Raw genomic sequence first — 71513 nt, forward strand, 5'->3', positions numbered from 1 at the left:
CCCACTCACCGAGTCCCACCAGTGCAGGTGGCGAGGACTCGGTAGAGCTATGCAACCCACTGACGAAGTCCCACCAATGCAGGTGGTGAGGCCTCGGTGCAGCTGTGCACCCCAATGACGAGTCCCAACAATGCAGGTGGTGAAGCCTCGATACAGCTGTGCACCCCACTCACCGAGTCCCACCAATGCAGGTGGTGAAGCCTCGATACAGCTGTGCACCCCACTGACCGAGTCCCACCAATGCAGGTGGCTCAGCCTGGGTACAGCTGTGCACCCCACTGACCGAGTCCCACCAATGCAGGTGGCGAAGCCTCGATACAGTTGTGCACCCCACTCAACATGTCCCACCAGTGCAGGTGGCGAGGAGTCAGTAGAGCTATGCAACCCACTGACGAAGTCCCACCAATGCAGGTGGCGAGGCCTCGGTGCAGCTATGCACCCCACTTACCGAGTCCCACCAATGCAGGCGGCTCGCCTTGGTTCAGCTGTGCACCCCACTCACCGAGTCCCACTAATGCAGGGGGTGCGGCTTCGGTACAGCTGTTCGCTTTACCAATCTGACTATGCTGCAAACCCTGGGAATCTGATTCTCGTCACCAATTTATGTTCTAGTTAATTTCCCGAGAGTAAACATCTGGTTTGGCAAGCCAGCACACACACACACACACACACACACACACACACACACACACAAATACTCTTCAGTAGCAAGCATTTTATCATGAGATACTTACAAACAGGCCAACAAAATGGTAATCTCGAGAAGGACCACTCCAATGCTTCTCCCGATTCTCTGCATGATGAGAGAGAGTCGGCAGGCACAATCTTTGTGGGCGTCCCCGAGGAGGCAAAGTGGTCCTCTGCTGTGTAGCAGCCTCTCTCTCCTTCGGAAAAAAATCAAGTATTTATGATTATTTGCGGTAGGCAGGAGTCCTGGCACATCGGGCCAACAAATGCAGGGAGTCTAGCCCAACTCCGCCCCAGTCGCATAACTGGGCTATCATACTGCACGCGTGTGCAGACTTATTTCGGGCGCCACACTTGACTCTGGGGGTCGCTACTTCACTACTCTTCAACTTCTGACCTTCATGTTGACTGCTTCTCATGGTTATTCTGTGGCTGGAAGCCACACAATCCGTATGTAACCAACTGCTGTTCTTTCTCACAGATTTCCAAGACCTTGTTAGTTAGGTATTTGTATGTCGCTTAACACAGCGGTATTGTTCTAGGCTCTAAAACGTTACAACACAGACCATTCCCGTCAAGTCTCACGTAGTACGGATACAAGCACCTACAAATTGACAGCAGGATGCCACTTCCATTTCTAGGGCCAACGTTGAGAGATCAGCCCAGGCAGCAGCTGCACTGCAAAGGCTTTCTGACACTGACAGAGCAACTCAGCACTGCAACACCCCTCCACATAATGCCAGACCTCTGCTGTGCCAGCTGTGGCACCGTCTCTGCCCCACACAGCTGCTCTCTTTGGGCAGAGCAGGCTGCTGCTTCCCACCTCCATGCCCTCAGGAACCTCCAGCTAGGAAGGTGGTGAGGGGAGGGCATGTGGATTTTCTTTAGGAATACAGAAGCTGCAGATACAACATAGAGTCCTGAAGGCCCCCTGAGCCCAAAGTACCTTCGGTTCCTTTCCTTTCCTTACTTGGACATGGAGCCCTTGTGAAGGGAAAAAGGATTCAGAGGCTTTGAAATGAGGCCCAAACAAAGAGACAGCCCCAGGCTGGAGGACGGCTGAAATGCCAGCTCTCCTGGCTGCAAAGCCTTTGCAGCAGGAGTCTGGGCTCCACAGCTGGGTTCACACAGCACTGATGGGCTGGTGCCATGGACAACGTGACCTCGGGCACATCTTCAGCCCTCATAGAGCCAGGAGCCTAAGAACTGTGACAGTCCCCAGGTCACCCATGGAAGCCAAGTGCATTCATCGAACCCCTCGCATCGATACGTAGTCTCATCACATTCACTTGCAGGTACTTTCACAGAGGCTCATGATGGTGGCAAAGATGCTGACAGGTACAGGGACACACCCTGGCATCCTGCCTCCATCCTCAGTGGCTCGAGGACCGCATTGGGAGCCTCTACTATTGGAGCAACCTAGAAAGAGAGAAAGAATCGGCGCGTTACTGTCAGTCCTGCTATCCTTCCATAGTCGCAACAGCCAGGGGCAAATGTCTCTCCTCTGTGAGAGCACAGCCAGCAGGGCCACTGACATGTTCTATCCACCTTTATGTCACTGGTGAGACTGTGTCTGTATACTGGGTCCGTCTGGGCTCTCCAATTCTGCAAAGGCACAAGCACACAGCAGGGAGTCCAGCACAGGCATACCAAGGCTTCAAGAACAGAGGGGACATAATGCACGCCAAACAGCTGGGAGGCGAGCAGTGGGATATATGTGCTCACCACCACTGCCTGGACTCCAGCTACTCCGAGCAATGCAGCTAGAGCTAAGTGGGGCTCCTCACCACCACCCAAAGCACAGGCAAAATCCAGTCCCTTGCCAGGGTCAGCAGGGTCAGCACCTAACCACACCACACTTAGCACACCGATGGCTACACGTGGCTGCTTCCTTATCTCCCTGCTGCAGCACAGAAAGGTCACACTGCAGCACGATGGTGGGGTAACTTGCAGAGACTGCACCTGGAAGGAAGAGAGACCTGGGCTGCACATCCCTTGCAGGGCACTTTTGCCTTGCTGCTCCCATTGAAATGCACTCCTCCAAACAGATCTCCTACAGGAAGGACTCAGCCCCTTAACAGTCAGCTCCCAAGAACTCACCTGCCTTTCTCCAAAGACCACAACACCACAAGGCCTTCACTCCTTCAAAGGGATTCCAGCAGGCTAAGGCCCAGTCAGAAAAGCGCATCTCCCACAACGTCCGCTCCTCTCAGCGAACACTGCTGCAGACCAAAGCTCTTATGAGCAAGAGGAAATGAGAGGAAAGGAGGGAAAACGCAGGCTTGGTTCGCATCCCGGAGCATGGAGAAACATTCCCTGGCCTTCAGGAAAAATCCATGCTGCAGATCCTGGGAATCGCTTGGCAACCCCAAGGCCTGAACCTCAGTGCATCAAAGGCAGCAGGCTGCCAGCAACTCTGGCCCATGACACCAGGGCAGCCTAGGCCCAGCCAGCATATTCACACCCTCACCTTGCAGCACTCCCCAGCTCCCCACTCTGGCAGCATTCCTCATGCATAGCACCACCCTCTCCAGCTATCTCCTCCCATGATGAGCACCAAAACACTGGGACCACCACCTGGACCCACCACACGGCACCCCTGCACTGTGACACCATGCCCACACCACTGCTCACCTCACAGAGGGTTGCAGCAAACACGCACCTCTGCATCAGCAACACACAGGGCACCCCAAGTGCTCCACAACACAGAAAGCCCAGCTCTCCAACTCTTCAGTTCCCTTCTAGTCCTCCAAGGCTTTGCAACAATCACTGCCTCTCAGCATCTGCTCACAGTCCTATACCTGGTCACTTCCCATCTCCAGGAAGCAGAGGAGTGCTCTCACAAGGACTGATCAGGCCACCTCTTGCCAATCCTTTGTGCCTCAACTTCCCTGAACAAGAAATCTCTTTCAAAATGTTGCCCTGTTTCAGGGTGACATTCCTTTTGTCTCCTCCAACAGACTTTGCAACTATTCTCCACTGGCTGCATACTCGGACAGAAAAGCACCAATGTCTAATGTATTACAGTTCCAAATGTGTCATAAAAGCAGGTGGACACCTGAAAGACATTTAGACCTTGCAGGAACATCTCATAAGCTCCTTGCTGTTTCCACAGGGGGAATTTCTAAAGCACACACAGACAATGGGGAGAAGAGATTACTAACACCACTGCTTACACCAGCATCAGATTGATTTAGCAGCCTCAAAACTCTGTCTGGACTCCCCAGCTGACCGGGAGCAGCCTGCAAGCTTCTACTCAGCAACAAGTGGAAAGTCAAACTCCATGTCCATATTCACCAGAGAACAACATCCACATTTTTCATGTAGTAGTACTGACACAGGATGATGGAGCGGAACCGAATTTGTGTCAGACAATGTGGAACATCTACTTCTGCTTGACTGAATAGTTACATTTACATATTGCTGTAGAGCTCTGCAGCGGTCAGTCCCTCCTCTGGGCACACGCAACAAACCCAGAAGTCACCTCACCACCACCATCCAGTGTCTTCTCCTGATCTATCACCTGCTCAGAGAAATGACCTCACAAGTGCAAACTCCCAATACATGCCTGCACCTGCTATGGGCTTCAGAGACATACATTTCCTCAAAATAACTTCCCCAGCCATGAACCGCTGCTGCCCGAGCAGGTACTTGGACAAAAGAGACCTCACACTCAACGCCCATGCCTAACATGCACTCTGAGAAGAAGAGATTACTAGCACCATTGCGATGACAGAGTAGACTAGAATTTGGTCAGATGATGGGGGACATCTACTTCTGCTTGATTATTTGTTTCCTTTCTCTGCTGCTATAGAGCTCTGCAGGGGTCAATCCCTACTATGGGCACACGCAACAAACCCAGGAGTCACCTCACCACCACCATCCAGGCCATGAGGCTTCTCCTGACCTGTCAGCTGCTCACAACTGCAAACCCCCAACACATGCCTGCTGATGGCCTATGGGCTTCAGAGACACCAGTTGCCTCAACATAACTTCCCCAGCCATGAGCCACACACACACACACACGACTTTGCTAGCCAGAAAGTCCTACAATGCCACAGCTGTGCAGCTCTGATGCTCTGGACAAGTCCACAAGAGAGTCAAATACCACCGCCCATGATGCAAAGGTGCCAGCAAAGGCAGGAGAGCTGATGCCAAAGCAGCCAGCCATGGAAGACCCCAAGCTGTGGCTGTACAGGGAAGGGAACCCTGAAAGGGCGCCAGTAAGATGTAAAACAAGAGCGGTCCCAGAAGAGGAGAGCCGACAAGGCCTCGATGACGACCGCGGAAACGATCGGCTGCAAACGACCGGGACGCAAAGTCGGAAGAGCGGCTGGCGAGGCCGCGACGACGGCCTACGAGATGATCGGCCACGACGCGAAGCCGGAGCGACAGACCGCCCCTTTTAGCTGGCCGCGCAGAATGAGACACGATCCCTTGGCAGGATGCTGATGAGTCACACCAGGCAAAAGACAACGGATGCCGATCGCTCTACTGCTGCACAGTGTGGGCCGTGCTCCCTGAGCGCAAAGAACAAGATCGACATCAAGACCTGAGAAAAGAGTATCACAGCTACACACAACACACAGACACAAGCTGCAGCTGCCCTGCCTAGCGCACCCTCGCTTTCTCCCGTACACCCTCTGCTGCACTCGCCTCACACAGGAATCACCAGAAGAACCCTCCGCACTACACTGAATGTCAGTGTGCACATATACACCCCACATGCACTCTTTGCCCCTCAACTTAGCTTTTGGAGTGCTGCGAGTCGCCATCTGTCCTCAGGAGTCAGCCTCGATAACGGCCGCATCCTCTCCGACCTTCCTTCGGTCGCCACGTTTGCCTTCGTCGCTCGCCGAACCGGAGCGCCAGCGGTCACCCCCGTGCCGGTCAGCTCTGCTCTCTTCTGCGACGGCACCCTCCCCGAAACCATTACAACTGATCTGCTCACCTGCACCGCACCGATTCCACGCTCCATTGTGGCTGTGAGAACACCCACGGCACCTGGAAAAACCGAGACAACAAAAGTACTCTTCTGCTAGGTGGCATCAATTTAGCCCTAGAACCAACACACCATTATACTCACCCATTCTACCTCACCTCAAACACTCAAACGTTCCTGGAAAAAGCCCACACGGTATCTCAAAAAGAAGAGAAAAAAAGAAATTACTGACCAGCAGCCTGGCATTACCCGACCGGACAGGGGAACTCCAGCCTGACAAGTGCCCCTTCTCATCTGCTCAGCCTTCTTGTTGCCGCTCACGTTCTCCTCTCCGCAACGTCCTGCAAAACCTGCAAAACCAGAGAAAAGACTAGACCTGGAGGTGATGCCAAAAACCACACCCCATCCACAACCATACCTCACGATAATGCTTACCTGCTCCACTCGCCCATCTTGACCACCAGGCTACAGGTTGCCATGCCGAGGCATGCCACACACCTGTAAAATCAGAACAGCGGCAGGCAACAGGAACAGCGCTGACAAGTCAACAGCTCTATACTACGCTCCGCTTCCTCTCTCAGAATGACGCTCGCCTCGTCACGCTCCTCCCAGGTGAGAAGGACCCGCACTGCACATTGTTCCACACCTACAAGCACAAAGCAAAAATTAACAAGGGAACCGTTGACCACACCGCTCTCCTTCCAAAAACAAAAACAACTCTAGATCATCTTCTTATAGCACAAACCTTTCTTCCTCCATCTCTCTTCAGCCCACTGGGAAAGCCACTGCATATCTGCCAAAAATCAAAGCAGAGCACAAGGAGGCTGATCAATCGCCGCTCCGGTCCATCACCGGCACACTCTGCACACTACTGTTGCTAACACCCACAGGCAAGGCAGCTCCAGCACGAAACAGACAGATAAGAAATGTTAGACAAACATTCAGAAAAGCCCTACACAAAAAGAACTACTTCCACACATAAGATGCTGTGGGTTAGAAAGCTCTACAATATCACAACCGCGCAGCTCTGATGCGCTGCACAAGACCGGAAAAGAACCAAGTGCCACCACTTCTGATGGCGAGAGCTCCGGCAAAGCCAGAAAGATCAACGCGAGACAGGCCAGCGAGAAAGATCTGATGTGGCGACGACGCAGGGAACAAAACCCTGAAAGGAAGCCACAGAGATGCAAAACAAGAGCGGCCGATGATGCCTTGACGACGGCAAAGATGGTTGGCTGCAAATGGCTACGACGCAAAGCCGGAGTGACAGACCGCTTCTTTTAGCTGGCCACACGGAATAAGAGGCGATCTGTCACCATGATGCCGATGAGTGATGCCACGCAAAAGACAATGGATGCCTACCACGCTACTGCTGCACAATGTGGATCATGCTCCTTGAGCGCAAAGGACAAAAGTGACATCAAGACCTGAGCAAAAGGTAGCAGAGCTAAAACACACAACACAGACTACACAGGAACATGGACACAGGCTGGAGCTGCCCTGCCTAGCTCACTCTCGCTTCCTCCCATCCACCCTCCGCTGCACCTGCCTCACACACAGCACTCACCAGAAGAGCCCTCCACACTGCACTGAATGTCAGCAGGCAAACACACACAGCCAAGACACCCTAAATGGCTCTTCGCCCCTCAACTTAGCTTTTGGAGTTCTCAGGGTCACTATCTGTACTGAAGACACATCTGCAATGGCAGCCGCACGCTCTCCGATCTCCCTTCGGTCACCACATTCACCTTCATCACCTGCCAATTGGAACACGAGCAGTCACCCCCGTGCCAGCTGGCTCCGGCCTCGTCCGCAAGAGCTTCCTCTGCCAAAGCACTGTGTGTGCACCACTTACCTGTGCCACGCCGATTCCAAGCTCCCACAACTTCTCTGCGGTGATGTCCACGGTACCTGGAAAACCAATGCAACAAACTTACTGTGCTGCCAGGCAGTGCTGACCAGCTCTGGAACAACTGAAACACCGGTACCATCACCTGTTCTGCCTCACTGGAAACCCTCAGCCGTTTCTCAGGAAGGGCGGCATGGTACCTGAAGAAACAAAGCGGGCAGCCCCTAAAGCCAGAGTAAGGGTCAGAAGCAGAGCCACAAAACAGTACGCGGCAGTGCATTCGGGGGCACAAATACAAGAAAGGAGCTGGAAGGCAACACTACAAACTGCTTGCTGCTCGTCCAGGAAAGTCCAGCAGTTTCTTCCTGCTCGGCCCTAATGCTTGGGCAGGAAAAGAGGGGAGCTGATTAGCTGTATGTAGGTTGATTTTTGAGCTCTTGAAGCACATATGCTTACTTATGCTGGGGTTGTGTTTCCAATGACATGACTACATTTCTCATCATACCGCAGTGGTAGGGAGGGAGGGTGCTTCCTTCTCACTTCATATAAAGTCTACATTCTTCTACAAGTCTACATACTACAAAAATCTCAAACAGTATCTCCCTGACAGGGCTGACAATATTTCTGAGGAGCAGCAAAACATCCATCAAGTCCAGCAAGTAAGCCGTCAGACTAGCTGATGAGAGCAACAGCTCACATGCATCTGAATTACTGGAGATGCTAGACAACACACCACCACCTAGGCTGTGAAAGAAGGAGAAAATGCTTTTTGAGAACCTCTGCTGTCTCCTTTTGTTCGCAGTCTGAAAGAGGAGCAAACAATTTCTAAGGTCTCATCATCTGGGAAGACCCTTCCACAATAAACACAGAAATGCCAGAACCCAATAATGACACTTAACAGAAGATATACCTGGACACCTGGAAGTCCTTTTCCACCGCTGAACATGCCATAACGAAACACCGACCGGAGAGAAAAAAGGCAGGGTACGAGCAGTTTTCTGTCGTACTTGCGTCTCTGCATTCAGCCGTCCCGTTGCTCTTATGTTAAGGCATGACCCTTGCTACTCTAAATAGAGCAATAAATTTTTGCAGGCAGTCTTATTTCCTCAAATGCTGCTCTTTACAGCATTTGTTATCTTAAGGCAATTCCAGAGCATTACTCTTGTGAGAGCACAAAGCCAGAATGATCTCCCTGAGCTGAGAGCCTGCCTTTATGTAACTCTAGTCCTGCCCACTGCCCTACCCACAAGCACTTGGAAGGGGAGGAGCAAAGCAGTGGAAGCCATAAATACATAGGGCTGGGGAGGAGGAGGTCTTTCTCTTCTGCTCAGACTGCAAACTGAGAAAAGGATCAACAGACCTTTTTGATGAAAAGCGTTATCTACTCTGCTACTGAGACTTCATCTACTATTTCCATGATACCAGGAGGTATGTTGTTAAACTTCTTTTTACTCTAACTAGCACGAGCCTTTGCATTCAAAACTAGAAACCAGTTCTGCTTATGCTTTGGAAGAAAATGACAACATTCCACGTAACCTTTAAAGGGAACATTATACCACAGTCGATTGGTTCAGACCTGCATACAGTTCAGCTCTTCGGGCAGGACACCATTTCCTGTAGGGCAAACTGAGATACCAAAATAAACTCTTGGAACAAACCTGCTTCTGTAGGGTGACTACTTCCCAAGAGGGGTGTTTCCTGTGTAGTACCTAGAGTAATTAAGAAAATGCAGTTGCTAGGTGGAATAGGTAGGTCCCCAGGGGAATACTAGCTCTGTATCTCAAAGTGGAGGACTCACAGAAGACAAGAAAGGTACTAAGAGGGCTGCAGAACCAACACAGCACTTTGGGGCACAACAAAGGCTTCAAAAGGGGTGTCTGAAGGGACTGGGGGAGCCCTACAAGGGTGAAAAGGCCAAAACATAGCTTGGGCACAAAAAGAAAGCTGAAATAATAGTCCAGACTAAAATAAAGGGGTTCCTAAGGGCTCTGCAGGGCCAACAGAGGTGCATGTGACACAGTAAAGCTCTGAAGAGGAGTCCAGAGCACATTAGACATCTCTTATAGATACTAGAGAACAACTAAAAAAACACCAAAAAAGACCAACCAAGGCCACCTAAAGGATTCAGAGGAAAAAAGGGGGCTTAGGCAGCTGAATGAAAAAAAAAAAAAAAAAAAAGATTAGGGCATAAGAAAAAGCTCAGAAACAGTTTGGAGAACACTGCAGAAATCCTAAAGAAGCTAGAGTGCCAAAAGACAGCTCTAGGGATGAAGGAAGGCCAAAAGACTCCACAAAGCACTAGAGAGGTCCTAACCTCTCTGCATGGCTAAAAAATGACTCTGGTGCACAGGAAAGATAGCTGGAGGGCTCCTGAGGAGACTAGACAGTTCCTAAGGTGGCTGGAGGGCCAGAGAGAATCTCTGGAGCACAATAAGCACCCCAGCACATGTTCACAGCAGACCAGACAGCTTGTAAAGAGACTGACTAGCCAAAAATTAACAACTAGCTAGCGAGAGTTCTTTAGAGGTGCTCCAAGGGGACAGGAAACGTTTTTGTGGGATCTGTAGGGCTAAAGGCCTCAGGAGGCCATTTTGGGCAACTAGACAGCTGTTCTAGTTAGATTCCTGGGGGCCAAACATCCGGTTTGGCCAGCCAGCACAAACTCACACACACACACACAAACACTCTTCAGCAGCAAGCAGTTTATTAGTAGATGCTTACGAACAGACCGACTCGATGGTTATTTGAGAAGGACCACCTCAATGCTTGTCCCGATCGTCTGCATGGTGAGAGGGAGAGTCGGGAGGCACAATCTTTTTGGGCGTCCCCGAGGAGGCAACGTGGTCCTCTGTTGTGTAGCAGCCTCACCCTCCTTCGGAAAACTCCGGCATTTATGATTACTTGCGGTAGAGGGGAGTACCGGCACCTGGGGCCAGCAAGTGCAAGGAGTCTAGCCCAGCTCCGTCCCGGTTGCATAACCGGGCTATGATACTGCACATGCGTGCAGACTTATTTTGGGGGCCACATTTGACTTTGGGGGTCGCTATTTCACTACTCTTCAGCTTCTGACCTTCATGTTGACTGCTTCTCATGGTGATTCTGTGGCTGGAAGCCACAGAATCTATATGTGACGAACCGCTGTTCTTTCTCAGAGATTTCCATGACCTTGTTAGTTACTTGTTTGTATCCCACTTAACACAGCGGTATTGTTCTAGGCACTAAAAAGTTACAGTGCTAGACTATTCTCACCAAATAGCAGGTGGTATGGATACAAAAGTTGCAACACGGACCATTCCCATCAAGTATCACGTAGTTCGGATACAACACCGCTTAAGCAGTTTCGAGGGCCAGAACACAGCTGTGGAGCGTGAAAAAGACCTTTCAAAGGGTTTCCAGGGCAGCAGCATGGTGCTAAGGGGGAGGGTGTCTAGGTAGACAGCACAGGTCTGTGGGTGGAAAACAAAAGGCCAAAAGAGGAGGCCAAACCAAAGCAGCGGGCTCCTAAAGGGGCTGGACTGCAAAGAGGGCTCCAGGGCAGTACGAGCACTCCAGAGGGATTCTGAAGGGACTACAAGATCCTAAGGAAGGGGAGGAGGGCCAGACAACAGCTCTGGCAAACGACAAAGGGAAACAACTAGTCTAAAGTGTACAACAAAATTTCAAAAGGAGCCTATGGAGGCAAACAAATGACTGGGGAATAAAGAAGAAACCTGCAGGGGGTGTCAGAAAATTTAATGCATTATAAGGGGATTCCAGAGGGCCAGAGGACACGTAAAGACAAGGAAAGTGGAGTCATCCAGAGCAAGTTACAGCTGCTAAACAGTCTACATGGCAAAAAGAATGACTCCGGGGAACAAGGAAAACAGCTACAGGACTTCCTAGGAGACTAGAGAGTTCCTAGGTGTCCAGGTGGGGTTGGGGGGGGAATTCTGAGGCACACAAAAGGCTGAAAGGGTAGTGCAGAGTGCACTAGAGCAGTGCTAAGGGGTCTGGAGTGTCGGGGCCTTGGCTATCTTGCAGGATTAAAAAGAGCTGAAGTAAGCAACAAGCCATTCAAAGGTCACCACGGAGGAATTCCTTGAGGGCAAGAGGATTAAGAAGATAAGATAAGCAGACACCTGTGATCACTCACAGGATGTGCATCCAGAAAGGGAGTCAACACAGCAGCCAATTAGAAACTGAGCAGATGCGCATGGACAATGCTAGACAACCAGTAGAAATGCTTTGCGAGGTGCGTGGATGCATGAGCTTGCTGGAAAAGATATATAAGCTAGATAGACAAAGGAATAAAGTAGGATTGAACTTGCATCACATTGATGTGTGTGTGTTCCTTCCCGGGCTTGCCAAGAATGGGCTGCGGCACTGGAGGGACAGCAGAGGTCTGAGTGTAGAAAATAAATGGCCAAAAGAGGTTGCTAAAGGGCAGCAGCAGGCTGCTGAAGGGACTGGAGCACCAACCAGGGGGCCCCAAGGCCAGAAAATGACCTCCAGCAAGATTCTGAGCAGAATAGAAGACTAGAAGACAGCTGTGGGGCACAAGGAAGGCTGCAAGGGTAGTGCAGAGTGCACGAGAGGGGTGCTAAGGGGTCTAGAGGGACAACAGAGGTCTTGTTGGATCAATGCTGTGAGAAAAACCTTGCAAATAGTTAACAAGACTCAAGGACGAGGGAGAGAGAAAAACAGTACTGCAAAGGATAACCAGCTCCGGCTAAGTAACCTTGATGAAACCACTGAGCTTTGAAGATTGCGAGGTGTAGGTAAGACAAAAACAGCAGAATAACCCAGAAGTGACCTTAGGTTCATTAAGGCTTATTAACATATTAAATTTCACACCCCTAAATGAATAATGAGATGGAAATGACATGATAATGATGTTATTGCCTCTTCTTCGCTTCCTATGCTAATTAACAAGAATGTGAAAGCGCAAGCGCAGAGCGATTACCTGATGTAATGAAACTGTAACCAATAGAAAGATTTGTATAAAGTACTCCCTGAAAAGTGTGTATAAATCAAGGATGAGAGGGGGAGAAGGTGTGCTAGCTTTGTGGATTTACCACCTAGCACCCATCTCTGCGCAGAAATGAAATAAATATCTTGACTCTATGTGTCTATTGGTTGCTTGCACACTGGGTAACAGAACCCACATTTTGGGACAACAGTTTGGCGACCCAGATGGGATTTGCCAGAAGGCCTTGCGCGGATCATCTTGCCGTTCCCGACAGCGGACTGGATCGGATCGAGCTCCGGCGCGCACCGACCTGTTGATCGGGGAGTCATCCGACCTCCCTCCGAAGTTGGGACGACAAGAGACTCAAAGGTGCAACGCCAACCAGAGATATTTGTGCCAGGGTGAAAGGGGGGTGAATCTTTGGATTGGTGAGTATAAAATGTACTTATTTCCGTGGAAGATTATGTTGGATTATGTCGCATGTAGACGCGCGGCAAAGGTTGCCTTAATTTGACCAGAGGGGTCAGAGCCGAGTGTGCATAAAGGAATAAAGTTGCACGTAGACGCTTGGCAAGGGTTGCCTTAAATTGAACAGAGGGGTCAGAACCGAGTGTACACAAAGGTATGGGAAAAAAGGTATTTTTAGGTAATAAGGTTGGTAGTTCTAGGTAATTGACATGGGATCAAGCCAATCCAGGATTCCTCCCTGTAGCCCTTTGGGTTGTATTTTGAAACACTGGAATATTTTTGGAGGAGATCGGATGACAAAAAAAAAGAATGAAAAGATGTTGTAATCAATGGTGGCCAGTGTATAAGTTGAAATGTGATGAGCAATGGCCAAAAAATGGGACCTTGAACTATAACATTATGTTACAGTTACTGCTGTTTTGTTGCCAGAAGGGGAAGTGGGATGAAATACCCTATGTGTAGGCTTTTGTGTCACTATATAAGGAACCAGAAATTCAAAGGAAATGTGGATTTATAAGTAAAGAGGAATCTGTAATGGTTGCAGTAGGAAAGAAGGAAAAGAGCGGGTATTGTGCTAACAGAAAAATTCTGAATGGAGAGGAGCAGGAGGATGTACAATCACTGACAGTGCCCCCCTCTTGTGGAAACGATTCCACCTCAGTTGAAACATCGCCCCCCCCACTAGAAAGATAAGAGTCCAGCCCTGTTTCTGGCCGAATTAGGAGACGGAAACAACCTGTTATACAGGCTCCTTTGAGACAAACAGTGGGACCAGAAGGGCTGCCAGTATTTGTACATGTTCCTTTTACAACCTCAGATTTACTAAACTGGAAGCAGTCTATTGGATCATATAGGGAAAATCCTGAGAAGCTGCATCAACTTTTGGAGACTATTATGATAACTCATAATCCTAACTGGGGAGATGTGCAGGCACTGTTGAATACTTTCCTGACAGGAGAAGAAAAGAGGCTGGTAATTGATAAGGCAAAAGAGGAGGGTGAGAGAAGGGACAGAAAGGGGGATCCTGAGGTCTATTTACCCACCAGAAAGGATCCAGAGTGGGATCCAAATAGGACCGGGGGTAGGGAGTTATTGAGGCAGTATCAACAGCTGATTTTATATGGAGTTTGGTATGGGGTTCCGAAACCAAAGAATATATCAAAATTGTATGAAGTAAAGCAGGGGCCTGAAGAAAATCCCTCGGCCTTTTATGAAAGATTATGCGAAACAGCCAGAAAATGGACAGACCTGGATCCAAATGAGGAAACGAATCAAAGACTGTTTAATACACTATTCATTGGCCAGTCAGTTCAGGATATTAGAAAGAAGCTACAGAAGGTAGATGGAACTGGGGGAATGTCTATTTCACAGCTGATAGAAATAGTGTATAAGGTATATAAAAACCGAGATGAAAAGAGAACAAGAGAAACACAAAATCGAATGAAACTACAGGCTGCTATCCTGGCAGCTGTCCAGAGGAATGAATTCCAAGGCAGGGGCAGGGGAAGCAGAAGAGGTGAAAGGGGAGGGAGCCCAGGAGGAGGCCTCCCTAGACCCGCTTTGGGTCCAAATCAATGTGCAATTTGTAGACAGGAAGGGCACTGGAAAGATGAATGTCCAAATCGAAGAAGCATAACAAAGCTACAGAGCCCAGCAAACACCGACCTAATTATGTTAGAGGAGTCAGATATGGAATGAAGGGGACCGGGGGAGAAAATTAGAATTTCCTCAGCTGATGCCCTGGTTCCAGTAAAGCTGGGGAATGAAACTATAGATTTTTTATTAGATAGTGGAGCCACTCATTCAGTGACAACTAGTTGTAAAGGACCCTTAAGTAAGACTACTACCACTATTGTTGGGGCTACGGGAAGGAAAGCTTTGAGGCCATTTTTGCAACCAATGGAGTGTACGACTGGAGGTACTAAATTAACTCATGAATTTCTCTATATGCCAGAGTGTCCCCTCCCTTTATTAGGACGGGATTTACTATGCAAACTGAATGCGCAAGTGACCTTTTGTGAGAGTTCCGTGCAGCTCCACATCCCTCCAGAATCGGCATGGAGAGCACAAATCTGCCTTTTGATGGGATCAGCTCCAGATGATAACAGTGCAAGTATCCCTTCAAGTGTATTGGATGCGGTGATTCCCTCGGTTTGGGCCTCAACAAAGCCAGGTAAAGCAAAAAACGCGACTCCGGTCAAAATAGAGCTACAACCAGGAGCGAAGCCAGTTAGGGTGCATCAGTACCCTATCAAGCTAGAAGCACGTAGAGGATTGGAACCCCTAATTAATGCTTTCTTGCAATATGGCTTGCTTAGAGAGTGTCAGTCTGAATTCAATACACCAATCCTGCCGGTAAGGAAACCACGCTCCCAAGAATATCGACTGGTCCAGGGCCTAAGGGCAGTGAACCAAATAACAAAAGATATCCATCCAACCGTGCCAAACCCATATACTCTTTTAGCCTCGGTGCCTGAGACTAACAATTGTTTTACAGTGCTAGATTTAAAAGACGCTTTTTTCTGTGTTCCTATAGAAGAACAAAGCCAGACAATTTTTGCCTTTGAATGGGAAAGTCCCACTACGAGGAGGAAGGAGCAGTTATGCTGGACAGTTCTTCCTCAAGGATTCAAGAACAGTCCTACCCTGTTTGGTGAGATCTTGGCCAAAGAACTAGCCCAATGGCAGGAAGGTAACAAAAATGTCACTCTTTTACAGTATGTGGATGACATTTTGATTGGAGCAGATTCAGAGCAAATATGTTTAGAGACAACAGTGAATCTGTTAAATTTTTTGGGACTTGCCAGGTATCGTGTTTCAAAGAAAAAGGCTCAGATTGTGAAGAAGGAAGTCCAATATCTTGGTTTTAAAATATCAAAAAGACAACGTGCATTAGGAGCGGAAAGAAAAGAGGCTATATGCCAAATTGCAGTACCCCGCACAAAAAGACAGCTGAAGGGATTCTTGGGAATGGCAGGATTTTGCCGTATATGGATCCCTAATTTTGGGCTGATAACTAAACCTTTATATGCAGCCCTAAAGGGTCCGGGAGAATGGTTAGAGTGGACCCCAGAATGCTGTGCTAGTTTCGATGAAATAAAAAAGAAATTGATGGAAGCTCCAGCATTGGGACTCCCAGATATGGCTAAACCCTTTCAATTGTATGTGCATGAGCGACAGCAGGTGGCCTCAGGAGTAATGACCCAAATGCTTGGGAACTGGAAAAGACCGGTGGCATATTTTTCTAAACAATTAGACGAAGTAAAGGATGGCCGGCCTGCCTCCGGGCTATAGCAGCCACTGTCTTATTAATACATGAGGCCTGCAAATTGACTCTGGGACAGTCCTTAATAGTTTTTGTACCACATGCAGTATCAGCAATTTTAAATCAAAAGGGGCATCATTGGATCTTCCCAAGTAGACTGGTAAAATATCATGCTGTGTTATTGGAACAAGGAGATATTACCTTAAAGGTGGTTTCGACCTTAAACCCTGCTACTCTGCTACCTGGTGAAGAGCAAAAAGAGTTACAACATGACTGTTTGGCCACTATAGAGCAAGTATATTCTAGCCGGCCTGATTTAAAGGATGAACCTTTGCAGAATCCAGATGTGGAACTATATACAGATGGTAGCAGCTTTGTACAGAATGGAGAGAGAAAGGCTGGATATGCAGTAGTGACTCAATGGAAAGAAGTAGAAACTAAACCATTACCACAAAACACCTCAGCACAAAAGGCTGAAATCATTGCCCTTATATGAGCCCTTGAAATTGGAAAGGGCCAAAGAGTAAATACATATACTGACTCAAAGTATGCTTTTGGGGTAGTTCACGCTCATGGAGCGATTTGGAAAGAACGAGGGCTCTTAAATTCTCAAGGAAGTAATATAAAGTATGGACAAGAGATATTAAGATTGTTACAAACAATAATGGAACCCAAAGAAGTAGCTATAATGCATTGCAAAGCCCACCAGACGAGAAATAGTGAAGTGGCACAAGGAAACAGGAGAGCAGATATGGCAGCCAAAAAGGCAGCACTAGCAGGACAGGTGATTGGGGCTTTATTACCCAGTAGAAAAATACAAATGAGACCTCCTGAATATTCAGACAAAGAAAATCAACTGGCAGAAAGGCTAAAATGTACAAAAAATGTTGAAGGGTGGTGGGTCACCCCAAATGGACAAGTTTTAATTACAGCCAAAATGATGGAAGTGCTCCTCAAAAGACTGCATGAAGAAACTCACATGGGAGCAGATGCTATGATAAGCAGCATAAAAAGATATGCTGTGGGATCAAAGATGCTATCAAATGCTGAACTTATTGTAAGGAGATGCCCCACCTGTTGTGCAAATAACCCCAAATTTCAGAAAAAAACACCTATGGGAGAACTAAGAAGAGGATTAACCCCAGGGGAACACTGGCAGATAGATTTCTCTGAATTGCCTAAATGTGGTCGTTTTAAGTATTTACTTGTTTTGGTAAATACATTTTCTGGTTGGCCAGAAGCCTTCCCATGCTCCACCAATCGTGCAAAAGAAGTAATTAAAATTTTACTAAAAGAGAAAATTCCTCGATTTGGGATTCCGGAAGGTATATCCTCAGATAATGGACCTCATTTTATTTCAGAGGTGGTTCAAGGAACATCCAAATTTTTACAGATGAAATGAGAATTACACACTCCATGGAGACCCCAGTCTAGCGGTAAGGTAGAAAGAATGAACCAAACACTCAAAAGACATATTTCAAAACTGTGTCAGGAAACCAATCTTAAATGGGTAGATGTATTACCAATGGCCTTGATGAGAATAAGAATAACCCCAAGAATAAAAGAGGGAGTAAGCCCTTTTGAAATACTTTATGGGAAACCTTACCCAATTAATGAAATAGGGGGACGAAGTGATCAAATGCATGTAAGAGGGGAAGAAATGTTGAGAGAGTATTTATTGTCTTTGTCTCAGGTACTAACATCTTTACATAGGTACCTTAATCAACATACCCCCTTCCATTGGATTGCACTGTGCATGACTTCAAGCCTGGGGATCTAGTTTATATTTGGTCATGGAAAGAAGAACCACTAAGAGAAAAGTGGAAAGGACGTTACCTGGTGCTTCTGACAACTCATACTGCAGTAAAGGTGGAGGGAATAAGTTCCTGGACCCACTATTCCCAAATAAAGAAGGCACCTTTGAATGACTCGTGAACTGCCACACCCACAAGATCTCTCTCAAGATAAGAATACAGAAGTTACAAAAGTGATGAATTGCACTCGGAAAATGGAACTCTTTTATATGTAAATAGAGTGCTCCTAGTGTTATTAGGTGTATTAGGTGCATTCCAATAGTATTGTTATAGATAGAGCTGATTTATAAGAATATTGATTTTGATTTCTGATTTGTTCAATTTAATTTGTTTGCTATAGAGTTAAGATGGAAAATGAGGACACTGTTAATTTTCTTATGCATGCTCATTGGTACAACTAACCTGATTTTGTAGTTTATACGGGCCTTCAGAAAAAGTGACTCAGATTACTGCTTGCTTCTCTATTCCCCAAATCTCCCGGATTACCCATGCCATGGGAAATACGTAGAATTAACTTAACACCCATGTAAAAATAATTTAAGTTATTTAAATGAGACTTGCTAGATAAGTGATATTAACAAGTCTCAAAGGGCAGAATTGTTAGAAAAGTTCTGTGAGAAAAAAAACTTGCAAATAGTTAACAAGACTCAAGGACAAGGGTAGAGAAAAACAGTACTGCAAAGGATAACCAGCTCCAGCTAAATAACCTTGATGAAACCACAGAGCTTTGAAGATTGCAAGGGGTAGGTAAGACAAAAACAGCAGAATAACCCAGAAGTGACCTTAGGTTCATTAAGGCTTATTAACATATTAAATTTCACACCCCTAAATGAATAATGAGATGGAAATGACATGATAATGATGTTACCGCGTCTTCTTCGCTTCCTATGCTAATTAACAAGAATGTGAAAGCGCAAGCGCAGAGCGATTACCTGATGTAATGAAACTGTAACCAGCAGAAAGATTTGTATGAAGTACTCCCTGAAAAGTGTGTATAAAACAAGGATGAGAGGGGGAGAAGGTGTGCTAGCTTTGTGGATTTACCACCTAGCACCCATCTCTGTGCAGAAATAAAATAAACAAATATCTCGACCCTGTGTGTCTACTGATTGCTTGCACACCGGGTAACAGAATCCACATTTTGGCACAACACCGCTGTGTTAAGCAGAATACAAATAAGTAACTAACAAGGTCCTGGAAATCTGTGAGAAAGAACGGCAGTTGGTTACATAGAGATTCGGTGGCTTCCAGCCACAGAATAACCATGAGAAATAGTCAGTAAGAAGGTCTGAAGTTGAAGAATAATGAAATAGCGAACCCCAGATTCAATGTGGCCCCCAAAATAAGTCTGCACACGTGCGCAGTTTCATAGCCCGGTTATGCAACCAGGGCGGAGTTGGGCTAAACTCTCTGTGGTGCAGAGCAACCCTGCAAGGGGGACAACCGGCCCTGCAGGCAGCAGGGTACCTGCGCTTCCTGACAGCACAGCTGCACGACAAAGCTCTCAGGCCACAGCCACGACTCACATGACACACACAGCAGAGCCAGCAGAGGCTACAAGCATTGCACTTTTATTACATGCAGAGAGAGCACCCCCCCTCTTGGAGCACTATGGCTTTAGCTGAAATCGCCTTCCCCCCTCTCCTGGCAGAGGCAAGAGAAGCTGCCCTGGCAACTTGTGGGGCTGCGCAGAGGCTGTGTGGGGAGCGCAGATAAACCGCGTGGCAGCGATGCCCACACCGGGAGGCAGCAGGTCCCAGCCCCGCACTCGCCCAACCAAGTCAAGCAGGACGAGGAGCTGCAGCACATGGTGCATGGTGCCGAGGCGCCCATTCCTCACCACCATCACCTGTGGGGTGGAGTAGCTGTATAGCGCCCACAGGCAATGCCAGGCACCCATTGCTGCCGGGATCGGCATGGCACGGCATGGCTTGGGGAACCACTGGAGCAGGAAGCACTGACCCCACCTGCCCACCCCCAATGACACCCCACAGCCGCCGCACAGCCCTGACCTGGCACAGACACAACCCCTGCTGTGCCGTGGGGACCAAGGCGAGGGACTGGCACGGACTCGAGTGGAGGAGCCTGGAGATGGCACTCGCAGCACAGCACCACGGGTGGGGCAGCAGGGAGAGGAAAGAGGCTGCAGGCAAGGGATGGGGGCTGCAGGCAGGGCATGGAAGTTGCAGGCAGGGGATGGGGGCTGCAGATGAGGGACAGGAGTTGGAGGCGAGGGAAGGGACTGGCAGGCAAGGCACAGGGCTGCCAGCAGGGCACAGACAGAGGAAGCGTTGGGGAGCAGAGGTAGGACGGCTGGTTGTCAGGTTGGAGGGGTGGAGAAAGGGGCGATGCAGGCTACAGGGCCAAGAAAGTAGTGGGTGAGCTGTGTGTCGAGCTCCTGTTCAGCAAATGTTGCAGGGGAACTGGAGTGACGCAATGAAACTGGCAGAAGACTGGGTAAAAGGCAGTTCTTCCTTGTCTGGTGGCCCTGAACTGGAGAGAGTTGCTCCACAGGAGGTGGTGGAGGTACCAGCAGGGTTCAGACAGAGTAGACACACGCATGGCAGAGAGATGCCATCAGGAACTCGTCAGAGCCATACCCTAGCAGGCCGACTGCAAGATGTGGGGTGCCAGCCTGGGACTGGGTGCAGGTGTGCAGGTTTGAGGGCTCTCCGCAGAGAGCAGCTTCTCCTCCTACCCTTGCCACTGATGAAGCCTTTGGGCTGGACAGCAGTCTGAGCATGCCAAAGTGTGATGCTGCTGGAGGGGGGATTGTGGGGAAGGTGGTGGTGACAGAGGTGTTGTCCTGCCTGCAGCCTCTGCTTAGCCCACTGTCACCTCCCCTGGCAGCCTTGGCTTGGCTTGGCTTCCAAGAGTGGGACAGAGCGTGCTGCTGGAGCCAGTGGATGTGCGGCAGTATGGCAGGCACTGGGGCTGCAAGGTGGGAAACCCCCTGCGGAGGGCCTGGGCTCTGGGAAGAGCCTCGTGTCACAAGCGTGCCTGTGGGGAAAGAGCCTTGGGAGCACACTCTGCCAGGCAAGGTAGGGGGTGCTGGCGTTGCCTGCAGGGCTCTGGGTGGAGTGTGTTGCTCACAGTCATTGCAGGCAATTGTGTGCCTGAACGTGCTGTGGGGCCAGTCCTGGCCTTGCTGTGCTGGCGATGAGTGGCAGGGATGGCGAGACACAGCCCTGGGCCACAGCGAGAGGAACAGACGTGGTCTACTGGAGAGAAACACCTGTGGATCCCAAGGCACCCATTTCTCAACTCCAGTGGCTTGACTCGATGCTCACGAGACAGCAACTGAGCATGCTTTGCGGTAGCACTGTGGTACAGAGCAACCCTGCAAGCCCTGCAAGGGGGACAACCGGCCCTGCAGGCAGCAGGGTACCTGCGCTTCCTGACAGCACAGCTGCACGACAAAGCTCTCAGGCCACAGCCACGACTCACATGACACACACAGCAGAGCCAGCAGAGGCTACAAGCATTGCACTTTTATTACATGCAGAGAGAGCTGACAAGTGGCAGCTGCTTCCTGATGCAGCATCAAGCCCGGAGCCTTTGCAAACGCCCATTGTTTTGCACAAGGCAGAACAGCCCAAGCATATGGAATGCATGGAAGTGCCTGAGCCTGCCCCAGGGCAGAGAGCGAGAGAGCTGCAGGGCACAGCTGGTGTCTTGGTGCTGCAAGAGCAGGCAATCAGTGGCCTGAAAGGGCTCCGAGGAGCCCTGGGAGCGGGCCGTGCTCAGTGCTGCAGAGGAAGGCAAAAAACCCCCAGGCACTGCTGCCAATCTGTGCTGGGGGAAAATTCCTTCCTGACCCCAAAGCTGGCGATCGGCTGTTCCCTGCACATGTGAGCAAGGCCTGCCTCCCGGCCAGCCCTGGGACGCTTCTCACGCCCACCGGGGCACACCAGTGCTGCCCAACCCCTTTCTGCTCTCATCTTGCATTCTGAATGGATCTCAGATGTATGTTTTAAGTAGTCTCCAGTCCAGTCTCTGGCCTCAGCTCCTTTTGCACCTTATGTTGCACTTGGCCACCTCAGGTTCCGCAGAGTCCTCAAAGATCTCCTACAGATCCTTCCAGGTAGCCATCCAATTTGGTTTGCCTCCACTGGGTGGCAGCTCCAAGCCCAGATATTCTGCAGGAACTTACCTGAGGAAGTTGCCTCAGTAGTTTTACCTTGGGATGAAGTTAGTACCCTTCCATGGAGGCACTTGGGACTCCTCTCAGATACCTACCCAAGTGCTTGTTTCTGCTCAGAGGTAGATAATATACTAGATAGCCACCTGGGACTGCTGCATGGTAGGTGCCTCAATTGGCTGTATCTGCTGGGACATATCTCCCATGCCAAGTGGCAGTCTGGATATCTGCCCAGGTAGCTTCTCCAGTTGTTTTTTCCTCCTCTAGCAGTTAGCTCCAGTCCCAGGTAGCTGCCAGAGTCTCCTCCCAGGAGGGTATCTGACTGAGGTGGCTTGATTCCCACAGCAGGAATATCCTGTCCCAGAGAGCAGCCCAAATTTCTGCCCAGGCAACTGCCTGAGTGGCATAGGCTGCAGTTGCAGGAGGCTGCCATCCATGGTAGCTCTTATCTACCCACCTGGGTGGTCCTATCTGGGACTCCTCCAAAGTAGCTGCCAGAGGTGGTTTTCCCCTTTGGGGAGTTAGCTCCCATACCAGAGAGCCTCCCAAGCCTCCTGCTTGGTAGCCACTTGAGTTAGTTTCCCTCCTCAGAGAAGAAGTTCCCATCTCAGGTGTTGGTGGGTGTGTGTGGGGCTCCTGTAATGTAGCTGCCCGAGATGCTTTTGCCTCTGCAGGGAGGTAGCTCCCATCTCAGGTACCCATCAGAAACTCCTCTGAGGCAACTGCCTGAACTGGATTGCCGTTGCTGGGAGGAAGCTACTGTTCAAGGCTGCCACCCAGGCAGCTGGTCGATTGGGGTTTCCTCCGCTGGGATGCAGCAGCCGTCCCAGGTAGTGGCCTGGCACTCCTCACAGGCAGAGACTCAAGTTAGTTTGCCTCCACAGGGAGGTAGCTCCTACCACAGAGAGCTGCTCAGCACTCCTCCCAGGTAGCCGTCTCAGTTGGTTTTCCTCTGTTGTATAAAAGATCTCATCCCAGGTTGCTGATGAGGACTCCCCTGCAGGGATTAACCTTCTTTGCCAGGTTGTCACCCAGGACTCTCTCAGGGAGAACGCCAATTTGGTTTGCTTTCATGGGGAGGAAGCTTCTGTGCCAGGTGCAAGTCCTGGCCTGCCTGTAATTCCTCCCACCTACCTGACAGAACAGTTTTGCCTCCACTAGAGGTAGCTTACATCTCAGGAAGCTGCAGGGATTTCTCCAAAGTTATCTGTTCAGTGGGCTTACCTCTGCATGAAGTATGCTCCCTTAACAAGTAGTTGCCCAGAATTCCTCCCAGGTAGCAGCATGAGTTGGTATTTCCCTACAGAAATGTAGCTCCCACTCCAGGAAACCACCTGGGACTCCTCCCATGGAGCTGGTAGAATTGCTTTGCCCCTATTAGCAGGAAGATCCCAATGCAGATAGCTGCCCAGGACTCCTCCCAGGCAGGCACCTGACATGGTTGAGATTTGCAGGAGGCAGCTCCCAACCCAGGCAGCAACCTAGAACTCCTCCCAGGTAGCAGCCTGAGCAGGTTTGCCCCTGCAGGAACGTGCCTCCCATTCTGAGAAGCCCCCTGGGACTCCTCCCAGGTGTCTTCCCAAGGTGGGACACCTTTGCAGAGGACTAGCTCCCATATCAGGCAGCTGCCCGGGACTCCTCCCAGGGAGCTGCCCAAGTTGGTTTGCCTCTGCTTGCAGGAAGATCCCAATGCAGATAGCTGCCCAGGACTCCTCCCAGGCAGGCACCTGACATGGTTGAGATTTGCAGGAGGCAGCTCCCAACCCAGGCAGCAACCTAGAACTCCTCCCAGGTAGCAGCCTGAGCAGGTTTGCCCCTGCAGGAACGTGCCTCCCATTCTGAGAAGCCCCCCGGGACTCCTCCCAGGGAACTGCTCAAGGCGGGATACATTTGCAGAGGACTAGCTCCCATATCAGGCAGCTGCCCGGGACTCCTCCCAGGGAGCTGCCCAAGTTGGTTTGCCTCTGCTTGCAGGAAGATCCCAATGCAGATAGCTGCCCAGGACTCCTCCCAGGCAGGCACCTGACATGGTTGAGATTTGCAGGAGGCAGCTCCCAACCCAGGCAGCAACCTAGAACTCCTCCCAGGTAGCAGCCTGAGCAGGTTTGCCCCTGCAGGAACGTGCCTCCCATTCTGAGAAGCCCCCCAGGACTCCTCCCAGGGAACTGCTCAAGGCGGGATACATTTGCAGAGGACTAGCTCCCATCCCAGGAAGGCATCTGGGACTCCTCCCAGGTAGCTTCCAGAATTGGTTTGCCTCTGCTCGCAAGAAGCTTGCGTCCCAGGGAACCACCAAGGACTCCTCCCTGATAGTTGCCCAAGGTGGGACACATTTGCAGAGGACTAGTTCCCATCCCAAGTAGCAGCCTGGAACTCCTCCCAGGTAGCTGCCAGAATTGGTTTGCCTCTGCTTGCGGGAAGAGCCCGACACAGATAACTGCCCTGGACTCCTCCCAGGCAGGCACCTAAGTTGGTTGGCATTTGCAGGAAGGCAGCTGCCATCCCAGGTAGCAGCAGCCTGGGACTCTTCCTAGACAGCGTCCTGAGTTGGTTTGGCTCTGCTGTGTAAAAGATTCCATCATAGATTGCTGAGGAGAACTCTAAGGTAGTGCCCCTCCTTGGTTCACCTCCACTGGAGAAAGCTCTTTCCTTCGGTATCTACCCAGGATTTCCCCTGCGTAGCCACCAGATTGCTTCTGCTGGAAGTAGTTCCATTCTCCAAGAGCTGGCTAAGACTCTTCTTCCCAGGCAGGCACCCAAGTTTGTTTGCCTCTGCTCACAGGAAGCTCTTAACACAAATAACTGCCCAGGACTCCTCCCGCATAGCTGGCCACTCCAGATGGTTTGCCTCCTCTGAGAGGAAACTCCCATCTTAGGTATGCACATAGGAATCCTCTGAGGTAGGTTTGCAAGTTGAACAGCCTCCATTAGGAGGAAGCTACAATCCCAGGTAGCGACTCACAACTCCTCCATGTAGCTCCCTGAGTACTCTTGTACTCCCAGGTAGACACCCAAGATGGTCCCTTGTGCTGGGAGGAGGCATTCATAAGGGTGAGGGGGGAGGGAAGCAGCCTGTGGAGGTGGCAGGACCTCAAAGGCCTGGAGAGAGGCTGGAAGTGACTGTGGGGAAGGGAGGAATGGGCCGGACGTGGCGATTTGTGCTGGGGAGGCAGCAGCCGGCACAGGAGGCAGCGTTAGGCAGTGTTAGGGAGCGAAGCAGCAGATGCAGGCACTTTCCAAGCCTGCGAGGCACGGCAGGGAGTGCTCTGAGCACCAAAGTAGGGCAGAGAAGGTGCAAAGCAAGAGCTGGGAGTAAGGTCAGAGGAAGGCCACCAAGAGGTCTCCATACCAAAGGGAGGTGCAGCTGCTGAGCGCGTCCATCGTTTGGCGGCCTGAGGTGCAGGCAGCCGTGCCCCCGCACGTCCTGCGACAACGTCACGCTGGGTGGCCGTCGAGAGCCCTGCTGCCCTCGTGGCGGTGGGTGCGCCTGCGCCCAAGGACAGCCTGCAGAGAGCCTCAGCCCTGGGCGGCAGCCAGCTGCGAGCCGCCTGCTGAGCCTGGCAGAGCGGCAGGGGCGCGGGTGCCTTATAGCCCTGCTCGTGCCACGGGCACTGTGACTGCGTTGCTGGGTCACAGTGCTGCGATATGGGGGCTCCGGAACCCCGCTGCAGCCTCCCCGCCAGCCGTCTGCCAGCCGGGCATCGGGGTGGCACAAGGCCCTACGGTTGCCAGCCCTGCTGCATCCCCAGAGCATCCCTTGGTGTCCAACAGGACCTCGAAGATGGGCCAGCCTTTTGGTGCCTGTTCCATCCTAGCAGAGGACTCTCCTCCCCAGGGCCACGACCCATCCTTGGGGCCCACACCCAACGCTCGCTTCCTCCACTAGACACCAAGCCAGCATCTCACAGCTCTTCTTGGTGCTGTCAGCACTGGGCACGCAGTGCCCTGTCTTCTGCCCTGGGAGGATGAACACACAGCGCTGAACTTCCTGGCAAATGGGATCCTGCCCACTGTGCCATGCTGCACAGATCACTTGTCCCTGCACATGCCCAGCTCCCCGTGGCCCAACATGTCCATGTCGCCAGAGGTGCAGTCATGGTCGGAGCTGCACACAGCACTGCACTGTTAGCCCCTGCAGGGTCATGGGGGACATGATGAGAACAGGACATGCACCTGGTAGTCCTACACAGTGGCTGCAGAGGGGACGGGGCACCCCATGGGCTTCCCCATCTCTGCATAGGTGCCAGCCCTTGCAAGCTGCCTGGAGTAAGCAACTGTTAAGCATGCCTGCGGTGGCCCTACTCTAGCATGGCTTTCCTTGGTGTGTCCTCCGGAGTAGACAGTCAACCCTCTTCTCCATTTCCTTCCATGGGAACTGAGTGAGGGGCAGCTGTGCTCACTAGGATTCCCCAGGTTTCTGCATCCGCCAGCAAGCTCTGCTCAGTCTCCACACATCTCCCCTCCCGTGATCCCTCACTCAGCAGCCCCCAAACAGTGCCCAAGCCAAGGGTGGCACGCAGATCCCTGCCACAAAATGGTAGCGGCAGAGGAGAGCTACAGGCACCAACATCACATCCATGTGCGTCCAGCTCCAGATTGATTCTGTCCTGGGGTCTCTGCTGGCAGCTCCACACATCTCTGTAACCCACCATCCTCTCCATTTCTCTTCCCAGGCCCACCTCACCTCAGGGCAGGTCACTATCATCTGGGCAGGGCTGACCTCCACCCATGCAAGGATGATGAAGTTGCTCCCGCCCTAGGAAGCAACCAGGAGAGATAATGCTATTTGTAGGAAGACATAGCTATGCTTTGACAAAGGGACACACAAGCGTATGCACATGGAGATGAGATCACATGCATTCTCAAGTGGAGTCATGTGCAGCTGTGCACACATGCATTTGCACATGCACGCACACGGGGTGCACACACACACACACACACACACACACACTGGGACAGTGCACACAGGTTCACCCCTGTGCTCATACCACCATATACACATGCCTATTCACACAGGGACATGCAAGCCGTGACTTTGCACTGCTGTGGAAAGCACCCCCTGGCAGCACTTTGCTGAATCTGGAGGTGGTTCTGCAGGCAGCACACAGGGCAGAGCTGCTGTACCATGTACCCAAGAGGCTTGAGCCAACCTTTGCTCTTTGGAAACAGACAAATACTGTCGAGAATGGGAGTTGCAGGGTCACTCCAGGGACACTCCAGCACTGTGTCCTCACACCAGGGTCACCGCTGTCCCCAAATCACCTGCCCCATGAAAGCTCCGATCTGCTGCAGTGCAACAGCAAGAAGCATTTTTGCCTTCAAAGTCATTTCTCCATGGCTTCTTGCTGCTTTTAATCACAGATTGCTGAAAGCCTGAGGTGGGCAGGATGTTTGCAGGCCTCTAGTCCACCCGTCTGCTCTAGGCAGGGCTAACTCCACGCGAAGCAGGCTGCTCAGGACCTCGCCCAGCTATGTTTTGAACCTCTCCAAGGACACAGGGCTCCTGCCTCTCTGGTGCCTCTCTGCTCTCCTGTTACATAGGGCTCAATAAAACCATAATGATTTGACAGTTTAAGAGAATAAACATTGCAATGAAGTGAGCTATCCCCAGCTTAGCTATAAACATTCAATATTTTCTCTGAGAAAGGATAATGTAAATTAAAAATAATACGAAACAAACAGGAATGGAGAATTTTTAAGATTTATGATAATTTTGATCTTTTAACTTATTTTTTCCAGAGATACTGTGTAACTCAATGTACTCATTCTCCAAGTCCTCAAGAATTTGAATTTGTCATAATCACTAATAGAAAACTGAGTTTTTTTCACAAACCAAGGTATACACTGACTCTTCCATGCTATTCATCTTTCTACTCCTGTGGTCAAGTACCTTGCAGTGATTATCGCTTATTTGTTCAAGTGGTGAGGAAATATTAACTATCACAAGTTCTCAGCAGAGACTGGACAATATCAACAGATGGCTGGCAGTACAGTTTGGGGAGAGAGAGAGAAAGTGCCCCTCCTTCCAAAGCATCCCCCACTGAGAAGTCCTCAGCAACTCAATGGTCACAGTTTTGGTTAAAATCAGATTTACGTTAACTACCTGTTTTCTCCCCACATTTTTCTTTATTTTAATATTTGCTTATTTAACTATGACGAGGAAGCACAAACCCTGTACATCTCATCTATCTTATAATGATGACATTCATATCTGGAAAAAAAAAACAACTTCTGGTAATTTACACTCTTATTAAAATAATACTAGTATTGGGTAATTAGAAAGGATCCAGTTCAAGAAGTTCAACTGAATACAAACAAGGAAATTAAAAAAAAACCAGTGTGCTCCTCCTAGTTTATTTACAAGAGCCTTAGCAACGGCCAACACAGAAGAGGCTTGCTTTAGTAGCAGGGGCTGTGCCCAAGGGGCCGCTGATAGAGCACAGCCTGGGCAAAAGGCAGCGGTGCTTCCTACGTGTTCCCAACACCGCCCGAGCACCACGGAAGGACAACGCAATCCGGGTTGCTCAAGCTGGCAGTGCCAGCTCACAGCTGGCTGGGGCCCAGAAAGAAACTTCCCAGGAGCCTCCCAATTTCCACACTGCATATGCTTAAAACCCCAAACATACGGTTCGTACAGTTGTGCAGAAAGCGCTTCCTGTGGACTACCTCCACAGTGCAGTTTTCTGACGTCTGAGAGATTTTTTTTTAGGGTCCCTGCAGAGGACCTGCCTCTCTTTTCTTCTCTCAGGCAGTGACTCCACAGACTGACCGCACTGCTGCTTGCTGTTTCATTGCAAACCAGCCAGCTTCAGCGTCCAGCTCCCTCCCGCGCCCTGAACGGCCGGACGGCACCTCAGCGAGACGGGGCGGGCCAGGCTCGCCAAGCCCATGCCAGGCCTGCTCCGCGCAGCTCGCCAGGGCTTCAGCCCGCCCCGCCAAAGTGCAGCAAGGATGGAGCTCGCACACTGCGCCTCGGCCCCCGACGGCTCCCCGCAGCCCTTCCAGCCTCCAGGCAGGAAGACTCGCACGGCCCAAGGAGCCCCGCATGCGCCTCAAGGCTGGCCAGGGCTCCTCGGGGGCGCAGCCAGCTCCCAGCTCCCTCGCAACTGGAGGGCTACCTGGAGAGGCGGCCAAGATGGCAGCGCTGGTCCGCAACTGCCCCCGTGATGGTGCCGCTTCGGGAGCAGCAGCTGCTTCCCGCGCAGCGCCACCGCCCCACAACAGGCCGTGCCGCGCCGGGCCCGGCGCTGCCGCACAGGTGCACGCGCAGCACCCGCAGCCGGGGCAGGGGCGGGGCCTGCCTGGGGAGGTGCCGCGAGGGGCGTGGCCAGCGCAGCCACGGTGCTGCGGGGCAGAAGGTGGGGAAACGAGCGACCATTGGCTGCGGTGCTGCTCTCTGATTGGTTCTCTCCCTAGGGAGGCGGGGCTGGCAGGCTTCCCGCTCGCGGGGGGTGGGGGCAGCGCGCGAAGCTGCTCTGACCGCAGTGGGATGGTGCTGCGGGGCAGCGCACGGAGCCGGGCGGCGGCAGGAGGTGTGTGTGTGGGGGGGGGTGGGTCGCAGCTCGTGGCGGGGGCCAGACGGCGGCTGGTGGCGCGGCGTCCTGCAGGGACGATGGCTCCTCGCTGTCCGCCCTCAAGTGCCTGCAGCGCTCGCAGCACACGGAGCGGCTGGATGCTCTGTTCGGCTTCGAGCGGCCCACGGAGCCTGGTGAGCGCAAGGGCTGGCTCATCAACATGCACCCGGTAGGACTGGGCCGGGGGGAGGGGATGTCACCAGTGGGGGATATCACCGACAGGCACCCGGTAGGACTAGGGGGGACAACGATGGGGGGGGGTCACCGACATGCACCTCGTAGGACGGGGGGTGAATGTCACGGATGAGAAGGGCAGGTGTCACCGACAGGCACCCGGTAGGACCTGGGTGTGAGGGGAAGTGTCACCAATAGGCACCCAGTAGGACTGGGGCAGGGGAGGTGTCACCGACAGGCACCCGGTAGGACTGGGGTGGGAGGGGGCAGAGGGGTCGTGTGTCGTAACAGGCCATGTGCATGTGTGGACGGAGGTGCTGGATGAGGACCAGCAGCTGGTGAGCGCTGTAGACTGCTACTTCATCCCGGAGGATGGGAGCCGCTTCAAGGTGCGTCCCATTCTTCCAGCGCAGCGCTGGTGTCCGGGCTGGGCATCCTGCCTGCCCCCACCGGTTTGGCTGCTCTGGACCCCAGGCATCACCCACAAGGCAGCAGCGCTGTCTGCCCTACCCTGGGTCCACCTGGGACCCTTGGGGGCCAATGTGGGTGCTGCAGAGATGCAGGGATGTGTGTGTGGTGCACAAATGCCAGCAACACGCAGCAAGGGCAGCACAGTGCCTGTTGCTTCCGTTGGGAACCGTTGGGTTGGTTTCTCACCTTGGCTGTGGGGTCACACAATGTTCACTGCTTTTGATTTCTCCTGGGTGGCCCTTCCCTATAAGCCGTATTTCTACATCACTACCCAGAAGGCAAGTATGGACTTGGAAGCTGTGCACTGGCAAGTGGGATCTTGAGTAAACTAGTGGCCGAGGTCCCAGAGACAAGGGCAGGTTTGACTTGAAGGGTCCCCCAGTAAGCTGAGAGGCCTTGTGACCGACCATCTTCATGGGTTAGTAGGAGAAAAATACAGCTACAGTGCTTCTGTTGGTGGTTTTGTCAGAGCTGTTAGAGAAGACCTGAGATGGGAAGCAGCTGTATCAGTATGGTGGCTCCACTAAGGTTTCTTAGAGGGAGGTTGGTTTGTTATGTGATGAATTATCCCTTCAAGAATCTGTCATATTTTTCCTGTTCTTTTTTTGTCCTAAAATTGATCTCTGGAGCCTATTTCACTTCTTCTAAGCCCAAACAGGGGTAAATTTCCCCTCTCATCTCATCTTGATCCTCCTCGTGCTGCAAAACTGGGTTTGTTCTGACAGTGCTGTGAATTGACGATCAAAGACAGCCCCAGTGTGAAGGAGCAGATTTCCAGACGGCCAGGATTTAACGACAGCCTCGTGTCCTCCCCTCACAATTGAGGACACTAATGCCAGAACCTCTTGGGAGCTTGTCTTCTCCTCTGGAAAAGTGTCTGGCTTTGTTGCTCGTTCTCCAGTTTCTTTGCAGGGCTGTGAACGAGAAGTGTCATCCTTCCTCTCCAAGAAGTTTCAAGGGAACATTTCAAAGCTGGAGACTGTCCCCAAAGAAGATTTGGATCTGGTCAGTATTCCTCTGCCTGCTGTACTATTGAATAACTCTAATCTTTCTTTCTTTCTTTCTTTCTTTCTTTCTTTCTTTCTTTCTTTCTTTCGAGCTCAAGTGGAGTAGAAAGGGGCTAAGCAATAAAGGGAAGCAGTATGCTTACCTTTAATCTTCAAGCACTGTTTGCATTGCGTATCATGAATAGGCTAATTATTGCTTATTGATAGTAATTGCTTATTATAGTAATAGTAAATAAAATATATGTTCTGCTCCAGCACATAGTCTTTTTTCACAAGATGCTTAAGAAACTTCCTGAGCTAGAAATAGTTGGAGATTAAGAGTGTTGTGGCAGAGGGAAATACTATACATTTACTCTTTCTTGGATGTGTACTGGTGATTGCGCTTGGAAACAGACAACAAGACAAGATGGCCCTTGGTGTGAACTGGCATAGCTCATATGTTCTTCGCTGGCTTACGTGCTTGCTAGCATCTCTTCTCGCTCCTAGTCTTTCCATCCAATTACTACCTCTTCTTTGGCCACTTCTTCCATGTGTGTCAGTATAATTTGCCTTCCCAACGCTTTCCTACTGTTAGCAGTCTTCCCCTTTCCCTCATTACTCTTTTCCACCCTTAGCTGGCACTGTCTTGTTGCTTTGTAGCCAAATCACTTGGTGGGTCTTAAGCGGAACTACGTTAAGTTATCCTTCCACACGGTGGATGACTTGGTGAGGGTGTGGAAAGAGATCTCTCCTGCTGTGAGGAAAAACAGAGAGCGAGACCAGGCGAGCGATGTCTATACGTCTATGCTGTCAAGGAAAGAGATCTCCTTAGGATGGTTGGCCCATGGGCTTATTAGGATTCCCCTAGTCACACAGACTAAAAACTACAAATGAGAATTCCAATCTTCTCTTTGGTTTCCTACAGCTGATGTCTGATTTCAGTTGAACCATTTCAAAGGAAGAGGAATCTAGTGAAGTGAGCACTTCCTGCCCAACTGAGAGGTGTACATTTTTTGTTCCAGGTGATTCCTGGGGTGCCCAACTATTCTTAAACTCGTTGTTATGCTTTATAAATCCAATGCCATAAGAAACCTTTATTATAAAGGCATAGAGGTAATAAGTGTTTTTTGCCTGTGCAATGTTTCCTCATGTGCTGTCAATCCTGATGGCTCTCTTTCTTGAAGGGGGTTTTTGCATTAAAGAGAAGCTTTTGTTATTCCGTTCTCTCCTGTTAATGAATTTTGCTGTTTGGTTATCAGTGGGTACCACTCTTGCTACATTGTCTCCTGCAGTCACGCCTACTGGGTCTGAGATGTGCATAAAAGTACTTACGTAAATTAGTTGGTAATCTAATGAGAACTGCTTGTTAAATCATATTCTAAAGCTGATTTGAGTTTAATGTGTTTGGTCATATTCAGGATCCGGTTGTTCTCGCCTTTGACATTGAAACTACCAAACTCCCTTTGAAGTTTCCTGATGCAGAGACAGACTGGATCATGATGATCTCCTACATGATTGATGGGCAGGTAATGGAACAACAGTTCTTTTCTTCATGCTTCAGAGCAAAATACTAGACAGCAAACGAGCATGTCACCTTTGGCCGTCTCGTCCCTGGCTTGCTTTGTTGCTAGTTGCTTGGTCTATATGTAATGTGTGTGGAAATAAAATTGAAGTCTAGTCTGAATGATGCATAAGGATTTCCTTGTTTTGTATGTTGGAGAACCCAGCTAAGGCTACTGGTGCCCCTTTGAGGGGCAGTAGTAATTTGGAGAGTATAGTCCTTAAGTTGTCTCCCTTTTGGCATCCTTAGTTGATTGTAAGCAATTGTTCAGAAGGTGACCTCCAAAGAGCCATTCCCACTTGACAAAAGCTCTACCTATCAAGCTGTGCAAGGATTATCACATCAATGGAAGACTATTTCATCCTTTAGGCAGTGTGTTCTGGTTGTTCAGGAACGTGTCCCTGGTGTAGCAGGGATCTGAGTCCTCAGTAATTCTTCCTTTGTCAACTTTCTAGGGCTATCTGATCACAAACAAGGAGATTGTCTCTGAGGATATTGAGGACTTTGAATTTACTCCGAAGCCAGAGTGTGAGGGTCCGTTCTGTGTCTAATGAACCAGATGAGGTAAGTAGGTTCTACTTAGGAAATAAGGCTGCTTTTTATCTGCCTTGGTCTCTTGTAGGCCAAAGAGAGCTTATCACGCAATAGACTGTATCTTTGGGGAGCACAGTGGACAGTCACAGTGCTGGTGATGCTTTCATTTCATGGTGTGATGATGAGGCAGATCGGGTTCTAGCTAGGTCAAGAGCAGAGAGGAAGGACTGCATCAATTGTATTATATCCAGTGCCTGCCTGCAGGAGGTGAATTTGCTGAGTGTTTGTGTTTGTGGGGGAGATGTTTTTTGTTTTGGGTTTTTTTTAATCCTCTGTTGCATACTAGGCTCAGTTAATCCAGAGGTGGTCTGAACATGTCCAGGAGACCAAACCTACTATCATTGTCACATACGATGGAGACTTCTGTGACTGGTAAGATCAGGAATGAAAACTGTCCTGGTTTCTGAAAGGAAATGTTGTCTAGGCCATGGGGTGAGATCGGATACCAGCCTGTATGTCCTTTGTCTGGGGGGTCACATAGCGGCCACATGCATTCTTATCTACACAGACTATCCAACCAGTTTGGGAACCTGTTTACATCCTGATTATGTGCTCTTTATCTGGAGTGCTGGGCTGAGTCTTGGATCGCCAGCCTGCAGAGGACTGTCGAAGAGGGGGAGGTGGAATTCACAACTTTTTTTTTCCTTTTTTTTCCCTGAGCGGAGCTGTGTTTATTGGCTTTGAAATATGAACTTCTATAGAGTCTCATCAGTTGCTCCTGGGATTGCTGAGCTACTTCTAAATTGTTGTTGATTTGGCAATGTTTGTATACTGATGACCTCAGTAACTGGAGAACAGGCAAAGTGTCAAAAGAGAACTGCAGAACAATAGGGAGACCAGAGCAGCCAAGCCTTCGGGGAGCAAGGGAAACTTGATCATAATGTTCTGCCTCCTGGTATAGGATGTAAGCAAGCAGCTTCCTTCATGCAGTGGCTCTGCCCTACAGGGAGTTTTCACTGTGGCCAGCTCTCATGGGTAAGGTCTGGAGCAGAGGAGACTTCACAAGAAAAATTCCTCATTAAGTAGCTTACAAGAAAGCAATTCTGCTATCATGAGTTACATCTTATTAGGAAAAGGGCAACCTCATCTTTGGTTGTGCTGCTTCTACTCAGTACTCCGTTGTGTGCCATTAGCTACAGAAGTTACGTCTCACCCACACTAGCCTGAACGACGAACTCTGTTTATACAGTCTGCTGGTGGCTGTCGCTGGGGATTTGAGGACTGTCCTGGATAGCAGGTAAAAGGACAGGATAAGACCAAACCATTGTAGTGGGCACAGGGCCATATTCTAACCCAACAGCCTGCCTAGCACAGAGAGGAAAAGAAAGGGTGCATATGCGTGTGTGTGTGCAGGAGAGGGCTGTCTGTCTTGGCAGTTGTGACTTGAATGTTTTTTTCACATTAGACCAGTGTCCAGACTCTGGAAAATGACTGCCTCTCTTTGCAGTCCTGCTGATACCTCCTCCTGTGTTTAAATGTTTATCTCTGAAGTCTCTGAAGTTTGAGAGTTAAGTAAAATCTGAGCAATAGAAATGGTTTGAATGGCAGAATTTGTACGAGTCAGGATTTAAGAGCATGGGTAGATATGTAGACTGTCTAAAGCTGTGCAGCTTCTTATTCCACTGCACTTGGATGTTCTGCTCTCACCTTTCCCTGTTACAGTAATCAAGATATTTTTTGTACGTGTACGTAGCAGGCCTTTCTGAAGTGCAGGGCTGTCTCTTCATAGACTGGCATTTTCATTATTCTGTCTAGGTAGGTGAAGAGAGAGAGAGAGTTACCTGCCAGTGGGAAGTCACAACCTGAAAGCAGCAGCAAAAGCAAAACTGGGTTATGATGCAGTGGAGCTGGACCCTGAAGAGATGTGCCGGATGGCTACAGAGGAGCCTCAGGTATTCCCACGCTGTGCTGTATCTCTGGGCATCTGCAATATTAGTGAACCTTTGAGTTAGAGCTTTGTGAAATCCTTTAAGTTAATGCAGTGTCTTTGAGAAGTTGTCAGTGTATCTTGCTGAATTTCAGACACCTGAAAGAACTTAAGCTTAGGGAAGAATAGAATTTCTTTGATGTGTTTCTGGCATTGGCATTGCACTGTATATTTGTGTTTTTTATACTCCTGCAAAATGGTAGTACTCGGGGCATTGCAATGGAGCAGCACTTTAAGGTGTCTCCTGGACACTAGCAATGAGGTTTCTGCCGAAGCCCTGGAGATCTCTGTAGGCCAAGAGTGGTCTCCTGACCACTCAGGAGTGGCATTTGTGCAGATATGTGGCAGTGAGCTCGTCTTCCCCATTTCTGCTAATTTGGAGCTGGCTTATGTAATTTGAGTTAAAGCAGAATGTCGTCTTAAGCCAGCTGATAACTCTTTACATGCTGGGATGTTTGTATGCAGAAATATACCTTTTGCATCTTCCTGCTGATTTCAACCTTTCATTGTTTCCCATTGTACGTGTTAACTGCTGTATTAAATGTGACTGGGATTGATTTGTCTTTCTCCTCAACAGACTCTGGCCACCTATTCAGTGTCTGATGCAGTTGCTACCTATTACATGTGTATGAAGTATGTGCAGCCTTTCATTTTCGCGTTGTGCACCATCATTCCCATGGAGCCTGATGAGGTGAGTGCATGCCTGAAACAATTTCTTTTCTGGGCAAAGAGCTGCATCCTTCATGCAACAGTGACACATTGGCAATAGAACTATTTTCTACTGTTTGGATAGTTTTTCACAAGGAAAGGAGGGAAAGTAGTCTCCAAATGCGCTTCCTTTCTGCAGTACAGCAGTCATAACTGTTTTTCCATAGACCAGTTATGGGTAACCTAAGTGAAGGAGTTGGTTTTGTTTCCTTACTGTGCTCCTTCTTGCCTTGGGCTTCAATACTGCATGAACAAACACATCGTGTTGGGCACCAAATCAAACATTTAAGTTCAATGATGCGGTGATAAGGCCATCCTGATTCCAGCAGCACCCTTTACAGCGCTTCTTTCTAAGTCCAGTTTTTGATGTCTGTCTTTTACAGGTGTTAAGAAAAGGTTCTGGGAGATTGTGTGAGGCATTGCTGATGGTTCAGGCCTATCACGCCAACATCATCTCCTGCAACAAGCAGGAGCAGGAGTACAACAAACTTACAGATGATGGCCATGTGCTGGACTCAGAGACATATGTAGGAGGCCACGCGGAAGCTCTGGAATCTGGGGTTTTTCGCAGTGACATCCCTTGCCGCTTTAGAAAGGTAAGGACACAATCAAGGTGTTGCAATGGAGGCTTTAAAATGGTAATGCAATGATGCTCTTTCTCTTCTTTCTGGAGAACATGGCAGTAGGGAATAATCCTCCAACTGGAATTACCATCCTCTGTTCTTTTGGGGGATACCCAATAGCAATACCTATTATCAAACTTTGATACCTAATTTATGGCTTGAGTGCCTGAACCTGCTTAGAGTTTAGGTGGGAAGGGTTGGGGGAGTTGCTCCTCATGACCTCAGACTGGCTATTGGGTAAAGACAGTGTTACAGCAAGGAGAGTGGTTCATTGCTTTTGTATGGCTTTGTTTATTTTGTTTATTGGTTGGTTGAGGGTTTTTTTTTTTTTGGTTTTTGTTTTTCTTTGAGCCAGTGTTTGTTGGCAGAGATGACTCTGTTTTTGTCTCATCAGGATTATGTCTTTGTCCTTCTCCCACTCAAGCCAAGCTTCTTTTGGCCTCTTTTACCTGTTTCTGGATGGTGCTACTGTCTAGATTGTAAGTTTTAGAAGCAACTCCTCTCCTTGCTGAGTGATACACCACACCTCAGTGCTGTTTATTTTAGTGGCCTTAATCTCGTAAATGATCTTAAGGGAATGTGCACTGTGAATTTAGAAGAATCTTAAATCTAAATCCTTGGCCCCTTAGAGCCTTAGAGATGTGTGAGCAGCTGACTGCTAGGTCAGCCCCACCTCATAAGTGTTGCACTCTGGAACATACATGCAATCTTCTCTTCTTGTTAGCTGCCCTATATAGCCTCCTTTGCAGGAGAACTCCAAGGGCTGGGTAGCAGCCACCATCTCTTCTCTGCTTTGTGTTTTGCCCTAGTGCGAGTGGTGTAGACTTTTGTGAGTTGTAGGGTTCTTAGCAGAAAGCCACCGTCCTTCAGTTCTAGAGAGCTCAAGTTGGCTGTGGAGGTCAGGCCAGCTAACTGGCCAACATTATCTGCCTGCTCACATCAGAGCTGATCAGTGAATGAAGGGGCATTTCAAGATGCCATTCAGCTGACCTGTTTCAGCTATCTGCCCTTCAGATGAGATGAACTGTTCTCTACCCATACTGAGACATGCTCTGCTAAGTAGTGAGCCCGTTTTCAAAGATCCCCAAAGCTACGCTGGAGCATGGATAATCTTGCAGAAGCTGTCACCCCCTGCCCCCCTTCCCTGGGCAGTGTGCAAGGATGGGTGTCGTGGCTAGAAGAGGTCTTGGTATCATTCCTGTATCCTTGCAGAATCCTGCTACCTTTGACTTCCTGGTGCAGCATGTGGAGAAGACGCTCTGGCATGCTGTCAAAGAGGAAGAAGGTTTGCCATTGGATCAAGTCACCAGCTTCCAGGAGGTCTGTTGTCCTGCCTCAGCCTGCAGGGCCAGAGGCATGACTGGGCTTTCCAGGGAGAGCAGAACTGTGAGGGTGGAGTTGCAGCACATTTCTTTAGGCAAGCCTGGGTCCTGTGCACACGTATTGGTGTTGTATAACAACTTTGTTCAGCTTTGAGTTCTGCCCCATGTACATCTGTGCCTTATTTCCCACATTAATAAAGAACTGGCATAGGCTGGAGGCAAGGCTGATTTTTCTCATCCTGAATATGTCTGGTGAGACACCACATGTTAAAGATGCCTGTTTAGACTCATTTTATACTCCATGGAGAGAGACAGGAGAAACTTATCTGTAGACATTCACAGTGTAGATGAAACCTACCTTGGAGGTCCAAAAAAAAAACCTTAAAGATTGGTGGCTAAAGAAGACTCGCCACTGCCACTCTTCTTAATCCTATTCCTTTAGTTCTTCATACTCTTCATCTGTTCCCCAGAATCAGTGGCAGGTGTCTCTGTGCATGTCAGAAGTAAAGGACCAAATATAGTGCATATGTGACTGCATCATTAATTCCTTCTTGTTTCAATTTTACTTTTTTACATCTCCCCGCAGGCTTGTGATGAAATCAAAGTCAAGCTGAATTCCTTGAAGGATGTTCCTAACGGAATTGAATGTCCCCTTATCTACCATTTAGATGTAGGGGCCATGTACCCCAACATCATTCTGACCAACAGGTTGCAGGTGGGTAACCTCAGTCCAGTCAGGAAGGAGTCTTCTGTTTTGTCTTGCAGATGGTCTAGGAGGTCCCTCCAATTTGATCCCCTTAATGGCAAACAATAAACTTTCTTCCTTGGACAGGAGGATAAAATAAGGCTCGGTTTGAAATCCAATCAGGCTGTTACAATTGCCAGGTGTACAGAGCTGAAAGGTCTCTCCAAGATAGAGCAATAGCTTTAGCTGGCTTCTTCCAAAGACTAGTCATTGTTTTTGCTGTAACTTGTGTTCCAAAAAACTTCTAGAAAGGAAAACTTACTGGACATTACCTCTGTGATGTTCACATTTGTGTTCTTCTAGTACCCAACCTCTGTTCATTCTGGCATGTGTCACTGGAGATGGTTCTGTTTTCTCTAACATGGGTGTGTCTGACCTGTGTCCAGCCCTCAGCAATGGTGGATGAGGCCACGTGTGCTGCCTGTGACTTCAACAAGCCAGGTGCTAATTGTCAGCGCCAGATGACTTGGCAGTGGAGAGGAGAATTCAGTAAGTGTAATTCTGCTGTCTGCTTTGTCAAGTTCCCTGCTGCATTGCAGCATGGATAGAGCTTGCAGTGTGAGCTGAAGACACAGAGACCACTTCCTGTTCCTCCCCTGGAAAGCTCTTAGTTGCTGTTCCTTTGCAGTGCCTGCAAGCCACAGCGAGTATCACCGCATCCAGCAACAACTGGAGCCTGAGAAGTTTCCTCCTCTGTATCCAGATGGAGCACCCCGGGCATTCCACGAGCTTTCCCGTGAAGAGCAGGCCAAGTATGAGAAGAAGCAACTGGCAGGTGAAAATAAATGGCATTATCTGGAGCAGGTTTTTGCTGCCTAGACTATAAACACATCATTAATTACTTCTCTCTCAGGTCTGGGACTACTTAGTTCATGCTGGTGCAGACTGAATTTGATCTCAGTTTTATGCTGCAACAGTTTTCCCCTAGGATCCCAACCAATTCCTGTACATTTTTTGAGGAGGAGGCAAGTGCTGGTTTTTGTCTCAGTGTTTCTGTTTTCTCACTGAGAGCCATGTGTTTGAGCTGAGACACATGAAAGGTGATATTTTGTTTGTTTTTTGTTGTTGTTGTTGTTCTTTAATGAGTGCTCATTAAGCATGTCAGTGAAACACATGTGTCGATATCCTTTCACTTTTTGCTCCTAAAGTGATACTACTCAGCAGAAGCATCTAGCTAGTGGGGGCTCTGAGCAGAGCCTGAATTTGTGGATGAGCCGTCATGGGCAATTTATTTCCCACACACACCTCTGCATCTCTCTAGAGAGGTGCTGTTTCTCCCCATATTAGTATCTTCCTCCCCTTGCCTGTGTAGCAGGTCTGCTTCCTTGCTTTCCTAGGTATGATGTTTATTTGCATTGATGGAATTTTTCTCAGACTGGTGCCTTGAAAGCTTCAGATCTGTGGATCTGTGTGGTTTGCCCGATGCCATTGTGTTCATCCTTCCCATTCGTAGTGGGGCACTGATCTCTGAGAAAGCTTTTTCTATTTATTCCCTTTACTAGGTTATTGCCGCAAGGCTTATTAGCAGATCCACGTCACCAAGGTGGAGGAGCGTGTCACCACCATCTGCCAGTGAGAGAACTCTTTCTATGTAGACACTGTACGAGCTTTCAGAGACCGTCGCTGTGAGTTCAAGGGGCTGCATGGGGCTCTGGGCTTGAATTTCTGTTTTATTTGTCCTGCCAAAGTGAGAAGGTTCTCACCTCTCACTGAAAACTTGAATCCTAAAGGATCATTTTGCTCAATCAGTATGGTCAATAAGAAATATTAGCTTTCCTGACAGCTCTGGTGCAAGTGCAGATTTTTCCCCTGCTGAATCCTAAACAGCTGCTGCCACAGTGGTTCCTAGCTTTCTGATGCAATCACTTTCAGTGCTAGGAAACAAAACAGCAGGGTTTTTTTTGGCTTTTACTGGATCTAGAAAATCCTCAGATCAACTATTTTGTGATCTGGTTTGTGTTCAGTGTAGGGTACTTTTCAAACAGAAGGATGAGACCAGCAGAGAAACAATTGATCTTAGGCTAAGAAATGATTGATTCTAGGAGAAAGAATCAGCATGTTCTAGTTCTCAAATGTTTGGAGTCTTGTGGCAGAGGGAGGAGACTGACATGTAATTGCTAATATGTTGAAAGAAATGACAAGACCCTGGGACTCTGCCTCTGGAAGAGTTTCACAAAGAGCTATTTGCTTTGCAGTTATTGCTAGTTCTGTCGTGAATCACGGAGGTGGCTGGGAGGCCTTTTCTGCTGAAATGGTTCTGCTGTTAGTCTAGATCTAATCTCTTGCTGCAAGCATTTAGTTCTTGCCAGCACAATACGTGGTGTGACAGAATTGATGTAGGATGGCAGTTCTGCTGGGATTAGGTAATTCTAACCATGGCTGTGAGTTACAGTTGATGCTTCAAGACTCTTCCATAATATAGCATAATGCCTATGCCCACTGCTTCCTCCTCAAATGCAAAAGAAGGAGCAGAAAGAGGAATTATCTTAATAACTGATACTGTTCTAGGATCACAGTGTCATATTAGGATTGAGGTGGGGGCTGTAGTGGAATGTAGGGTTGTCCTGACTCTGCCTCTTGCCATCAGGTGTGGAAGAAAAAGCTGTGTGCGGCTGTGGAGACAGGCGATGCCTCCGAAGTGAAGCGCTGCAAGAATATGGAAATCCTCTTTGACTCCCTGCAGCTGGCACACAAGTGTGTCCTCAGTTCTTTCTATGGCTATGTCATGCGTAAAGGGTGAGTCTCACCTGCGGTCATTGCTGGAGTCCTCCTGCAAGGAGCGTTGTAAACCAGAGCTGTTCTAGTGAGGCTCCCCACTTCTTAACCTGCTTCCGAAGCACAAGGGGGATGATAAGTGATCCCTGTAACACTTTTTTTTTGTTCCTACTAATGACTTCTTATTTATTAGTCTCCTTAGCAGGGACTTTTGCTAAACACGGCCCTGTAGCATTGGCAATGAATGGCAGGGTTTGTCTATAGGTGATTCTTCAGGGTGTGCGGTTTCCTGAAGTATCACAGGGAAGGAAAGGAAAATGATCTCCTGAGGGCTTTGTGATTGTCATTTTTGCCCTGAGACTTTATTTTCTGTACGACCTGATGCCCTTCCCCGCAGCTGTGCTTAAGAGGTAGCACTGCAGCCTTTTGACTGTCCCTCCTCCATTCACAGAGCTTGCTGGTACTCCCTAGAAATGTCTGGGATTGTGTGCTTCACTGGAGCAAATATGATCACACAGGCTAGGGAGCTGATTGAGCAGATTGGGTATGTGCTGAGCTGAGGAAGAAAGGTTCTCCTGTATGTAGTGTGAGCAGATGGGTAAGGGCAGAATTTGACTGGCAGAGAAGAGGAGCAGTGGGATAGATATGGGATTAATCAGTGGAGGCTCTGGTGTTCTGGAGATTCAGATTTCTGACATTGCCATGGTTTATTAATGCAACTGCTGTTGTATGACTAGGACTTCCTTTGCGGAAAGGACACTGCCTCTGCCTGAATTGTGGACAGAGAACAGTTCTTTGGCATATTTTCCAATCTCTTCCTGATGGTGATTTTTTTTCTTCCATTCTTAGGAGACCTCTAGAACTGGATAGAGATGGGATTTGGTGTGTCCTTCCCAACAGCTTCCCGGAAAACTTTGTCATCAAGTCAACCAATGCAAAGAAGCCGAAGGTGACAATCTGCTACCCAGGTGCCATGCCGAACTTCCTCGTGAAGGTGAGCTGGCATCTGTACCAGCCAGCTGTACAGTCTGGTAAAAACAGTGAAAGGGAAGAAAATGTTTTAGCCTTCTGTAGGCCTGCAAGCCAATCAGGCAGTTCTTGTGAATGGAGTAGCTCTACTGGCAGTGGAGTATGCATCTTTGTTCTAGGAGTTGGCTTCAGCCCAGAGGACAGCCTCTCTTTTGTCTCTGGTCCCCTATGTAATGAGCAGGATGTTGGGGCTGACAGCTTTGCTTGCTACACAGCTACTCTCTGCCCTGCACAACCCATAGCTCAAACTGGCGTTTGAGTGGAAGGAGAGACTCTGATATAGCAGAGAGGGTATAGTGTAAGAGACCAGGGTTGGTGTCTGCTTGTGTACATAGACTGCCAGAAGCAGTAGGAGTCAAGACAACAAGGTCCCATGCTCTGCTTGCTCAGCCATTTATGGCTATAAGCCAAAAGAATTGACTTTAGAGACTCCTGCACTTTTCTTCAGGTCCCAAGTTTGAGTCCTACCTGCTACATTGTTCTGTAGCTTTCCAAAGAGTTGCTTGGTCACAAGGAATCAGGATACTTTATTCTCTGCTAAGATAGGGTAAGTTATGCTCCCTCAGGAGAGCAGGGGTTGATCTTTCCCATCATCCGGAAGGAACAAAGGCCATCAGTGATCCCTTCAGACAGGATGATGTATCTGGGGGCTATCTGCTCATATAATCAGCCGAACTGTTGAGTGAGGCTATTCTGTTGGGGCTGTGCCTGCAGGAGGGCTTCACAAATGATGAGTATCAGGAGCTGGTGGACCCAGCCTCTCTCACCTATGTCACACGCTCAGAGAACAGCATCTTCTTTGAAGTGGATGGGCCCTACTTGGCCATGATCCTCCCAGCGTCCAAGGAGGAGGGCAAGAAGCTGAAGAAAAGGTAAGAGTTCAAAGCTTGAAAGGTCACCACTTCTCCAAGGTAAGGGATTGAGGGTCCTCTTCCTTGACTACATTTGAGGCATGTTAGTCCTTGCCCTGTGTTGCCAGTCCTCTGGAGCTGGCAGCGTGTTTGGTTTACTTGTTGCTGCATACCACCGAGATCATGCTGTCTTTAAACGGCAAGTTGCTTGCATGAGATCAGTCTTTGAATCCAGCTATGCCCTGGCCTTAATTGACACATCTGACAGTAAATTTCTGAAGATAACAGTAAAACAGCACTTCTCAATCTTTCTGATTAGTCATGGTCTCCCTGTTTGGTTCTGAGATGCACAGGCAAACTTTGATTTTTCTTCCTATCTTTTCTCTTTAAATTCACTAATCTCTGTCTGTCCCTCTCTCAAGTTTACAGACCTCTAGTAATACTTTTCCCAGAGGTTTCCACTTTAATCCCCATCTAGGGGAAGGAGTGGATCTTGCCAGTGCCATCATGGTATAGAAAAGCAATTGCACTTGACTTCACTGACTTTCTCATGCAGCCTGCTTAAATACGAGCACCAGCAATCATAAGAGGCCTGCCCACAGACCTGGGTCTGGGTTCAGAAAATACTGTCACTGTCCTCCAGCACTCTCTGTTCATACAAGACTATGTTTGTTTCTGCTTGAATGTCTCTGTTGGATGAACTCCAGCATCCACTGTGAGTGCCCTTGCATGCCAAGGGAGTCTGTCGCAGAAGTCAAGATGATGTCAAGCACTGAATGAACTCTGCTCATAGGAGTCTTATCTCCGGAGCCTTTGATTTTTTCCTGTGATTTTTGGGATGTCAGCAAGTGCACTTATTTCTTGCTCACTCTCAAAGTGGAAAGAGCAGTAGTGTGGAGCTGGCTGGCAGGTACCCCTGCCAGCTGAGGAAGAAAAGACTGCCTGGAGGAGGGGTGACAAAGCAATGTACGCTTGAGTCTCACCTCTGTTCCACTGAAGCTTCCTGTGATGGTGATATTGAGCCATACAAATAATTGGCAGATGTGTGAAATCCAAGAAACTTGACAGAACAAAAGAGGGCAGTTTGTTGTCATAGTTGTTTCAATAGCGATGTCCGGTTTCCTCTGAGTCCATTTTGCCAGCGTCCCCTCCTGTTTTCCAAACAAAGCTTCATTCTCCTGTATAAGGCTTTTCCTAGTATTTCACTCCACTTCTCTACTCCTCTAACCCTGACTCTCACTTCTTGCCCTTTATTTGTGTGCATTTAAGAACATTTTGCCAGTTAGTACTGGCAAATTGGGGGCAGAGGCTGATGTGCTTTTGCAGCTGGAGGTGAAGTAGTTCATGATGTTATTGTCTCTAGCTGTGTAAATATGCCTAGATCATGCTAGTACAGAGCCCCACAGCTTGGATTAATTTACCTGGTGGCTGCCTGGTTTGGCAATACTAGAAGTACTTTGGCAGGAGGGTAGTAAGCAGCATCCTGGGAGATGTGTTCCTTGGCATAGAGCTTGTGCAAAACCTGGTCTATATCCTAGGTATGCAGTCTTCAATGAAGATGGATCCTTGGCTGAACTGAAAGGGTTTGAGGTGAAGTGATGGGGAGAGCTGCAGTTGGTGAAGATATTCCAGTCTTCTGTATTTGAGGCCTTTCTGAAAGGCACCACACTGGAGGAGGTCTCTGCCTCTGTAGCCAAGGTGGCTGATTACTGGTTGGATGTACTGTAGAGCAAGGTGAGTGTAGGGTTTGCAGGATATGCATCCCCTGCATGTTTGTCTTCCCAGGTTGGGGCCAGAGAAGGTCAAAGCTACCCTAACACTGTAGGGAGGATGGACTTTGTCGAGAATGGTTGGTCCATTGTGCCTCTGATGGCTGTTTGCCTGTAATTTCTGCCTCTTTGATTCTCTAGGGCTGCTCTTTAGGGTCTTTTAGCACCAGACCTGTTGTTACAGCACTTTTTTTCAGCTGTTACCGCTTAGTTGTGGGTAAGCGTTGTCCTCCAGTCACCTCTTTCACAGAGGTAGCCTGGTGGCCCTCTTCCACCAAGGACTTTCTCTAGAGCCACTCACTGAGACAGAGGATGGCAGAACCATTTGCCTGCAGAATGTTTTCTGAGGAGCCCAGAAGAGATTAGCTTTAAAATAACCATCAAGAGCAGAGACAATGCCAGAAAACAGAGCCTCAAACTGGGGAGCAGGAGAGATGAAAAGCTGGAGCAACTGCTCTGATTGGGAGTTTATTGGGAGCACTTCCCCTTTGTATTTTGCATCTGGCACTACAGGGCTGGGCCCACTAAGAGTTTTCCATACAAGATCATTTCAAAGTGTTGCATTCACAGCAGGAGTTTTGATGCAGACCTCATGTCCGTGATCTCTATGTTCCATAGGTCGTGTTGGCAACTGGAGCAGAGATTGCTCACAAACTCCTCATAAAGACAGCCATATCAATCGGTTTAAATGTTCCATGTATATAATAGCAACGAGGTTTGATCATTAGGTTCCTGATAGTGTTTTTTTTTTCCTTACTCCTTTTTTCAGGCTGCCAACATGCCTGATTGAGAGCTGTTTGAGCTGATCTCAGAGAACTGTTCCATGTCTCACAGGCTAGAAGACTCCGGGGAGCAGAAATCCACTTGTGTCAGCACTGCCAAGCGTCTGGCAGAATTCTTGGGAGCCCAGATGGTGAAGGATGCAGGGCTAAGCTGCCAGTTTATCATTGCTAAGAAAGCAGAAGGGTCTCCAGTCACAGAGAGGTAAACCTGTCTTGAGGGGCCAGGACTTTTGGCAGGATGTGAAGGGAATGGCAGGGTGAATTGATGTGGCATGACCAAGTGATTGCTGGTGTACTGGCTTGGACCATAAAAGAGACTGTAGTGGTGAGTAAGGCTGTGCAATTGCCTGCTGTTTGTTGGCATAGCAGAGGGGTGAGAGGAGAAGCCCAGAGAGGTGTGTGCAGGCTGAGAAGATGGGGTGCTGTGCTGCCAGTGAGCTTGCTCCTGGTTGGTGCTTCCCTATCTTCTTCAGGGCCATCCCACTTGCCATCTTCCAAGCAGAGCCCAGTGTACGGAAGCACTACCTCTGGAAATGGCTGAAGAGCCCCTCACTGCAGGACTTCAACATGCAGGCGGTGAGTTGAATGCCCCTATGGAGCAACACAGCCTTTGATTCTCCAGCACTAGGCTGCAGCTCCTCCCTCGGGAGGCACTATGTTGGCAGCAGTTACTTGTTGTCACAAAGTGAAGTGCTGTGGAGAGTGCTGCAAGCAAGGAGAAATGCTGGTCCCTGCATCACCCAGCAGAGCCCAAAGCAGCACCTTTCTCCTCCATCTCCTTCACTGTCTGCTATTGTGCGTCTTGCCCAGATTCTGGACTGGGACTACTGTATTGAGAGACTAGGCAGCACCATCCAGAAAATCATCACTCTTGCTGCAGCACTGTAGCAGGTATGGAGGTGGGAAAGGACAGGAGGGCTGCAGGTCTGTGGTGATGGGAGGAAAGGCAGAGGGCATTGGCTTTGGGGACTGCTTATGTGTGATTTGACAACATTCCTCAGGTAAAGAACCCTGTCCCATGGGACTGGCATCCCGACTGGCTGCACAAGAAACTCCTAGAGAAGAATGATGTGTACAAACAAAAGAAAATTAATGAGTTCTTCACTTCTGAAGGCAAGAGACAGGTAATAAGAGTGAGAGAAAGGAGTTGGCTGTGCTGATGGGCATCTCTTGCTGATACTGTGGCCTCAGCACCCAAATCTTCCTGCTGTCATTTCTCTCAGGTCCTTGCTAACCAGCACTGGGGGGGAACACCCAGCTCCCAGACTGGAGACATAGAGGATTTGAACCAACCCTTCAGCCGCTGGTTCCAGTTGCAAATAAATGGAAGCGGGTCCCTACGGCAGAGGAAAGCCAGCAGATGTCCCAGTATCTGGAACTGTGCCAGTCCTGGCGAGAGATCCTGGGCCCACCTGCTGCCATGGGCACTACTAAGGTAAGTGAAGTAGACTGGGCAGGAGGAATGCAGGAAACATCCTAGGAGTATGATCATCTGCCTAGCTAGCTAGGGAACAGGGCGTAGCAAGCTGCATGTTTATTGAAACCCTCTGCGCTTCTATGACTGAAAACTACAAAGGGAAATGTTACCAGGAGAGTCCCACTAGCAGAGAAAGTCAGGCCAATGGCAACTTCACAGCTATGCCAATAACATGATTAGGATCTGAAGGTGGAGAGGCTTGGCTTTATGGTGCTTGATCCTCATGTATAGGAGATGCGTGCTAATTTCTATGGTTCCTGTTCATGTACTCTCTCTCTGATTAGGAAGAACAACTGGTCTGGCTGTGCTACCGCAAGAAAATGGGAGCAGCAGGCTCGGCAGTGCCAGGAGCATCGGAAGAAGTGGCGCCTGGAGGATGGTGGAGTGATGACAGGCAGAGGCATAGTCCGTCATACCCTCTCCAAAGGACTGAGCAGCTACGTGTACAGGACGCCACGCAGCATCCTGGACTTGCCCTGGCAGATTGTGCAGGTACCAGGCAGCAAGGCAGGCCCACTCTTAACCCCTCACAGAGGCCAGTTCAGTGCCCTGTGCCTCATGTTTGCAATACCTGTAGTCGAACCTTGATCTTCAGGGACAGCTAACCTCAATCCTACTTTAGTTTTACCTCCTTGAAGGTCATATGAGACTGCATAGCCTCAGGCTCAGAGAAGCTTTATAAGGAAATGAGGTCCTCAAATGATTGCGCTTGATTGCAAATCTGGGACTTCTGTGTAGACCCTGTGTGGGGCAAGCTCAGCTGAGGAGCTGGGCAACTGTGCCTTGAATCCTAGATTTAGTCAATGCGAGCATGAAGAAGTTGGTGCTACAATCCAAGCATTTTCTTAATTTCTTGTTATGCTTGGTTGCCTCTGCTATCTGAGACCCAGCCTCTTGTTGTGACACTTCTCATCTTCCAGAGAAGTCTTGTTTGGTTTAAGGTCACGTGCAGCCTTTGACTCTGTGTGTAACCATGAGCTGGAGATGGGACACCTAATCCAGCATGTCCAAATGCTTTGGCTAAAGTCAGACAATGGCATGAATTTGTTAGCTAATGCTAGCCCAAAGCTAAGAGATGTGTTTGAGCCTTTACCAGGTGTCCTCTTCCCTTCAGAACCACAATGCAACGTGCTGCCTGCAGATCAGTCAGAGCTGTCTTCATTCATGCTCTGACATTTCCTCTGATGGGACAATTTTTTTTCACCATACCTGTAGGACAATAGCAGGATGTGGAGCTGCCAGAGCTGAGAGCAATGAATCTTTGGGTCCACTGCTGTCTTTGTGGTCACCAATTGCTCCTTATTTGGAGAACAAAGACATAGGTAGTAGAGCCTTTGAAGATCCCAGAAGTGCTCCATGGCCCGTATGTAAGAGCTAAGAATGGGTTGCATCTCTCCAGCAAAGCTAACTTAAATCACCCTGTCCTGCAGATTGCTGAGAGCAGCCAGCCTGGCTTGTTGAGGCTGTGGGCAGTGATCGGAAGCGACCTGCACTGTATCAAGCTGAGTATCCCAAGAGTGTTCTATGTCAATCAGCGTGTTGCAAAACCAGAGGAGGGAGCTGTCTACAGGAAGGTGGGGGTCATGTTTTTGACCCTGCTGCTTCTACAAGGGAAAACAGCTGGTTGAATTCATATAAGTTGCTCTAGCCACTGCGGGCAGACATTACGGGCAGTTTGCCTCACAAGACCTCCCTGTCCAGCCCTGCTAATGCACCTTAATGCAGTCCCTTTTGCCTGCTGCTAATCTCAGTCTGACCAGAAAGCAGGTTGATGGTTACTGCAATGTGGACAAAGCATAAATCCCGCTACCTGTCATAGGAATGACCAGCACCAGCAGCTGGATTGCTTCCTGAGTCAGCTTGTTTCTGGAAACATAAGGCTCGCTCAAACTACAGCTCCTCGCTGCCCTTTAAGATTCCCCTGCTGTTGGGATGAGCACAGCCTGAAGCAAGGTGCCCTGCTAAGTGTGTCTGTTTCCCTGGCAGGTGAACTGGATCTTGCCCTGCTCAAACTTGGTTTACAATCTCTATGACTACTCAGTCCCTGAAGACATGTACCAAGAGCACATCAATGAAATCAATGCAGACCCATCTGCTCCAGACATTGAGGGAGTGTATGAGACTCAGGTAACCCTTCCAGGTGCTCGTTTTCCTTCCTCATCCTTTAAGGAGTGCTGAGTGGTAGCTGACTGGTCTGTGTACCAATGGCACAGGTAGAGGCATGGGAGCTCAAAATGAAACAAGTTAGTAAGACGCTAAAATGAAAAACCCTCTCGAGTAGCTTTCTCAGAAATGTGCCCAGTTTTATATGAGCAAAGATACTTGTTTGGTTTACAACCCCTTAGGAGAAAGAGGTTTAGATTTATTTGAAATTAGGAGACTCTAGGAAAAGATGGCACTTGAACAGGAAGAGTGAGTTTCCTCTAAACCAAACCAGAACCATCTTGCTAGCAGTTGAACTGCAAAGGTATGGGAGTTCTTTAGAGTAAAGATGGGGAAAACCCCAGCATGTGGCATGTGCATAGGCCAGGGTGCAGTGATAAAACCTCTGTATTCCAGAAAGAAGGATAGGATACCACTTTTTAAAGCTCAGAAACAGCAAAGAAGAACCTAAACTGTATTCAGTAGTAGACGTATGAAAGCAGTGAGACCAAGATTAAATGTACTAGTGCTTCTAAAGCTGTAAGTCTGAAATGAAGATGGGCAGCTGGGATGCCTGCTTTTAATGAAGATATTGATTTGTTAAGCAGCTCAAAGCTTGGTGTGTTGAGGATTATCTGAGTGTCCCTGTCACTACAGGTGCCGTTACTATTCTAAGCCCTGATCCAGCTGGGTTGCATGTGCATGGTCAGCAGGCAGCTTGTCAGACACCTCACAGGGCGAGAGGCTGACACTTTTGACATTGAACACCTGGAAATGCGCTCACTGGCTCAGTTTACTTAGCTGGATCCAGGTAAGGCACCCTAGGAGAAGGTTTGTCAGTGTACCCAGGACCAAATAGCTTGAAGATACTACTGATGCTCCATGTTTGCTCTGTGTCTCTAGGAAGTATTCGCCACATCTACCTCTACCAGAGCTCCCAGGGCAGCAAAGCGCTCTTTGGCCTTTTCATCCCCTCTCAGCGCAAAGCTGCAGTGTTTGTGTTGGACACAGAAAGAGTAGGGCTTAAAGGCTTGGGAGGGAACGCAAGGGGATCAGGCAGCAGTTTGGAGCTGAGCAGTTTCTTTGCACAGACACAGATCTCTACTGCTGTGCAGCAGGGATTCTCGGATTTTGAAGTGTACCAAGCAGATCTGTTCCTCAACTGTCACGTGAAGCGTTGTGATGTGTAGAGGAAAGAGCTTCCTTGAAATTTGCAGCCTGCAGCCTATCTCTTTTGAACCCTGTTGCCTCTGATCGAGTTTGCATTTGGTACAGGTACGCAGCAAGCAGATGCCAAACCTCACCATCATGTACTCATCAGAGCGCAGTGCTGTGCTGGAAAAAGTGGGTGAAGAACTACTGCTTCCAGACAAGCACACCTTTGAAGTGCATGCTGAGACCAACCTCAAGACAGTCTACAGAGCCACTCAGCGGCTCTTGCAGGGCTGCAAGGTATGAGCTGAAGGCATGAGGAAGGTCCCCACTGAGACCTTGTCAGTGCAGGTACATGGGAGGAGGAAAACACTGCATGGAAGGCATTGGTCCAGCAGTTCAAACAGCCTCTAAGCATAGCTCTCTGCACACAGCTAGTGCTCCAAAGTTCAAGGGTAAAAATGGATGTTGCCTGTGGGCTCTGGCTTGCCTGGGGTGAGCTTACATAGTGCAATGCAAGCAGTGAGGCTAGGTCATACCCCCAAACCCCAGTTCTCAACTGTGGAGCTGGTTATTCAGTGGGAGATGCTTCAAGAGACTCCGAGTACACTGTCTCTACTGTGTAGAGGACCAGGGACCACTACAGGAATGGGGCATGTGAGCACTCATTCACACAGCTGGTTTCCTGCTGAGCAGAGGTGCCGGCTGAAGGGATGTACCAGGGCATGTCCTTTCCTCCTTTGTGTAGGATGAGCACCGGGACCCCACACTTCTTGCTGTGCAGTCTAACTGGGACCTGAAACGACTGGCAAGTGGGATTCCCATCATCGAGGAGTTCCCTTTGGTCCCTGTCCGAGTAACAGATGCCATCAGCTATTCAGTCCTGGACTGGCAGCGCCATGCAGCCCGCCACATGATCCACCACTAGCTCAACTTGGACACATGCCTGTCCCAGGCTTTTGAGGTGGGCAGGTGCGTGTGGTGGCCACAATCCCCTAGAGAGGTTACTTTGTTCATGCTTGGGTGGGAAAGGGAGACTGCAGGAGCCTGAGGCCATGATGAGGCCAGATGCTGTCACCTTCTGTGCTTTTGCCCTTGTTGGGACAAGCAAATATGATGCTGGCACAGTTCTTCTGTTGATGTGTTTACCCCGATGACTGTACCTCTTTCCTTTCCTCAGATATTACCACATCCCCATTGGGAATCTCCCTGATGACATGTCTACCTCTTGGTTCTGACCTGTTTTTCTCCCGCCCCCTCCGTCGCCACAACCATTTGGTGTGGCTCTCACCCATGACCCGCCCAGAGCTGGGGGGTAAAGAGGCTGATGACAACCGTTTAGTTATGGAGTTTGACGAGAGAGCCTCAGTGGAGATAAACAACCCTGGCTGCTACTCCACAGGTAGGATAGCACTGAGTGGGGGCAGAGCCAAGTGCTCTTCCATGAGCTCAGAAGAAGGATGGCTGCAGTGGCAGAAGAGTATCTGAGCAGTTCTGCAGTTGCTGACAGCTTCAGAAGTTGAGCAATGATGATCTGGACAGGATATATGCAGTTTGCATCTCCTGGGGATAGAAGGTCCTGTATGCAATAGAAAAAATGCATGTAGGCATTTAAATACAGATTATTTTCTAGTTTGTGGCCTCTCATAGCAGCATTCAGAAGATCACTTCTGGTGGTCACTAGGATGAATCTTTCTGTGATGCAAAACAAGCTGACTGATAGTTCTTCTGAGCACCTCTGCTGCAGTTTCCAGAAAAAGCTGGTGGCCCCTGGAGGGGAAGTAGATCCAAGTTTTGTTGGAAGGTGCTCTACTGTTTAGCTGTGCAGTGAATGGGGCCATGCATACATAGCATCAGAGCCACAGAGGGGAGAGGTCTGGCCATGTGCCAAAAGTGTCCTTTAAAGCCTGTAATACAAGTTGTGTGGCAGTGTGGAGAGCAGCACAGTTTCCCATGCTGCTGCAGTACTATATAGGCTTTCACCATTTCCTGATATGAATATCTTGATGTTGCACTTGGTGGATGCAGCAATACCTGTAAAGAGCTCTTACAGCTTGTGGAAAGTCCTGGCAAGTGGGTGCATTCATCATACCTGGAGAGGGGATTGTGTCCTTGCTGTTTCTCTGCCCTGCTTGCCTGTTGACAGTTGTGTTTGTTCACAGTGTGTCTGGAGCTGGATATTCAGAGCTTGGCTGTAAACACAGTGTTACAGTCTCATCACATCAATGACATGGAAGAAGGTTCCAGCGTGAGTATCAGTTTTGATGTGATCCAGCAGGCATCTCTAGAAGACATGGTGACAGGGAACCAAGGTGCCAATATTCCAACCAGCTGTGATGAGAGTGCCCTGTGCTCCAACCCTTTTAGGTATGTCTGTAAGGGTCAGCATGAGATGGAGCATCTATTCCATCCTGCCTGATGCGCTCAGGGTCCTGCCTCTCCTTCCCAGCTGACTGGCTGGCTTTAGCCTCTCCAGATTCTTACTAGCATGTGGTTTGTGGGGTGCCTTGAAGCACAACAGGCAGCTGGCTTGGCAGAGGGAAGGAGGTGAAGCCCAGCTTTGTCTGTTGACATCCTCCCTTTTAGGCTTGAGGATCAGCTCTCCCTAGTGGCTCAGCCAGCATATGTGAGGAGATGCTTTTGAAGAGTTTGCCCTTTCCTGTTTCTCTTCTCTTCACCTCCACAAGGTCACGGAGGCACATATTTGCCCTGTGGCTTATGTGCTGAGAGCTAATGCATCTCTGCTTTGGCAGAGTTCTCGCTTGCTCTAGCGTTATCTGAAAACATGTCACTGTGTGAAAGGAGGAAGGGCTCATGTGCCTGGTGTGATGCTCATCTCTGCTCCGTGGCAGGATTCTGAAGAGCATGGTGGTGAGCTGGGTGAAGGAGATCACACAGTATCCCAACATCTGTGCAGACAACCAGGTGTTTCGCTTTTACCACTGGCTCTGCTCTCCTTCCTCACTGCTTTCTGACCCAGCTTTGCATCGCCCTCTGCACAACGTGATGAAGAAGCTTTTCCTACAGTAAGTGAAAATGGAGCTTGCCATGCCCTGTGCGTGGAGCAGACAGATGTAGCCATGGGTGGGACTCTATTGGCACCCATAGCTGGGTCTTTTTGAGCACCTGTGGCACAACCTCTGGAAAGGCCCAGTAACTTCCGGATGCATAGCTGGTCCAACTTTTGTTGGAGTGCCTGCCATACTGTGGTTGGAGCTCCCTTAGATGGCAAGACCAACACATTTGACTTCTGGTTGTGCTGGAGGAGCATATCCTTGTATGTTGTGTTGTGGTTTGCTGTTCCCTGTTTAATGGCAGCTAAACAGCAGCAGTTCCTCCAGCCTACTGCCTCCAGCTCCTGTGTTCTGCTTGTAGGTTAGTGGCCGAGTTCAAGCGTCTTGGTTCTTCAGTGGTTTATGCCAGCTTCAACCAGATCATCTTGTGCACCAAGAAACTGTGAATTGAGGATGCCATCAGCTACATGGAGTGTATCATCAACAGGTGGGGCACACTTGGCTGCCAAAGGGTACGCTCAGCAAGCCAGGCCTGGAGAAAATCTTCTGGAGGCTGAGCTAAGACATGGCTCAAGGTGTGGAAGGAGGATGCTGATTGTTTGCCTCTTCTTGGTCCTCAGCACTGCATTTCTTGCAAAGTTAGCTTTGGAAGAAAGAGGACAAGGTCACCTGGTTCTCTCACCATCATGCCCAGAGTAGGGATCTGTCCCTTAACTGTGCTGTATGGGGCAATATTCCAAAAATATCTGTATGATTCAATCTAAAGAGACCTTTAGGAGAATGTGAACAGTTGCGCTCTTGCCCAGTCTCTTACACTCTGGCAGCTCTCAGCATCCCAGCTATGATGTGTAGGCTCCTAAGAGAGGCATCTTGACACAAGAGGCAGTTGAAGCTTGGGTATGATTCCTCTGCAGCCCTTAGTTCTGCTGATGACTGCTCTGCAGCCTTTTGTACTGAGTCCATTCGCTGAAGCATGGTTGGATGTGAGAAGTGAACTGCTCTCTTGCTAACATCACCTGCTCCTCATTGCCTCCCATGGAGAAGGTTATTAGCCAGGGAAGATGCCAACATTGTGTGTGACTGCAGTCTCTTCCCTCCAGCATCCACTCAAAGGAGATCTTTCTGACTATTTCCTTCTGCCGCTGCTGGGAATTCCTGATCTGGATGGATCCAGCAAATTATGGAGGTATCAAGGGAAGAGTGCATTCTAGCATCCACTCTGGGGAGGTAAGAGATGGGAAGTGCTCAGCTCCAGAGACGGGTGCAGTGGGTTGAGTTGAGCAGGGAGCTATTGGTTTGGATATAGGGAATTGCTATGACATCACCAACCGAAAACCTGGGCATGGCTTGTGCTTCATTCCAGCAGGACACTAGCAAGAGTCAAGTATTGGATGAGGACAGTGAGGAAGAAGAGGAGAACAAGGAAGAAGAGGAGGAGGATGGAGAAGCAAATGTGGAGGACTTGCTAGAGAATAGTTGGAACATCGTGCAGTTTCTCCCCCAGGCTGCCTCCTGTCAGAACTGCTTCCTCATGGTTGTGTCAGGTGAGTGCAGTCTGCTGCTCACCTGGTCCTCCTTTGAATGTTACCTCTGGTGACTAGAGCTATCCCCACCCTGCTGCTGCCCAAGCCATATCCACAGCATTCCCCACAGCTTCTTGAAGCTCTGTGTGCTACTGAGAAGGTTCTGATGTTGATCCAAAGAACCCCTTAGAGTCAAAGACTGCACTGTGCTGGATGTGGTACAGAAGGGACCACCTCCATGTCTGTAAATATCATTGTTTGGGTGGTTTCAGCACCAGTGTGAACTCTCAGAGAGGGGAAAAATGTCATTAGTTCCTGATTAGTCATTGGTGCCCCAGGAGAGTTGTGAACTCTCAGAGAGGGGAAAAATGTCATTAGTTCCTGATTAGTCATTGGTGCCCCAGGAGGGTCAACAAGCACAGTAGCACTTGTGCCACTCTCCCATCGTGGACTGCATCTGGAGCTTTTCTTATGTGTCTCTGCAGCCTACATTGTGGCTGTGTACCACAGCATGAAGGAGGAGCTGCAGCACAATGCCCCTGGGAGCACTCCCATCAAGAGGAGGGCCACGAGCCAGGTGTCCTGGGAGGCATTGGGAGAGACAGGAGCCATGCCTGGTGAGTATGGTTAGCCACAGTTAGCCATGGGATAGCTGTGAGCAGCACTGCTGGGCCAGTCCTGCAGCAGGAAGAGAGCTGCCCACCTTACTGTCCCCACATGCTTCCATATGGCTCAAGAGCTCTCTCTGCTCCTCCTCTCCAGGCATGATCTCTTTCTCACAGGATTACGTGGCCAACGAGCTCACGCAGAGCTTCTTCACCGTCACTCAGAAGATCCAGAAGAAGATGGCCGGTTCCCGTAATGCCACTGAGCCCTCAGACATGTTCCCAGTGCTACCTGGCTCCTACTTGCCACTCAACAACCCAACTCTAGAGTTCATCAAATATGTCTACAAGGTTAGTGGGGTGGGCCGTGTTTTTGTTTTTTTTTTTTTTTGTTTTTTGTTTTTTGTTTTTTTGTAAAGAATCTGTTACAATTCTACAATCAATTTGTAGATGGGGGAGATGCGAGAGTCCCCGTGAGGACCGTCTTCTCTGCTGGTGGCCTTACCTAACACTTTCTCCTGTAGGTGTTGTCCCTGGATGCCAGTATAACTAACCAAGTAAACAAACTGTGCTGGAACCTGCTGCGCCTCATTGAGGTGGGTGAGTTCTCAGAAGAAGCCCAGTTTCGGGACCCTTGCCACTCCTACGTGCTCCCTTAAGCCATCCGCAGGAAGTGCAATTTTTGCAGGGACTTGGATGTGTGCAAGGACCCTGTCCTCTCGCAGGTACAGCCTTCCTTTCCCAGGAAATCCCCTTTGCCCTGGCTGCATGCATTAAGTCCCTTTTGGGGACACCAGAAGCCCTAGCATGGTTGTGCTCTCGGCCTGTCATTCACTCACATGTTGTCCGTCTTTCTCTCTCTCTCAATCCTTTTGCTTTGAAGGTCTGCTTGGTTCCATGACAATGGTAAACCTCCCTTCAGGGTTATTTTCTGCTCATCCCCTTTCCTAGCTGCCTGTGACGGTTTGAGGAGTCCTGGTGCTTTAGCTGATGCTTTATCCCCTCACGAAATTGGTTATGGCTTCCTGGCACTTGGGGCTCTCAGAATGCTCTTGTTAGGCTGCGAGGGCTGAGGCTGCACCATGCTTTCTCTTGGGAAGAGTCACACTTGTGTTCATCTTCCTTCTCTCTGCCCCTCGGATGGGTCAGTGCTGCCCAGTTGGGTATGCTCCAACTGCCAGCCATAGTATGACTTGGATTCCATTGAAATGGCACTGGTGGAAGTGCTGCAGAAGAAGCTAATGGCCTTCCTGCTGCAGGACCTGGTGAGTGCTGGGCTGCCGCTCTGCAGAAGCCTGCCCTTGATGTGGCAGGCTGCAGCAGGAGGGCTGAGGCTGCTCTCTGCTCCTTGGAACCAGAGCAACCCAACCTTACCTCTGTGACTGATGTGATGCAGTGGGGATATGATGAGGAGAGTTTGGCTCGAGCACTCTCCACTTCTTCTCAGCACATAGCTGCAGCCTTTTGCTGGCTGGCTGAGGCTTGACCCATTGACCTTGTATCCGTGGTGTGTCCCCAGAGAGCCCTGTCAAAGGACTGAACTGCTCAGTCTTGTCTGCTATCCCAGCTAAAACCCCTTTGCCTCTAGATGTGCAAGAAGTGTCATGGTGTGAAGGAGACACCTATGCCTGTGTGCTGCAATTGTGCTGGATATTTTGCCCTCACCATTTCTTCCCAGGTATGTGTGCATCCTGCCACCAGGTCCAGCCTCCTGGCAGCAGCTCCTCTGTAACAGCCAGTGAAAAACCCAGTGATAACTTGTCCCTTTCGGCCCATCTGGCACAAGTTCATCTCTGTGTGCTTTCTGGACGTTTAGTCATTGCTTTGTGCCCAAGCCAGCCAGTCCTGCCTGAGCAGCTTGCAGAGCTTCTCTTGGCCTGCACACCTGTGGATAGCATGGCTTCAGGATGCAATGTTGGATCCCAGGGATTTCTACGTCTGCAGGAGATGGGTAATGTTTGGCTGCTGAAGGAAGTGGGTGGCAGAGCTCTGCCTGTGCTTTCTGCCAACCGTGAAGGCCTGCCCTGTGTGGGCAAGGTAGCTGTGAGGTGCAAACCTCAGGCCAGGGAGGCTGGCTCTCCTGAGACTGCCCTGCTGGGGCACTCTGCTTGCCTGTGCAGGGCAGCATGGCAAGGGCTGTTTGCAGGTGGCTGCTGCGGCTCCAATGTGGCACTGAGGACCTGACGCTGTCCTCATCCCATCCCTGCCTTTGGGATGCTTTCACCTTTCCTGAGCTGTGCAAAGCCCAGATTAGCAGGTACTGCTGGCACTCACAGAGAGCAGGGTGTTGGTGCTTGCCCTGGCACGACTCCCCACCCACCACCTCCACCCTCTCCTGTGCCACAAAGCAGCTGTGCTGGAGCCTATGCTCTCCACAAGCTGCGTGGGACCAGGTAATGGAGGGGCCGTGTCCTCAGGCTGCGGGAGATACAGCAGAGATGCTGGGCATGTGTTGCTGTACAGGGCAAGGCGAGTGTGGCAGCTCTCTCTTAACTGTCCGTCCACTCTGCCTGCCTTTGGTGGCTCTGAGATTACCTCCTTGCCCACATATTGCCCCACACCATGATCTCCTGGAAGCGTGATTGGAAGTGGAGCAGAGGGATAGGAAAGTGGAGGCCCAGCTGGAGCATTGCAGTGCCAGATCCCAGGGACTTCCAGAGCTGCAGGAGATGGATGACACGTGCCTAGTGAACAAAGTAGCCGAGCAGAGCCCTTCGCATCCTGTCTGCTGCCCTCAGATACCTCAAATGGCAGCAGAGCCCTGTGTCTCCTAGCCCCATGTGCTGGTGCCCACAGATGGTGCTAGGGAGCACTTGTTCCACTCAGGTTCCCGGGTGCCAAGTGCTGGCTTGCCAAAGCGGACACAGACAGACACACACACACACTCACACTCTTCAGCAGCAAGCAGTTTATTTGTAAGTATTTACAAAGAGACTGACCCAAGGGAAATCTCAAGAAGGACCATTCCAATGCTTGTCCCGATCATCTGCATGATGAGAGAGAGACAGTCAACAGGCACAATCCTTTTGGGCGTCCCTGAGGAGGCAACGTGGCCCTCTGTTGTGTAGCAGCCTCTCTCTCCTTTGGAAAAGTTCCGGTATTTATGGTTATTCGCGGTCCTGGCACATGGGCCTAGCAAGTGCAGGGAGTTTAGCCCAACTCCGCCCCAGTTGCATAACCGGGCTATGATACTGTGCACATGTGCAGATTTATTTCGGGGGCCACATTGACTTTGGGGGTCGCTATTTCATTACTCTTCAACTTCAGACCTTCTTGCTGACTGCTTCTCACAGTTATTCTGTGGCTGGAAGCCACCAAATCTGTTCACTGTTCTTTCTCAGAGATTTCCAAGACCTTGTTAGTTACTTATTTGTATTCTGCTTAACACTGCGGTGTTGTTCTAGACACCCAAAAGTTACAGTAGGGACCATTCCCACCAAGTATCACGTAGTAGGGATACAAAAGATGCAACACAGACCGTTCCCGCCAAGTATCACGTAGTACAGATACAGCACTCTGGGTCCGAGAGGCAAGGAGATCACTGATAGCTCTTTTTCCTGTCCTTTCCCTGTACATCTATGTTCATCCTTCAGAAGGGCTACCAGGAATGGGAGACAAGCCCGCAGAGCTCTGTCAGCACCAAAGTCAAGGGCGTGACACAGTCACCAAGCAAGCTGTGGGATGTTGGGGTGTACAGAGCCCACTATCCCCCTGCCTCCGCTCCACACCCACCCCTGGCCGAGTTGAGGCTCCGACCCCCCTTTCTCCCTTCTCTTCTCTTGTCTTGCTTGCTTTGGGTGGCCTGTTGCAGCAGTAGACGAGCAGCAGACTTTCTGCAAGGGCTTCCCAACTGCTCCTTCACCCAGATGGACCCAGCAAAGGAAGCTGTCCTGTGTGGTGGTCTGCGCTGCCTGCATGGGGACTGCTGTGTTTCCTCCTCCAGGCCCAGCACTGTCCTTGGCTCCCGCTGAGGCAACCATAGCTGCGTCCCAGCCACATTGGGACTGCATGTTAGGTCACCTTTGCAGTGCTGTGCGGCAGGCTCAGCGGAGCTTGGCACGTAGCACCGGGCAGGGCCCTGTGGCCTTAGCCAGGCAGGTGCGCCATGGCGTGCCTGCCCTGACAAGCAGTGTCAGGCCTCTGTGGTTTTGGATGTTCAGGGCAGGAGAGGGCACTCTCAGATCAGGTCAGGGGAAGCTCTGACATTCACCTCCTTGTTTGTCAGGGCTATTATTGCCAGCTGCAGCTATTTGTAGCAGAGGGCAGATCAGCTTTGTATTGCCCCAAAGCTTGCGGGAAACAGATTGAACCTTGCCAGACTCTGCAAGTGAGAAGCGGGAAGAAGAACGTGCCTTTGATGCTGGGCTCCGTCCTGGAGGAGAGGCGCTCTCTCAGCTTTTTGTCTTTCGAGGCAACCGCATGACTTTGGTGGGGCACTTTCAGATGTGGCAGCTGCCCTGGGCCTGTTGTGTGGCCAGAGTAGAGATGGCCTGGTGCACTGGGGAAGGCTCTTAGCTTTTTCAACGGGTGGCATAGAGAGAGGGGATGAGTTTGCAGTGGTTTTGGCAAAGTGCTTTTGAAATTACCAAGCTGGTTTGTGGAAGAGCTTGGGCTGGCCTCGAGCATTGCCAGTGTGGACATGGCTTGGAGCCGCCACCCAGCATCACCTGGCCAGTGTGTCAGACTTGCTTGATGGCCTCTCTCGCACAGAGAGTCTCGGAGCCTTCCACTACCCCCAAAAGTCTTGTCACAGAGATGTTGAGCCAGATGAATCCCCCCTAGGTGGCAACAGTGAGGCCACATCTGGAATGCAGTGCCCTGTGCAGGGACTGTGAGAGCTGCCAGTAAGCTGGAGCAAGTGCAGCAGAGCCCATGAAGATGGTCAGGGCTGGAGAACAAAACGTAGGAGGAAAGGCTGAAGGAGCTGCGTTTGTTCTGTCTCGGGAAAGGATAATGAAGGGGCATCTAAGACAGTGATCCAGCACCCGGAGCAGGATATGGAGGCAGACTCTTCTTAGAGGTGCTCAGTGAAGGCACGACAGGCAACTGGCATGAGGTGCCCCTGGGGGAATTAGGACTGGTAGAAAGGAAACTATTCTTGTGCCTGAGAGTGGTGCAGCCCTGGGAGAGGCACCAGGGAGGCGGGAGCCCTGTGTCCTTGGAGAGGTTCAAGACATAGCTGGGCGAGGTCCTGAGCAGCCTGCTTCGCGTGGAGTTAGCCCTGCCTAGAGCAGACGGGTGGACTAGAGGCCTGCAAACATCCTGCCCACCTCAGGCTTTCAGCAATCTGTGATTAAAAGCAGCAAGAAGCCATGGAGAAATGACTTTGAAGGCAAAAATGCTTCTTGCTGTTGCACTGCAGCAGATCGGAGCTTTCATGGGGTAGGTGATTTGGGGACAGCGGTGACCCTGGTGTGAGGACACAGTGCTGGAGTGTCCCTGGAGTGACCCTGCCACTGCCATTCTCGACAGTATTTGTCTGTTTCCAAAGCGCAAAGGTTGGCTCAAGCCTCTTGGGTACATGGTACAGCAGCTCTGCCCTGTGTGCTGCCTGCAGAACCAGCTCCAGATTCAGCAAAGTACTGCCAGGGGGTGCTTTCCACAGCAGTGCAAAGTCACGGCTTGCATGTCCCTGTGTGAATAGGCATGTGTACGTGGTGGTATGAGCATAGGGGTGAACCTGTGTGCACTGTCCCAGTGTGTGTGTGTGTGTGTGTGTGTGTGTGTGTGTGTGTGTGCACCCCGTGTGCGTGCATGTGCAAATGCATGTGTGCACAGCTGCACATGACTCCACTTGAGAATGCATGTGATCTCATCTGCATGTGCATAGTGTGTCCCTTTGTCAAAGCAGAGCTATGTCTTCCTACAAATAGCATTATCTCTCCTGATTGCTTCATAGGTCGGGAGCACCTACATCATCCTTGCGTGGGTGGAGGTCACCCCTGCCCAGATGATAGTGACCTGCCCTGAGGGGAGGTGGGCCTGGGAAGGGGAATGGAGAGGATGGTGGGTTACAGAGATGTGTGGAGCTGCCAGCAGAGACCCCAGGACAGAATCAATCTGGAGCTTCACGCACATGAATGTGATGTTGGTGCCTGTAGCTCTCCTCTGCCGCTACCATTTTGTGGCAGGGATCTGCGTGCCACCCTTGGCTTGGGCACTGTTTGGGGGCTGCTGAGTGAGGGATCACGGGAAGGGAGATGTGTGGAGACTGAGCAGAGCTTGCTGGCGGATGCAGAAACCTGGGGAATCCTAGTGAGCACAGCTGCCCCTCGCTCAGTTCCCATGGAAGGAAATGGAGAAGAGGGTTGACTGTCTACTCCGGAGGACACACCAAGGAAAGCCATGCTAGAGTAGGGCCACCGCAGGCATGCTTAACAGCTGCTTACTCCAGGCAGCTTGCAAGGGCTGGCACCTATGCAGAGATGGGGAAGCACATGGGGTGCCCCGTCCCCTCTGCAGCCACTGTGTAGGACTACCAGGTGCATGTCCTGTTCTCATCATGTCCCCCATGACCCTGCAGGGGCTAACAGTGCAGTGCTGTGTGCAGCTCCGACCATGACTGCACCTCTGGCGACATGGACATGTTGGGCCACGGGGAGCTGGGCATGTGCAGGGACAAGTGATCTGTGCAGCATGGCACAGTGGGCAGGATCCCATTTGCCAGGAAGTTCAGCATTGTGTGTTCATCCTCCCAGGGCAGAAGACAGGGCGCTGCGTGCCCAGTGCTGGCGGCACCAAGAAGAGCTGTGAGATGCTGGCTTGGTGTCCAGTAGAGGAAGTGAGTGTTGGGTGTGGGCCCCAAGGATGGGTCGTGGCCCTGGGGAGGAGAGTCCTCTGCTAGGATGGAACAGGCACCAAAAGGCTGGCCCATCTTCGAGGTCCTGTTGGGCACCAAGGGATGCTCTGGGGATGCAGCAGGGCTGGCAACCGTAGGGCCTTGTGCCGCCCCGATGCCCGGCTGGCAGACGGCTGGCGGGGAGGCTGCAGCAGGGTTCCGGAGCCCCCATGTCGCAGCACTGTGACCCGGCAACGCAGTCACAGTGCCCGTGGCACGAGCAGGGCTATAAGGCACCCGCGCCCCTGCCGCTCTGCCAGGCTCAGCAGGCGGCTCGCAGCTGGCTGCCGCCCAGGGCCGAGGCTCTCTGCAGGCTGTCCTTGGGCGCAGGCGCACCCACCGCCACGAGGGCAGCAGGGCTCTCGACGGCCACCCAGCGTGACGTTGTCGCAGGATGTGCGGGGGCACGGCTGCCTGCACCTCAGGCCGCCAAACGATGGACGCGCTCAGCAGCTGCACCTCCCTTTGGTATGGAGACCTCTTGGTGGCCTTCCTCTGACCTTACTCCCAGCTCTTGCTTTGCACCTTCTCTGCCCTGCTTTGGTGCTCAGAGCACTCCCTGCCGTGCCTCGCAGGCTTGGAAAGTGCCTGCATCTGCTGCTTCGCTCCCTAACACTGCCTAACGCTGCCTCCTGTGCCGGCTGCTGCCTCCCCAGCACAAATCGCCACGTCCGGCCCATTCCTCCCTTCCCCACAGTCACTTCCAGCCTCTCTCCAGGCCTTTGAGGTCCTGCCACCTCCACAGGCTGCTTCCCTCCCCCCTCACCCTTATGAATGCCTCCTCCCAGCACAAGGGACCATCTTGGGTGTCTACCTGGGAGTACAAGAGTACTCAGGGAGCTACATGGAGGAGTTGTGAGTCGCTACCTGGGATTGTAGCTTCCTCCTAATGGAGGCTGTTCAACTTGCAAACCTACCTCAGAGGATTCCTATGTGCATACCTAAGATGGGAGTTTCCTCTCAGAGGAGGCAAACCATCTGGAGTGGCCAGCTATGCGGGAGGAGTCCTGGGCAGTTATTTGTGTTAAGAGCTTCCTGTGAGCAGAGGCAAACAAACTTGGGTGCCTGCCTGGGAAGAAGAGTCTTAGCCAGCTCTTGGAGAATGGAACTACTTCCAGCAGAAGCAATCTGGTGGCTACGCAGGGGAAATCCTGGGTAGATACCGAAGGAAAGAGCTTTCTCCAGTGGAGGTGAACCAAGGAGGGGCACTACCTTAGAGTTCTCCTCAGCAATCTATGATGGAATCTTTTACACAGCAGAGCCAAACCAACTCAGGACGCTGTCTAGGAAGAGTCCCAGGCTGCTGCTACCTGGGATGGCAGCTGCCTTCCTGCAAATGCCAACCAACTTAGGTGCCTGCCTGGGAGGAGTCCAGGGCAGTTATCTGTGTCGGGCTCTTCCCGCAAGCAGAGGCAAACCAATTCTGGCAGCTACCTGGGAGGAGTTCCAGGCTGCTACTTGGGATGGGAACTAGTCCTCTGCAAATGTGTCCCACCTTGGGCAACTATCAGGGAGGAGTCCTTGGTGGTTCCCTGGGACGCAAGCTTCTTGCGAGCAGAGGCAAACCAATTCTGGAAGCTACCTGGGAGGAGTCCCAGATGCCTTCCTGGGATGGGAGCTAGTCCTCTGCAAATGTATCCCGCCTTGAGCAGTTCCCTGGGAGGAGTCCCGGGGGGCTTCTCAGAATGGGAGGCACGTTCCTGCAGGGGCAAACCTGCTCAGGCTGCTACCTGGGAGGAGTTCTAGGTTGCTGCCTGGGTTGGGAGCTGCCTCCTGCAAATCTCAACCATGTCAGGTGCCTGCCTGGGAGGAGTCCTGGGCAGCTATCTGCATTGGGATCTTCCTGCAAGCAGAGGCAAACCAACTTGGGCAGCTCCCTGGGAGGAGTCCCGGGCAGCTGCCTGATATGGGAGCTAGTCCTCTGCAAATGTATCCCGCCTTGAGCAGTTCCCTGGGAGGAGTCCCGGGGGGCTTCTCAGAATGGGAGGCACGTTCCTGCAGGGGCAAACCTGCTCAGGCTGCTACCTGGGAGGAGTTCTAGGTTGCTGCCTGGGTTGGGAGCTGCCTCTTGCAAATCTCAACCATGTCAGGTGCCTGCCTGGGAGGAGTCCTGGGCAGCTATCTGCATTGGGATCTTCCTGCAAGCAGAGGCAAACCAACTTGGGCAGCTCCCTGGGAGGAGTCCCGGGCAGCTGCCTGATATGGGAGCTAGTCCTCTGCAAAGGTGTCCCACCTTGGGAAGACACCTGGGAGGAGTCCCGGGGGGCTTCTCAGAATGGGAGGCACGTTCCTGCAGGGGCAAACCTGCTCAGGCTGCTACCTGGGAGGAGTTCTAGGTTGCTGCCTGGGTTGGGAGCTGCCTCTTGCAAATCTCAACCATGTCAGGTGCCTGCCTGGGAGGAGTCCTGGGCAGCTATCTGCATTGGGATCTTCCTGCTAATAGGGGCAAAGCAATTCTACCAGCTCCATGGGAGGAGTCCCAGGTGGTTTCCTGGAGTGGGAGCTACATTTCTGTAGGGAAATACCAACTCATGCTGCTACCTGGGAGGAATTCTGGGCAACTACTTGTTAAGGGAGCATACTTCATGCAGAGGTAAGCCCACTGAACAGATAACTTTGGAGAAATCCCTGCAGCTTCCTGAGATGTAAGCTACCTCTAGTGGAGGCAAAACTGTTCTGTCAGGTAGGTGGGAGGAATTACAGGCAGGCCAGGACTTGCACCTGGCACAGAAGCTTCCTCCCCATGAAAGCAAACCAATTTGGCGTTCTCCCTGAGAGAGTCCTGGGTGACAACCTGGCAAAGAAGGTTAATCCCTGCAGGGGAGTCCTCATCAGCAACCTGGGATGAGATCTTTTATACAACAGAGGAAAACCAACTGAGACGGCTACCTGGGAGGAGTGCTGAGCAGCTCTCTGTGGTAGGAGCTACCTCCCTGTGGAGGCAAACTAACTTGAGTCTCTGCCTGTGAGGAGTGCCAGGCCACTACCTGGGACGGCTGCTGCATCCCAGCGGAGGAAACCCCAATCGACCAGCTGCCTGGGTGGCAGCCTTGAACAGTAGCTTCCTCCCAGCAACGGCAATCCAGTTCAGGCAGTTGCCTCAGAGGAGTTTCTGATGGGTACCTGAGATGGGAGCTACCTCCCTGCAGAGGCAAAAGCATCTCGGGCAGCTACATTACAGGAGCCCCACACACACCCACCAACACCTGAGATGGGAACTTCTTCTCTGAGGAGGGAAACTAACTCAAGTGGCTACCAAGCAGGAGGCTTGGGAGGCTCTCTGGTATGGGAGCTAACTCCCCAAAGGGGAAAACCACCTCTGGCAGCTACTTTGGAGGAGTCCCAGATAGGACCACCCAGGTGGGTAGATAAAAGCTACCATGGATGGCAGCCTCCTGCAACTGCAGCCTATGCCACTCAGGCAGTTGCCTGGGCAGAAATTTGGGCTGCTCTCTGGGACAGGATATTCCTGCTGTGGGAATCAAGCCACCTCAGTCAGATACCCTCCTGGGAGGAGACTCTGGCAGCTACCTGGGACTGGAGCTAACTGCTAGAGGAGGAAAAAACAACTGGAGAAGCTACCTGGGCAGATATCCAGACTGCCACTTGGCATGGGAGATATGTCCCAGCAGATACAGCCAATTGAGGCACCTACCATGCAGCAGTCCCAGGTGGCTATCTAGTATATTATCTACCTCTGAGCAGAAACAAGCACTTGGGTAGGTATCTGAGAGGAGTCCCAAGTGCCTCCATGGAAGGGTGCTAACTTCATCCCAAGGTAAAACTACTGAGGCAACTTCCTCAGGTAAGTTCCTGCAGGATATCTGGGCTCGGAGCTGCCACCCAGTGGAGGCAAACCAAATTGGATGGCTACCTGGAAGGATCTGTAGGAGATCTTTGAGGACTCTGCGGAACCTGAGGTGGCCAAGTGCAACATAAGGTGCAAAAGGAGCTGAGGCCAGAGACTGGACTGGAGACTACTTAAAACATACATCTGAGATCCATTCAGAATGCAAGATGAGAGCAGAAAGGGGTTGGGCAGCACTGGTGTGCCCCGGTGGGCGTGAGAAGCGTCCCAGGGCTGGCCGGGAGGCAGGCCTTGCTCACATGTGCAGGGAACAGCCGATCGCCAGCTTTGGGGTCAGGAAGGAATTTTCCCCCAGCACAGATTGGCAGCAGTGCCTGGGGGTTTTTTGCCTTCCTCTGCAGCACTGAGCACGGCCCGCTCCCAGGGCTCCTCGGAGCCCTTTCAGGCCACTGATTGCCTGCTCTTGCAGCACCAAGACACCAGCTGTGCCCTGCAGCTCTCTCGCTCTCTGCCCTGGGGCAGGCTCAGGCACTTCCATGCATTCCATATGCTTGGGCTGTTCTGCCTTGTGCAAAACAATGGGCGTTTGCAAAGGCTCCGGGCTTGATGCTGCATCAGGAAGCAGCTGCCACTTGTCAGCTCTCTCTGCATGTAATAAAAGTGCAATGCTTGTAGCCTCTGCTGGCTCTGCTGTGTGTGTCATGTGAGTCGTGGCTGTGGCCTGAGAGCTTTGTCGTGCAGCTGTGCTGTCAGGAAGCGCAGGTACCCTGCTGCCTGCAGGGCCGGTTGTCCCCCTTGCAGGGCTTGCAGGGTTGCTCTGTACCACAGTGCTACCGCAAAGCATGCTCAGTTGCTGTCTCGTGAGCATCGAGTCAAGCCACTGGAGTTGAGAAATGGGTGCCTTGGGATCCACAGGTGTTTCTCTCCAGTAGACCACGTCTGTTCCTCTCGCTGTGGCCCAGGGCTGTGTCTCGCCATCCCTGCCACTCATCGCCAGCACAGCAAGGCCAGGACTGGCCCCACAGCACGTTCAGGCACACAATTGCCTGCAATGACTGTGAGCAACACACTCCACCCAGAGCCCTGCAGGCAACGCCAGCACCCCCTACCTTGCCTGGCAGAGTGTGCTCCCAAGGCTCTTTCCCCACAGGCACGCTTGTGACACGAGGCTCTTCCCAGAGCCCAGGCCCTCCGCAGGGGGTTTCCCACCTTGCAGCCCCAGTGCCTGCCATACTGCCGCACATCCACTGGCTCCAGCAGCACGCTCTGTCCCACTCTTGGAAGCCAAGCCAAGCCAAGGCTGCCAGGGGAGGTGACAGTGGGCTAAGCAGAGGCTGCAGGCAGGACAACACCTCTGTCACCACCACCTTCCCCACAATCCCCCCTCCAGCAGCATCACACTTTGGCATGCTCAGACTGCTGTCCAGCCCAAAGGCTTCATCAGTGGCAAGGGTAGGAGGAGAAGCTGCTCTCTGCGGAGAGCCCTCAAACCTGCACACCTGCACCCAGTCCCAGGCTGGCACCCCACATCTTGCAGTCGGCCTGCTAGGGTATGGCTCTGACGAGTTCCTGATGGCATCTCTCTGCCATGCGTGTGTCTACTCTGTCTGAACCCTGCTGGTACCTCCACCACCTCCTGTGGAGCAACTCTCTCCAGTTCAGGGCCACCAGACAAGGAAGAACTGCCTTTTACCCAGTCTTCTGCCAGTTTCATTGCGTCACTCCAGTTCCCCTGCAACATTTGCTGAACAGGAGCTCGACACACAGCTCACCCACTACTTTCTTGGCCCTGTAGCCTGCATCGCCCCTTTCTCCACCCCTCCAACCTGACAACCAGCCGTCCTACCTCTGCTCCCCAACGCTTCCTCTGTCTGTGCCCTGCTGGCAGCCCTGTGCCTTGCCTGCCAGTCCCTTCCCTCGCCTCCAACTCCTGTCCCTCATCTGCAGCCCCCATCCCCTGCCTGCAACTTCCATGCCCTGCCTGCAGCCCCCATCCCTTGCCTGCAGCCTCTTTCCTCTCCCTGCTGCCCCACCCGTGGTGCTGTGCTGCGAGTGCCATCTCCAGGCTCCTCCACTCGAGTCCGTGCCAGTCCCTCGCCTTGGTCCCCACGGCACAGCAGGGGTTGTGTCTGTGCCAGGTCAGGGCTGTGCGGCGGCTGTGGGGTGTCATTGGGGGTGGGCAGGTGGGGTCAGTGCTTCCTGCTCCAGTGGTTCCCCAAGCCATGCCGTGCCATGCCGATCCCGGCAGCAATGGGTGCCTGGCATTGCCTGTGGGCGCTATACAGCTACTCCACCCCACAGGTGATGGTGGTGAGGAATGGGCGCCTCGGCACCATGCACCATGTGCTGCAGCTCCTCGTCCTGCTTGACTTGGTTGGGCGAGTGCGGGGCTGGGACCTGCTGCCTCCCGGTGTGGGCATCGCTGCCACGCGGTTTATCTGCGCTCCCCACACAGCCTCTGCGCAGCCCCACAAGTTGCCAGGGCAGCTTCTCTTGCCTCTGCCAGGAGAGGGGGGAAGGCGATTTCAGCTAAAGCCATAGTGCTCCAAGAGGGGGGATGCACACCTGTGGATAGCACGGCTGCAGGGTGGCAATGCTGAATCCCAGGGATTTCTACATCTGCAGGAGATGGGTAACGCTTGGCTGCTGAAGGAAGTGGGTGGCAGAGCTCTGCCTGTGCTTTCTGCCAACCGTGAAGGCCTGCCCTGTGCGGGCAAGGTAGCCGTGAGGTGCAAACCTCAGGCCAGGGAGGCTGGCTCTCCTGAGACTGCCCTGCTGGGGCACTCTGCTTGCCTGTGCAGGGCAGCATGGCAAGGGCTGTTTGCAGGTGGCTGCCATGGCTCCAATGTGGCACTGAGGACCTGACGCTGTCCTCATCCCATCCCTGCCTTTGGGATGCTTTCACCTTTCCTGAGCTGTGCAAAGCCCAGATTAGCAGGTTCTGCTGGCACTCACAGAGAGCAGGGTGTTGGTGCTTGCCCTGGCATGACTCCCCACCCACCACCTCCACCCTCTCCTGTGCCACAAAGCAGCTGTGCTGGAGCCTATGCTCTCCACAAGCTGCGTGGGACCAGGTAATGGAGGGGCCATGCCCGCAGGCCACGGGAGATACAGCAGAGATGCTGGGCATGTGTTGCTGTACAGGGCAAGGCGAGTGTGGCAGCTCTCTCTTAACTGTCCGTCCACTCTGCCTGCCTTTGGTGGCTCTGAGATTACCTCCTTGCCCACATATTGCCCCACACCATGATTTCCTGGAAGCGTGATTGGAAGTGGAGCAGAGGGATAGGAAAGTGGAGGCCCAGCTGGAGCATTGCAGTGCCAGATCCCAGGGACTTCCAGAGCTGCAGGAGATGGATGACATGTGCCTGGTGAACAAAGTAGCCGAGCAGAGCCCTTCGCATCCTGTCTGCTGCCCTCAAATATCTCAAATGGCAGCAGAGCCCTGTGTCTCCTAGCCCCATGTGCTGGTGCCCACAGATGGTGCTAGGGAGCACTTGTTCCACTCAGGTTCCCGGGGGCCAAGTGCTGGCTTTTGCAAATCAGCACTAATGTTGGAGAAATACTGTGAGAAAAAAAACTTGCAAATAGTTAACAAGACTCAAGGACAAGGGAGAGAGAAAAACAGTACTGCAAAGGATAACCAGCTCCGGCTGAAGAACCTGGGTGAAAGCACAGCACCTTGAAGAATGTGAGGGGTAGGTAAGACAAAAACAGCAGAATAACCCAGAAGTGACCTTAGATTCAATAAGGCTTATTAACATATTAAACTTCACACCCCTAAATCAATAATGAGATGGAAATGACATGATAATGATGTTACCGCCTCTTCTTCACTTCCTATGCTAATTAACAGGAATGTGAAAGTGTAAGCACAGAGCGATTACCTGAGGTAATGAAATTGTAACCAATAGAAAGATTTGTATAAAGTACTCCCTGAAAAGTGTGTATAAATCAAGGATGAGAGGGGGAGAAGGTGTGCTAGCTTTGTGGATTTGCCACCTAGCACCCATCTCCGTCCAGAAATGAAATAAACAAATATCTCGACCCTGTGTGTCTATCGGTTGCTTGCACACTGGGTAACAGAACCCAGATTTTGGGACAACATATCTAATCAAAAATCTCTAGTTTCATTCCCCAGCTTTACTGGAACCAGGGGATCAGCTGAGGAAATTCTAATTTTCTCCCCCGGTCCCCTTCATTCCATATCTGACTCCTCTAACATAATTAGGTCGGTGTTTGCTGGGCTCTGTAGCTTTGTTACCCTTCTTTTATTTGGACATTCATTTTTCCAGTGCCCATCCTGTCTACAAATTGCACATTGATTTGGACCCAAGAGGGGTCCAGGGAGGCCGCCTCCTGACCTCCCTCCCCTTCCACCTCTTCCTCCTCTGTTACCTCTTCCGCTTCCCCTGCCCCTGCCTGGGAATTCATCCCCAAGAACAGCTGCCAGGAGAGAGGCCTGTAGTTTCATTCCATTTTGTGTTTCTCTTTCTCTTTTCATCTCGATTATTCTATAGCTTATATGCTATTTCTATCAGCTGTGAAATAGACATTCCCCCAGCTCCATCTACCTTCTGTAGCTTCTTTCTAATATCCTGAGCTGACTGACCACTGAAGAGCACATTAAACAGTCTTTGATTTGTTTCCTCATTTGGATCCAGCTCTGTCCATTTTCTGGCTGTTTCGCTTAATCTTTCATAAAAGGCTGAGGGATTTTCTTCAGGCCTGTGATTTACTTCACACAGCTCTGATACATTCTTTGGTTTCGGAACCCCGTACCAAACCCCGTATAAAATTAGCTGTTGATACTGCCTCAAGAGTGCCCTACTCCCACTCGGAATGGAAGGATAACCATTTTCCCTTCCCGAAAAGGAAACCTTAATGGCAGCCCCAATGAGGATTTCTCTGGGAGACTGGGAGATCAACAGTGTTAGGACCAGCACAAGGCATACACTTTACTAGTGCTAAAATATAATCAGTCAGGGTTTATTGAAGGCTCTCTCTTCTGC

General features: G+C 50.7%; 1 pseudogene; it reads left to right on the forward strand.

The window, feature by feature from the left end:
* The first annotated feature begins 20409 nt into the window (after positions 1 to 20409).
* On the forward strand, positions 20410 to 57536 carry LOC134143784 (DNA polymerase epsilon catalytic subunit A-like; annotated as a pseudogene).
* The last annotated feature ends 13977 nt before the right edge of the window (positions 57537 to 71513 follow it).

The sequence above is a fragment of the Rhea pennata genome, chromosome 8, assembly GCF_028389875.1.
Source record: "Rhea pennata isolate bPtePen1 chromosome 8, bPtePen1.pri, whole genome shotgun sequence".
Taxonomy (NCBI): domain Eukaryota; kingdom Metazoa; phylum Chordata; class Aves; order Rheiformes; family Rheidae; genus Rhea; species Rhea pennata.